The sequence below is a fragment of the Simochromis diagramma genome, unplaced genomic scaffold, assembly GCF_900408965.1.
Source record: "Simochromis diagramma unplaced genomic scaffold, fSimDia1.1 OVJJ01000596.1, whole genome shotgun sequence".
Taxonomy (NCBI): domain Eukaryota; kingdom Metazoa; phylum Chordata; class Actinopteri; order Cichliformes; family Cichlidae; genus Simochromis; species Simochromis diagramma.
The window spans coordinates 12,210,652-12,266,734 of record NW_024387245.1 but is presented as its reverse complement, the minus strand read 5'-3'; the positions used below and the strand labels follow the sequence as shown (position 1 = coordinate 12,266,734).

The 56,083-nt window shown below is 40.1% G+C and overlaps 3 protein-coding genes across 8 annotated transcripts; all 3 read right to left on the bottom strand.

Moving 5' to 3' along the window:
* Window positions 1–5,608: 5,608 nt before the first annotated feature.
* On the bottom strand, window positions 5,609–22,010 carry rab11fip1b (RAB11 family interacting protein 1 (class I) b). 2 transcript variants are annotated; one of them, XM_040000575.1, is made up of 6 exons: window positions 21,417–22,010; window positions 11,773–12,176; window positions 9,752–11,672; window positions 6,955–7,827; window positions 6,524–6,638; window positions 5,609–6,410 (listed from the first exon to the last, which is right to left on the bottom strand). In XM_040000575.1, exons 1-6 carry the CDS (start codon window positions 21,755–21,757, stop codon window positions 6,204–6,206), a joined length of 3,861 nt encoding a protein of 1,286 aa, XP_039856509.1. In that variant the 5' UTR covers window positions 21,758–22,010; the 3' UTR covers window positions 5,609–6,203. The 2 variants fall into 2 exon arrangements, with proteins under 2 accessions (XP_039856509.1, XP_039856507.1); XM_040000573.1 differs by having other exon boundaries at window positions 11,749–12,176; window positions 21,417–21,951.
* Window positions 22,011–22,966: 956 nt separating this feature from the next.
* LOC120714085 (glycerol-3-phosphate acyltransferase 4-like) lies at window positions 22,967–35,546 on the bottom strand. Its single transcript, XM_040000128.1, has 14 exons — window positions 35,437–35,546; window positions 34,247–34,369; window positions 32,484–32,622; window positions 32,281–32,359; window positions 27,697–27,988; window positions 27,546–27,620; window positions 27,362–27,451; window positions 27,076–27,169; window positions 26,864–26,979; window positions 24,660–24,715; window positions 24,484–24,569; window positions 24,273–24,401; window positions 24,102–24,181; window positions 22,967–23,854 (listed from the first exon to the last, which is right to left on the bottom strand). Exons 1-14 carry the CDS (start codon window positions 35,544–35,546, stop codon window positions 23,698–23,700), a joined length of 1,626 nt encoding a protein of 541 aa, XP_039856062.1. The 3' UTR covers window positions 22,967–23,697.
* Window positions 35,547–37,072: 1,526 nt separating this feature from the next.
* On the bottom strand, window positions 37,073–53,779 carry cabp1b (calcium binding protein 1b). 5 transcript variants are annotated; one of them, XM_040000644.1, is made up of 8 exons: window positions 52,597–53,778; window positions 43,288–43,455; window positions 42,377–42,407; window positions 42,129–42,272; window positions 41,372–41,481; window positions 41,207–41,281; window positions 41,025–41,097; window positions 37,073–38,919 (listed from the first exon to the last, which is right to left on the bottom strand). In XM_040000644.1, exons 1-8 carry the CDS (start codon window positions 53,296–53,298, stop codon window positions 38,894–38,896), a joined length of 1,329 nt encoding a protein of 442 aa, XP_039856578.1. In that variant the 5' UTR covers window positions 53,299–53,778; the 3' UTR covers window positions 37,073–38,893. The 5 variants fall into 5 exon arrangements, with proteins under 5 accessions (XP_039856578.1, XP_039856581.1, XP_039856580.1 ...); XM_040000647.1 differs by lacking the exon at window positions 52,597–53,778 and adding an exon at window positions 45,998–52,579; XM_040000646.1 differs by lacking the exon at window positions 43,288–43,455 and having other exon boundaries at window positions 52,597–53,776.
* Between the last annotated feature and the right edge of the window lie 2,304 nt (window positions 53,780–56,083).

Sequence of the window (56,083 nt, the reverse complement as noted above, 5' to 3'; positions counted from 1 at the left end):
TGTGACTACCTGTTTTTCGGTATGCATTCATATATGTTTCAGGATTGTTTGTGTTGAATTTCAAACTGTAGCTTCATACATTTGCTCATCTTTTGTATTGCAAAATTTGTTTATCAGAAAAAAAAATATTTATCTTGATAAGAGCCTAGCTTCCCCTGCCATCTTCGTTAAGGTCTGATGTAAGATGTAGACATTTGGTAGAGACAAAGAACAAGGCACATGTCCAAAGGGTGGCCAGCTGAATGAAAGCTTTGATCAGAATAACAAAGAGTGTTAAGAGTACAAACAGAGATTATCATCAGGAATCTGAATTTTGAAAATAACCCTTTTTAATCAAGGTCATGATAATAATAATAATAATAATAATAATAATAATAATAATAATAATAATGACAGTAATAGATTTAATTTAAGTACACATGTACTTTTACATGTACATCTGATAGTATCATCAGATGCAATTCTATCAGTGCAAAGGCAAAAAAGGCTTAGAATGTGTCCATAAATATATGTATAAAAAGTTTATAAATGAGCAACCTCTATACTTGCTACCTGTCTACTCAACTTAAAAGGAAGATAAAACACGCATCATACTTCACACATCACACAAGACATTTTGCATTCTCCAGGCATTCATTGCATAGCTCTCTGTCTTCACAAAATTGCAAAGTTCTAGCAGCATTTTGTGCTGTTAAAGCTTTTGCAAAAAAGCTATTTTTAAATCTTTTTGTCCTTGTTTTTAATGTCCTGAAACATCTGCTTGAGGGCAGCAGTTCAAACAGAAAGAGTCAAATTCAAATTCAAATTTTTTATTTGTCACACACACACAACCATACACAGTATGACATGGGGGTGAAATGCTTGTAGCTGTACAATGCCCGACCATTAAATGACAGAAAAAAAGTTTTACAATATTTACAATTTACAGGTTAAGGAGTCCGAGGTGGGATGGATGTTTCAGGATGCTCTTTTCTTCTATGAGGTACCAGGAACTGTAAAGCTCTTCCAGGCAGGAGAGAGGTGATCTTCTGTGATCACCCTCTGAAAGCGCTTTTCTCTCTTCTACTGTGCAGATGGGAAACCACTCTCTACTCCTCTGAGCAGTGATAGAAGGACATAAGCAGATTTTTGAGTGAGGCAAAGTCTCTGCTTTGCCTTCTTCCAGGTCAGCTCCTCTTCTGCTTGGATGCCCAGGAATCAGTCCAATAATTTCTCCACACATGAAATGAAAATGGTCTGAATATCCATTTTCTACCTCTTGTAGTCAATAATCAACACCTTGGTCTTGGTGGTGTTAATGATCAGGTTGTTATCACTACGACAACCAGATAACCAGATAAATACTCCACCTCCACCTAATAAGCAGACTCATCACTCCCTTAGATGAGCCCCATTAAAGTGGTGTCATCTGGAAATTTAATGAGGTTGTTGCTGGAATGGGGGTGCAGTTGTGAGTATAGAGGATGAAGAGTAAATGGTCTGCATTTGTATAGCGCTTTACTCAGTCCCTAAGGACCCCAAAGCGCTTTACACTACATTCAGTCATTCACCCATTCACACACACACACACACACACACACACACACACACACACACACACTGGCAATGGCAAGCTACATTGTAGCCACAGCTGCCCTGGGGCGCACTGACAGAGGCGAGGCTCCTGGACACTGGCGCCCCCGGGCCCTCTGACCACCACCAGTAGGCAAGCTTGGGGTTAGTATCTTGCCCAAGGATATTTGGCATGCAGCCAGGAGGCATCGATCAAACCACCGACCTTCTGCTTAGTGGCTGACCTGCTCTGCCACCTGAGCTACAGCCACCCCGCTACAGTCACCCCACTGAGTCCTACAGCCAGTAGGGACTCAGCACACATCCCTGTGAAGAGCCGGTGCTGAGACTGAGGACTGAGAACTTGTAGCAGCCTACTCTCACCTTTTGGGAGTCAAAAAGACAGAAAGTCAGACCAGAAGTGACTGGACACTCTGTCAGTTTTGTCACCAGTTTGTGAGGGAGGTTGAAATCTACAAAGAGCAGCCTCGTGTAGCTCAGGACAACAGTAAGGAGTGTTGTGGTTATGGTGTCCTCTGTAGGCCTGGTAGCTCTGTAAACCTCATTCCTCAGCATGGACCAGAAATTCAAAATGGTGTGAGAGAGTTGAGTAATAAATGAAAAGGAAAGTCATGAAATGAGTAAGGGATTCTGATGATGTTGCAAGACTAAAAAGACTGAGGAAGAAAGAAATGTTAGAGAGGGCATTTAGGCTACTCATCACAGCAGGATAAACTACTTACCCAAGCACGACTCACGGCATGAAATCGGAATGACTTGAGGGCAACATGGAGAATGGAGCAGTAATAAATAACAGAAAATGTCAGTGCAGAGAGAAGTAAAAGTAAAAGAACAGGCATCAAAGAAAAAAAAAGAATGATGGAGAAGAAAAGCAACCCCAAAAAGCCATGAAAAAGTGGACTTCAAGTAGTGTGAGTATTCACGAAGAAGACTCACAAAAGAATCAGGAGGCCAAATGCGTCATCACAGACGTCATCTCAATCAAAATGAAGACTCACAAAAGAATCAGGAGGCCAAATGCGTCATCACAGACGTCATCTCAATCAAAATGAAGACTCACACAAGATGAACAACAGAGGATGCCATTACAGGCTGGAATGAACACAAAAAGACAGGAACAAAAAAACAATATCAAAAATTACCAGTGGTTATAAAAGTAGTTCAAAAGAAAAATCCCTGTTTCACTCTTTTCTTCAAGAACATATCATAATATCTCAGTTAGATCCATCCATGCAGTGCAAAATATGTGCATTTGAAAGGCAAATAGGGCCAGCGAAAGACACTGAGGTCAATACATTTGTGCTACAATAAAGAAAAAATTAAGACCAGACTAGAACTCTACATAAAGTAGGGAGGTAACCTTTCTATAGTAAACCTAAAGAGACCAGCCCTCCTTGAAATTATTTCAGGAATCAGTCCAACTCTAATCTGAATAAAAAAGTGATGCAACTAAGCTTGTTGACCCATACTGGGAAAACAATAAGCATAGTTGTGCAACACATGAGAAAGAAGACCAAAAAAAAAAACAAAACATATCTACAGCAGATAATGCACATAATGTTTCCTCTGAGAGTGTAAAAGCTCATTTGACAAATGCATCTGTTTAAAATGTGCGGTCTTCCCAGTCTGTAAAATGCTAACAAATGCAAAGTGCCACACTACACAAATCTACACTAGGATAACAGCTGGTCACCACTATATAATGCAAATAAGAGAAATCACTGTCAGCTACTTAGAAAGGGAAGGTATAAAAAGATATCACAATGCGTTACACGCACACAAAAACTCAAACACACTGCCGATTGCTGAATTTCCTGAATGAGAGAACAAGTGAAGCAGTATCAGAAGCATGCAGGAGTCCTAAACAATCAAGCACACTGTAGGGGCTGTAAAGACTGGGGGCAGGTATAATGGAGTCATGCAGGTGTCCAGAGCAGGGAAATGGACTAAAACAGGCTTGGTACTCTGAGACTGGAACCAGAGCCAGCAAGGCTGCAGGGCAATGAGGTAAGCAAATAATTCCCAGAAATAATCTTACAGGTTGCAAAACTCAGTGACTCCATCACCTAAAATTGTCTACTCACTCGGACACTGTGTTAATATGGAAACCCAACACCAACAATGTCCTGGTTTAACTCAAGGCAGTATAGAAGAAAAACAATCTAAGATTCCCAACATGAAAGAGACAGAGAAAGGTAGATACTGAAGAAAGAAGAAATACTGACACAGTTGTTGGCTGGACTCCTTTCACATTTATGTAATTATGGAAGGTTTTGAGAGAGTTACAGGGATAGTTGGGAGTAAATAATATAGACACTTGCGTACAGACTACTGATCAGGAGTTTTGATAACCTTTTGCTTTTTTTCCCATTTTGAGGGAATTTGGTAAGATATATGACTGATGGTCCATGTAAGCCGTGGGAGGGACGCCACCCATTCACCCATCCATCCATCGTAGGAGCATCAGCCTAAACAGAGAGGCCCAGACCTCTCCCTCCCCAGCTATATTCTCCAAATTATCTGGTGGAACACTGAGGCATTCCCAGGCCAGCCAAGAGATATAATCTCTCCAGCACGATTAGGGGACCTTTTTTAGGACAACGTTTGTCTCTCTGCATCATGAAGGTTGGGCAAAGAGTGTCCCACACTGTCAGTAACAAATTTTGCACTTACAAAAACCGAACATTCATTCATGATTAATGCTAATTAAAATGAAGTCTTCTTACAGTCTGAAACTACTAAGCACTTCCCAGTGCAATAAAAATATTTGAAAGGAAGAATTAAGAAACACTGAGGGGGGGGTGCAGTCAGAGTATTTAACAGCTTAAAATAGAGTGATTTTCTCAAATGCCTCAGTGATTACAGTTTTATTGTTCATAATCTTGTCGAGCAATGCCCTTTGCACATGCAGATCAACTGAATATGTTGTGGCTGCTGGAAGACTTGCTGAATAGAGGCTGATTAGAGGCTGATTTCCACCCTGTGGTACACAGAACTTCACAGTTTGAGACCTTGAGAACTCATCACAGCCAAGGCAAGTTTTCCATTAGTACTCATATTACCGGATTGTTTATCTCAAATTACTCCATCTGTTCATGACCAGTTCTTGAAGAAATATCCAAGAACATCATGTTTTGTACAGCATAAAAGGATATCCAAGCAGACTGTCTTCAGACAAACTTTAGACTAAGCAATCTTAGGGTCATGTTGACGATATGATTAAACACGATTTTCAACCTTAGCCTCTGCATTACTAGAAATTTTCATATGATTATGGTTTTTATTTTTCCAAAAGGAGATCAAATGTTAAATCAGAGTAATCCTCAGTTTTATAAATACTGCTAGGTGACCTAACCATGTGATTCGCGTACAGGTACACCGTGTTGGTACCGGGCTGGGCCCCTTTTGTCTTGAGAAATGCTTTAATTCATAATGACACACATTCAGCAACATGCTGGAAACGTTCCTCACAGATTCTGGTCTATATTGACATGACAGCATCACACAGTTGATGCAGATTTGTTGGCTACACATTAACGATGCAGGTCTCACATTCCACCACATCACAAAGGTGCTCTGTTGGACTGAGGTCAGACTCCTGTTTACATCTGACAGGAATGGCCCCCGGTGTGGTCTTCTGCTGCAGTAGCCCATCTGCTTTAAGCTTTAATATGCTGTTCATTCAGAGATGCTCTTCTGCACACCTTGGTTATAATGAGTGGTTATCTGACTTCGTGTTGGCTTCCTATCAGCTTAAAGCAGTCTGGCCATTCTCCTTTGACATCACCAAAAGCAAATGTTTTAAACAAGCTTTAGTAAATCAATGTCAAGATTAATTTTAAGATGATGAAGAAGACCATGTACACTTAAATTTCAGTACTGTGTACAGACATTAGATGAAATGAAGCCTACAGAAAAATATTCCAGGATATAAATTAAGATTTAAAAAACAAGAACAACTGTTTCATCAGGAAAGGAAAACTAATCTTTAAAACGCGCTTTAATCTGATCAGAAACTAAATAAAGTAGCAGACAGTGTTTGTATTAATTCATGGTTTTATTTTATTTTTCAAATTTATTTAAGCAGTAAAAATACTCAGTACAGTGTTCAGTGTCTTAACAGTTAATAGTGTGAGCTACTTAAAGTGCACATGGGAATTAGCAGTAAACTTTGACAGTAAGCTCTACAGAGAGAAATCAACTGGAGTTTCACCATGAAATGCAACAAGTCTGGTATGCTGGCAGGATTACACATTTATCAAAGTTATTTCCAGAAGAAAGATGAAAGGCATGACCAGATATATACAAGATATCCTTTAAACTCACATGAAACAAATGTCTAAATTTATCGATCATCTAAAAACTACAAAGTCTTTCCAAACTGAATCCTTTAGCTGAGAGAGCTAAATATTTCAAAGATTTCAAAGATTTTCTTTCCCTCAAATCATTAATTTTATTGGGTGATGAAATATTTGAAATCTAAAGTGTTCCTCCATACTTTACAGCAAAAGTATTCCAGTTGCATTAACGTAACCAATACATCTATAAAGTGATATTTCTAATGTGGACGAACTGTGAATAAACAGGTCTGATTAAGTGCAGCAAGAATACAGTGATGCCTGCAAAGCTACCTAAGCAGCTTTCTTCATAGCGGTCAAGGACATGAGGATACTTGGCTTCTCTTCTATGACTCGCACAAGTAAATTATCAATGTACTGCTCCAGCTCCGATATCTTATAATCTCTCTCCGAGAGCTGGTTCTCCTGTTTCAAGATCAGAGAGATCAGTTCCTCCCGGGTCAGCTGGGAGTAAGGCCCTTTCATCCCACTGTCATCCACCTGTGGAGCGACAAAGCATGCTTTAAAAGTGCCAGGATATAAGAAACTTAAATTCCATCGGCCTATTTCTTGTTGAAAATCTTAAAAAGGGAGAGAGAGTTAGAAACAAATACCGTTGTTTTGTCCTGAAGTCCACTGGGGATTCCTGTGGATTTGTTTTCATTTTCCCCTTGAACAACTGAGGCACCCTGCTGCTCAAGAGGATTAAGAGGTCTTACCGGCTGAAGCCTGAAATGATGAAAACAAAAGCATAAAAGACAAACGTAAGCACCTGTTGAATGGGAGTAAAGGAAACCGTATAACCAAGTACACTGCGCAGTAATCCATTCAACAATTAAACTGAACATAATACCCAATAATAAAACTCAGTTCACCCATATCAAGCTTACTATACTGTACAGAATACATTGAACATTTGTGTAAGTGAAAGCTAATAAGATTGAATGTTGCAAATTACACAAATGAAACGTGCGTACAGATAAAAATATAAATATAGTAACATTTGACCTATAAAAGTTATTCTTTAGCAACCAAACCATCTCACCTGCGTGAAGGTGTAGGGGCCCCGTCTTTCTTCACATCTGTCTCCACTATATTCTGGACTTTAAGGGACTGGGACTCTTGGAGTGGACTCACTGGGACACGCCCAGGACTTGTGGACTCATAATACGGGTCGCATGCTTGGAGTGCATCGTTATCGGGCGCAGCTGCACTTCGATCACCTGTAGCATGGCTTCTTTCTGTGCCCGGGTTCGTTAAAGTGTTCGAGCTGATGTCATTCTTTGCAGGAGGTGGGGGAGCGTGGGCCGTCTTTGAGGATTTGATTTTTGGTTGAGAGGCAGCATCTTTATCTGCACTTTCTGACACAGCTGCAGGCCAGTGTATTGAACCAGTATTACTAGAGACTGCTGTGTCATCTTGAGCTGTGAGCTCACTTTCATCTTCATCATCCTCAAAAGGATTTAAGCCACAAACAACTTTAACTTGTTTGGTCTCTGCGCCGCCTAGATTAGAGCTCGTTTTTGGTTCTGATGACTGCTTTTCTCCCACAGGAGGAGGTACGGACGGCGCAGGACGTTTGCTGTGTTTGGCTTCGTTTGTTGTTCCATTAGCGTTATTGCTTTGCGTCAGGCTCTGGGAGTTCTTTGAATCTGTGGGAGACCTACACAGCGGAGCGATCATTTGCACCGAGCGCTGTGGGGGAACACTGACAGTTTTGACATCTTTGTCTTTGCTTTGCTTGTTAATTTGTGCCAGATGTCGTGCCGGCACATCCTGCTCCCCGTGAGGCTGCTTGCCAGCTTGACTCCTTACTGGCGGCTGAGGAGCTGCTCGCTTCTCCCGTTGAGTACTAATCAGGTCCTTTTCATCCACAGAACCGGTCTTACTTCTCACCGATGACACGGCAGAGTGACACCTGGAAATGAGACAGACTATATAACATTTGGGCATACGTCAGCATTTAATTACAGGAATTCAACTGAGGGTTGGTAGGCGTGGGGGGGCTAAACACACTAATGATGCAAGTAATATAGATTGATATAATAGGACTTTATTTTTCACAATATTAAAGATACCTTGTCCCAAATTCTCTTGCAATGTTATAGGACAACCAAAAGAAAGTGAAAAGGTAACATAAGATATTGAGATACTACTATAAAAGGAAATGTATTTTAATGTGCTGAGCACATCTGAAATTTCTTTCCATCTACTTCTTCTGTCAAACTGACTTCTTCACAAAGTTTCTAGTATTTTTCACTTCACATAATGAGGTAAAACTATGCAGTGAGCTCAATCTTTCAGCCCAGTCTGCAAAATTATATAAACTGTAACGCACACATAGCTGTGCAACAGTCACATGTGTCACTTATGTTCCCATTACTCTGCCTCCTGACATCTGACCCATGTTCACACACACACACACACACACACACACACACACACACACACACACACACACACACACACACACACACACACACACACACACTTTATATAGCCTCTTAACTGCACTACTGTATAGTTCTGTGTAAATAATCATACAATAACTTTTAATTCTACAACTGTTTACAACTTGCATAGTTCCCATTTCTGTATAGCTGTATATCTCATATTTCTGTATAGTTTTTTTTTCATATTTATATCCTGTTCATAGCTTTTACTCACTACAGCCTGTACATACTTATAGTTATAGCATATTCATAACATATTACATACCGTAATAGACCCATTCTGTAATATACTTACATATCTATATTATTGCTAATATATATTGTAATATAGCTATATCATGGCTAAAGCACTTCTGGATGGATGCAAACTGCATTTCGTTGCCCTGTACCTGTGACATGTGCAATGACAATAAAGTTGAATTCTATTCTATTCTATTAAATAGAGAAGTACTGAGAAGAACTGCTGCTGACCTGTGACTGAGCAAAAGCACATAAGGTAACTTCAGATAACACATTCCCTGCATGTACATCATCGTTGTGTTGTTTTTAATCAACCATTATAATTCAGCTTCACTACCTCCTTTTCTCTTCTGCTCCTGATGCTGTCCTGTTCTGCTTTTAAGCCTGGTCAACCGTGCACATTATGTAATGCTTAACAATGTCAGGCGGTCTAACACTTTAGTTGAGGAAAGGTCTACAGAAGTTCAATGTGACTACCTTGGGGTGATCACAAAGCCTTTTAAGCGTTACCAGCACAGGGCAGTTTCTCTTAAAAGGAAAAGCATTTTAACGTCTGAATTAATTTGCACAAACTTTTTTTGTCAAAGTGTTAATATTCCCGGAGGACACTACAAAGATTTCAATTTTCCTTTGACATTTCCTCCAGCCTTGCCTGAAACCTGTGGTTCTAATTGGTTTTACAACAGCTTTGGAAGGACTTTAATCCACCACTTTGAAAAGGAAAAAAAATAAATAAATGAATGAATGAATTGGAAAGAGTGACCTGAATCGCTAAAATCAGGTTTGATTTGCCAACTTTTTACATTCGTGACCAGAAAAAAAAACCCAAACAAACAAAAAAAAAAATTCCATTGTCTTTATCCACAATTGTACTTGGTACTGAGTGCTATGGAGAAAATGCTAAACAAAGACTGAGAACCTTAAAATTCCATCCACCTTGAGCTGTTGTCTGGTTGTTTTAAAATTACATTAACAAAATTGTTTAAATGCACTGTAAATAAACTCCCTCTGTAAAGTCAGAGGTTCTCGAGAGCTAAGGAGGTTGTATGTATATATGTATGAATGAATTCAAGTATTTCAAGGTAAGGCTATTAAATCACACTTTTACTGCAGTGCTTGTGATTGACGTAGCGTATAGCTTTAACTAACCGTTGCTGAACCGTTGGCTCTTCAGCTGTGCTGCTGTCGAGGGACTCTGGAATCTCCTCAAAGGGGTTGGAAGAGAAGGTTTCATCAAAAGGATTAGTGGAAGTGACTGCAGGACTGCTCACTTTGGGTTTCTTCCCTGCAGCCCTAACTTCATCTGTTGTTTTGTTTCCCCTCTTCTCTTGCTCTTCTGCATTCCTCAACTTCTCCAGCTTCCTTGCATCTTCTTCCTTCTTCTCTCTCCTAATCCTCTCCTCTTCCTCAATCCTCCACTTTTCTTGTTCCTGCAGTCTTCTCTCTTCCTCCAGCCTCTCCATTTCTTCCTTTTCCTTTCTAGCCCTCTCTTCTTCCTCTTTTCTCCTTTCCATCTCTTCCTCCATCCTAACCCTTTCCTCTTCTTTCCTTCTAATTCTTTCCTCTTCCTCAAGTCTTCTTTGTTCTTCTTGTTGCATTTTTTCCTCTAACAGTCTTTCATATTCTTCTCTTTGCTTCCTAGCCCTCTCCTCATCCTCCTGTCTCTTCTCCTCCTCTTTCCTAAGTCTTTCCTCTTCAGCTCTTTGATTTTCTTGTTCTTCTAGTCTCCTTTTTTCCTCTTTTTCCATCCTGATCCTTTCTTGCCGTCTAATTTTCTCCTCTGCCTCAATCAGTTTCCTCTCCTCCTCTAATCTCTCATGTTCTTCCCTTTCTTTCTTAGTCCGTTCCTCCTCTTCTTGCCTTTTCTTCTCTTCCTCTTTCCTAACCCTCTCTTCTTCCTCCCTTCGCTTCCTTTCCTGCTCCAACTGTATCCTTTTTTTCTTTTGCTCTTCTTCTAGTTTTCTCAGCAACTCCTCCTCCTCTTTTTGTCTCCTCTCTTCCTCTTTCTCCTCGTTTTCCTTTCTAATCCTCTCTTCTTCCTCAGCTATTTTTGCCTCTTCTAGCCTTCTCCTCTCTTCTTGTGCCCTCTCCTCTTCCTCAAGTCTCTTTTCCTCTGCCAGTTTTTGCTCTTCTTGCCTTCTCTTTTCCTCCATCTTAACCCTCTCCTCCTCTTCTAGTCTTTTCTTCTCTTCCTCAATTCTAAACCTTTCCTCTTCATCTCTTTGCTTTCTTCTTTCCTCCTCAAGTTTCCTTCTCTCTACTTCCTTCAGTCTCTTTTCCTCAGCTATTTTTGCCTCTTCTTCTTGCCTTCTCCTCTCTTCCTGTGCCCTCATCTCTTCCTCCAGTCTCTTTTCCTCTGCCAGTTTTTGCTCTTCTTGCCTTCTCTCTTCCATCTTAACCCTCTCCTCTTCTTCTAACCTCTTCTTCTCTGCCTCAATTCTAATCCTTTCCTCTTCGTCTCTTTTCTTCTTTTCTTCCTCCTCTATTTTCCTTCTCTCTAGGACTTGTAGTCTCTTTTCCTCTGCCAATCTTTCACGCTCTTCTTCCATCCTAACCCTTTCCTCTTGCTCTTGTCTTCTCTTTTCTTCCTCACTTCTAATATTTTCCTCTTCTTTACTCCTTGTCTCCTCTTCCTCTTGTTTTTCTCTGTCCTCAGCTAAACTTTCAAGCCTCTCTTGTTGCCTCTTAACCTTCTCTTCTTTCGTCTCCTCCTCTATTATAGTCCTTTCTAAATCACTCACATTCGCTTTAACGTTTTCAACTTCAGGAGTGTCTTCCTCCTCCTTCTCATCCTCTTCCCAAGGTGAACACTGCCTCGCTGCCTTTTGTTGCTCAGGTGGTGGAGAGTTTTCAGGGACATCCTCCATTGATCCATGACCTGAACTGGCCAGACTGAAGTTTGAGCTGATGCGAGAAGTCCGAGATGGCGGCTCCTCACAGTATACGTGACTGCCATTGATGCATAAATTACTCTGTTCTACAGAAACCTGTTTTTCACGACCAGATGATGAATCCTTGCTGCCTGAGCTGCCTGAGCGTTTATGTATCATGAACTTGAACTTCTTTTTACCTGAAAAGAAGATGAGAGCGTTAACACAACAGAATGAAAGAGGAAAGCATTAATGGTGAAAAAGTACATTCCTGACCCTCTGAGGAATCGACATTCAGACCAGATGATTGGCTGCCGGTGAGCGTGGAGTTCTTCCCAGGCAGAACAGACATAGACTGAGACATGCTCTTCTGCAAGTTGGACTTTGGAGAAAACAAAGACTTAATCTTGTGTTTCTTATGTTTTCCATCCTTGTCCGTCGCCGCTTCACCATCCCCGTTGCCCTCCTCCTCGCTGTCCGTCAGGACCTGACTGAAGGACGGCGCCACGCTGGTCACAGAATCTGACTCCTTTTTCTTGCCACGAACTTTGTCCTTGAACTTGCCCAGACGAGACCGAGATTTGCCAGCAGCAGAAAGGTCGAACATGCTGGCAGTCATGTTGTTTCTCATGAACTGGATATCCAGAAGCACCTCTCCTCTGTCTTTGTCTGGCTTACCAGTCTTATCAAGAAGTTTAAACCATCTGTTGAAGAGACGCAAATTATTAGCCTTTTGTACTTATTTACACATCCACTGTATAAAAGTGCAAATCAAATATCTAGAAATGTGGTCGTTTTAGAGGTGTTTTTTATCCCGACTAAACCAGAAGTGGGGTGCAATCACAAAATCAAGCTACTTGTGACCAAAATCTATCACTCAATCTATAAGTCAAGTGAGGCCTGTCTGAAGGTCCAAACTGAATGTCTCTGTAATGATCATAAAGATCAAATGCACCACAAACCCCTTGTAACAAAAGAAATTAATACTGATCACGATCTTCTAAATGATTTAAACAAATGAGTCACCAAGACTTGGACTCATTTATAGTAATGTGAATGTCTAGTCCTGCTCATTTTTCCTCTTTGCAGAAATCATGACCCATCTCACTGCAAATGGAAAGTGGCAGCGTGAATGTTTTTGGAAAGTCTGTGATGATCTAAGCTCAACCAGCGAACTGACCATAAAGGAAAATCTTAAAAATATAAATTCTGTCAAGTCTACAGCAGCCCTGCAGAATTTATGAAAGCTTGTACTGTGTGTACCCTCAGCAGTTGACAACCTTTATTAAATCCTGTTCCCTTGTTGCTTGTCTCACATGATCAAATCTTCAGAGCATGGTAGGTGTACGGTGCTGATGTTCACTGTCAAAATGTTTTATGCCAGTTTTCCTAAATAATGCATCCAACCCTGCAGGGAGTTAACAAGCCAACTGCCCCTTTGAAAGAGAAAGCTTTCATCCGAGATTTAGTCGGATTCTTGCGAAACTTAGCCTGCCAGGTTCAAGGGAATTTATTCTGTTATTAGCCCCCTCTACCCCCCCCTCATCCTTTAAATATACAACACATGCACACCAAAGAGAATTTTGATACAGCACCACATTTTGATACAGCTGGATAATAACAACACACCAAGATGACAATAAAAGTAACCAATTATAAATGCTGGTTACACCCTAAAAATTCATTCATAAAATTAAAGTCTCATGTTTAAAATGCTGAAAAATCCTAAACAGACATCCTAAAAATGCCAAGCAAGAACAGACAGGGCCAACTTTCCAGTGTTTCTGCACCTTCGCCATCCAGTACTGACAGAAGGGTCTCAGAACAGGCAGAAGAAATCTAACACAATAGGAAAAAGGAAAAAAAAAAAAAAAAAAAAAAAGTCAGTCAGCATAAAAAGTGCCCATCAGGCAAAAATCTGAGAGGTCAGCTCACCACTGAGCAAACAAGTCCCACTGAAGTCTGGATTCCTAGGGAAATGAGGAAATGAGGACGAGGCCATGCATTTGTTGTTGTGCTGCAGGCTTCTGTCTCTTTCTCTGCATTACACATTATTGTCCAAAGATGCTTTGTGCATGCACGCGTTTGTGTGCCATAAATAGACTTTTCCCTCCAACTTCAGCCCTGACAAAACACAGCCCACTGAAATTCCACTTATATATGTGCTAAAAGAACTGAATATAGCGCTTCCTTTGGATGATCCAGAGTTAGATATGGTGAGATTTTAATCATCCTAGGAATGCTTCAGATGTCATGCAAACAAATTAAAAAGCTGGGGAAAACGCCTTTTCCTGGAAGTTTTGAAATGGCTTACTGCTGTCAACGCTCCACTGCCTCCTACTTGCTGATGAGTAATGGGATGTGATTTGCAGATTTCAGGCCTTGACATAACTGTGTCATGTGTGGCTTCTTCATGCTTGCCTGATAAATGCCATTCAACAGAACGCGTCTAGATGGGATGGGGACACATCTACAAGTGATATAAAGTTATGAAAAATAATATTTCATTCAATACAAGTAAAAAAACAAAACAAAAATTCCACTTTTTCAGTCATATCATTGCCAGAATAACTTGACTGTCTGTCCCGTTCTTTGTGTGTACTGAGATAAATTAGGATAGTTCATCATCTACATGCAATCTAGTACAAGAAGGTTAATTGTTGGATTAAAACTGATTAACTATTTATTCTTAATTTTATGAATTTAAAATGCACATACAGCAGTCAATCAGCAATTTAATGTAAACATGGTCAGACTGAACTGCTGAAGTACAAAGACGAAATATGATAAGTGAATTTGAATGTTGCATACTGTAGTTTCTGTTGCCATTATATTTCAGAAATTGCTGGTAATTGCCAAAAACAACCATCTCTAGGGTTTACAGAAGAAAAAGAAAATATCCAGTGGTCAGCAGTTCTCTAAATGCAAAAAACACCTTTTTAGTCAGAGGAGGGGGCAGAATGCAGACAAAGTAACACAAATGACTTAAAACCATGGAGGCATGCAGAAGAGCACCACACCAGGCTCCACTTCTGTCAGCCAAGAACAGAAAACTGAAGGTACATTTTCTAATGTCTGACCAAAATTAAACAATAGTCATTATTCTCCTTCAACAGTCTCATATTTAGATGATCAGAGTTGTGCACAACCAACATGAGAGCATGGATCCATCATTCTTCGTACACATCCAGCAAAATCTCTGAGAAATGTTTGTTGAATCTATGCTACAAAGAATTAAGTCCATTCTGATGGCAAAAGAGGGCTCTCACCCAGTACTAGCAAGGTGACACTGAGGTGTCCAGTGACAGCACAGACTAATGACAATGACCCATTTGTAGTCTAAGGAGCTCATCATTTGTACTTCAAACCTCTCGGGCCCTACTAAACAGATGAAGAGATTTCTTCCAAAAGATATCTATTTGGCATTTCTGGTGTTAAAGTCTGCTGTCTAGCATGTGGATCAGCAGTCAGTTAGGCCTTCTGGATAGCTACAGTCTCGCCCTTGGAGAAACCACTCCACTCAGGATTTAAATATTCAGAATATGCAGCATTAAACTCACCAGAACCCCTCACTGTAAGTTGACAATTTGTCAAACCTCTTTATACCAAATGTAAAATCTTTATAATTATATTAAATGTACACAATAACAGCCATACACACACACACACATACACACATACACACATACATACATAACATACTTATATAAAAACAAATAGACAAAAACACATGCAGATGAGTACTTTGACAGTACAAAATAGTACTGCATTGCAACACAGTTGCATCCCACATGAACAAGAAAAAAAAAAAAAAGAGCAGACGTAGTAAGTCACTTCAGTTAAATGAGAAGGGAAGTTGCAAAAATGTTTGGGCGTTAGCTAGCTGAATGTAGTAAGTGCTGTGCAGGAGTTACAGCTGCTTTGATGGCTTTCATACAAGACATCCTGGGTGATGATGAGGCCATTTGACTAATCTCACACCTCTGTAAGTAGCAGAAAGATTGCAGCTCTGCTGGACAGGCAGAGCCAGGGGAGGATAATGCATGACTCAACATTTTGTAAAGCTATTTTACTTTGTGTGCACACACGCACACACACACACTTCCTTGTGAACTACTGATAAGACAATGCCCTGTCTTCTTATCACAGAACCCAGCTGTGAGTGGGAGAAGAGCTGAGTGAGTTAAACAGCTCAACAGTGATAATGTTCAAGGCTTATTGGTATCCACGAGTCAGAGAAACAAAATGAAGGCCAGTGCAAAGAAAAGAAACTCACTTTCCCATTGTTTTGCCAAAACAGAGACTGAAATTGGTACCTTTTAAAACTGAAAATCTGTATAACATATGCTAGATCACACAGTGACTTGAAAAAGGAAGAAGTCAGAAATGATGAACAGAAGTTATACTTGAGATCTGTCCTCACTAGATTAGCTCATTACACCGTTTCATGACAAGTGTATAATTATTCCTTTAATCATGTTTCACATCAAAGTCTTCATAATATTTTGCTCTCAGACTGCTGGCTTACTTGTGGTTCCTGGAGTTTCTACAAGTTTAATGGGAATCATTGCCTTCAGCTATCAGGCCTCTACTATGGAACTAGATCCCAGTTAGGCTTTTGGAGACACACAGTCTCCACTTTTAAGATTAGGCTTAAGACCTTTTTTTGATATAGTTGACAGTCAGGTGTGTATCAGCCGACCCTGAACCATCATTTATTTATAGTGCTATAGGCTCAAATGGCTCAGGGACTTCCCCTTTATACACTGAACAGTTCACACAGTTTGTATTTCCACCACTTCCCATCGCCCTCCAACCAGTCAGATCAGATGTTTGTCCCTCCCCGACCTGGTGCTATATTAATAAAACTGAATTAAGTTGGCTGCTTGATAGCACCTTTAATTTAACGCTTCTCGCTAACACGGCTGCTGTAATGCCCTTGTACAACTCCATGTGTAAAACTGGGTTGTATAAAAATGTTTAGTCTCTGTCATGCAAATACCCCATATATTTGTGTAACTGTAGCACAAATGAGACATTGCACAAATTGAAACTCCTTTTTAATAGGTTTTAAAAAAAAAAAAAAAAAAAAAAAACCTAGATGACTTAGCATGATTGTGCATAAAAAGCACAACCCAGAGAGCCTCTTCCAGAAGTAAAATAAATAAATAAAAGTATGAATAACATTTAGAAATTTACAATGGAAAAGACATTTGGAATCTAGCAAAGAAAAAAAAAAAAAAAAAAAAAAAAAGGGGGGGGGGGGAGCTAAATCGATATTGAACTGTCCTGATCTCCCGGCCCTCAGGTGGCACAGCATTAAAAACAGACTATGCTCTGTAGTGGAAATCAATGAAAGCCAATGAAGAACACTGTTGGTCCTCAAATTCAAGTCATAACCCTACAAAAGGACAGGAGAGGGAAGAAAAAAAAAAAAGCCACAAGATGGAAGAAAAGCACTGTTGCTCAAAGTCTTTTTAAGACTGATTGAGGAAAAGTGGAAAACAGTCCTGTGGACTGGCAAGCAAAACATTCAAAATTCTTTTAAAAATTGGTTCTTCCTGTAGGCTACACTCTGAAAAAAAGACTATGAGGGAATATCTGGCTGGTTATTGACACTTGTTATTAGTTGAAAAGTGAGAATACATACATCTAAGAGGAAATGCATTTCCTCTTAGATATTCCACAATCAACTGTAGGCTGTAATATTGCAAAATGGAAGTGTTTAGGAACCACAGCACTTGACCACAAAAAGGCACACCACATAAAATGTTACAGAGCAGGTCGCAAAGTGCAAATAGTGCATCAAAGTCCAAAACACTGATGATTGAATAAGTTAGAACCTCCTCTGGTATTAACATCAGCATAAACACTGTGTGCAAGAGCTTCATGGCGTGGGTTTCCATGGATAAGTAGCTCCTGTAGGTATAATGTATAGATGGTGTAATATGTGTGTCCACACAGTATATATTTAGGATATTGGACCATACTGTGTATGTTTCGGAGCAACATGCTGGTCCACCCAGGTCATGCTTTTTAAAGGGAAAGCCTGGCATACAGGACTGTGCAACCCCTCATCTCTTTATATTTTTTCTTGGAAAACTGGAAAGGGTGAAGTTATTTACTGAAACATGGGCAAACATACATGGAAAACAGGATATGAGGTAAAATCATTGAAATGAGCTTGAAAGTCAGTATTTGGCATGACCACCTTTATTTATTTATTTATTTTTTCAACACAGGATAAACTCTGTGACAAGCTTTCTTGTAATTTCTTTAAGTAGTCTTCAGGAATAGTTCTCCGGGCTTCTTGAAGGACATTTAAAGCATCTTTGGATGTTGGCTGCCTTTTGCTCTGTTCTCTGTCAAGATGATCCCCACACCCTCCTCCCCTGCCCCCTCTCCCTTCCCAGTTTCTTAAAAACATGACTTTCAGATACTGTTCATCTGCTGCAGATAGTTATGCTAGTTAGGCTAACGTTTAGCAAAGAAAGAGAAATTGCTCAGATCTGGACTGAAGTGAAAGTGATTGAAAAAGCAGCCACTGTCCACAGAAAACCTTTGAAATGGAAAACGATCGCACAGGACCACACTCAGATATTAGAAGAAAGTTTGGCTCCTTGGAAGCAAAACATAAAGAAATGAGGGGTGGTTCAAAACTTTTGCACATTACTACATTTCAGCAAGAAACTGCCAATTCAAATCATCCAGATATTAAACATTACGGTTCATAGCAAACAAGCCTGGATGCCTGCAGTCCAGACTTGTTGCCAACTGAAAATATGTGGGACATTATGGAACAAAAATGTGACAGAGGAGCTCGAAAAATGCTGAACAGAAGTCCTACATCACGCCTGAAAGGCTATTCTGCATAAATAACTATATATTAGTGTCCTCAGTCTTCAAATACCCAATACTGCCAAAAGAAGAGATGATCTATCGCAGAAGTAAACATGCCCCTACCTGACTTGGAACTTTCTGCTAGCTTCAAATTAAAAATATTGAAGACATGTCTAAGTTTCAACATTTGCTGTGTGCTCTTTGTACGGCTTTCAGTAAACTAAATGATTTCAGTGATTTGAAAATAATTAAAATAATTTAACTTTGCAGATTTTCCCCAACTTTTCTGGAGACAGGGTTGCAGCCCATAAATTTTATATAACAAAACTCACGAGTCTGTTTATACAATGAGTGGGTTTTTATTTTAATGTGCATGTAATTAAAAGTGTCTTTTTATTGGTGTGACAGACATTTTTTAATAAGTGAAATTAAAAAGAAAATGTCCATGACAGCTGGGAAAACCATACTACGGGAAGACCACAAGCACACCAGAGCAGCTACCACTGCACCTCATAGTGGGATTGTTTTTTTGTTTTTGTTTTTTTTAAATAATCAGTTTTGTTTGCTAAAAATGGAAGATTTCCTTGTTAATTATTAACAAACAAACAAACACAGCTGCACAAACTATAGTTCCTCATAATAAAATACCAATGTCTATTGCAAGCAACAAGCAAAAAGTGCTAAACATGGTCGAATTCTTGATTTCCAGAGTTCACAAACACATCGTGCACATTTAACAGTAGCACTGTTGTGCTAGCAGCATGACACATGTAACCCTGCTTGTGTGATAAAGCTTGGTACTACCACAGTGGTCTTACTCAGACAAACTGACCTTGCATGACCATTGCTGTTGCCATCACTGTTTGTTTTTCCTTGATAAGGTGTTCAGGAATGTAAGGCAGCAGCCAGAATGAAACCTCGGAGGCAACGTGCATTCGCAGAGCTCACATAAAAATCAACAGAGATCGAACTTAGTGTTTACACAGCACCAGCTTCTGACTTCACACATAATAAAAATATTGCAGAAATGCAGATTTCTGCAGTTTTGCTTGAGGAAAACTTAAATATTAAATCAGCCATGATCAGAAAGTGCAACCTGCAGGCAGGTGGAGTTCACATTAGCATACTCGAGCATCCTCTTTCCAGAGCATAATAGAGCTGGGCACTAGCCAAACAGGCAGAGCGGTATAAAAAATTAGTTGTGACCAAATGCCTTTCAGTCACAGCTCATTTCAGACAAAAAACACAATGCCAGAGTATGGCTAGAGCTCTTTGCTTCTTCATGGCGGAGGAAATATGAAAATTAATGAATCACAACATCAAATCCAGCCTTCTTGTTGATGCAGTTATCCAAAGACCTTTAACAAAGCGGAACCAAAAAAAAAACCCCAAATAAAACAAAACAACAACAAGAAAACCTTTCAACAGGTAGGAGAACAAGGAAGTGTGTGTGTTTGTGAGTTAAGATAAACAGGCCGGATTGTTGTGTGCTTTTGTATAATACCAGCTACACATCGGGGGGAATAAATCACTCAGGAACAGCTTACAAAGAAAATGTTTTCCATTCTTACAAAGATACAGATGTCTCACTGTGGACCTGGACAGATTTGTCTTGGATAATAAATAAAATTTAACTTCAGCACTAATACACTTAACCTTAACAGAGTAAAGAGGATTTTCTGCTTAAAGGAGCAGATATAAAAGTACCAGCAAGGCCAGTAAAACATGTTCACTTACATTATTACTGCACACTAATAGATGGGTGTGGATGTTTTCACATAGTTAATTATATTTAGCAGTTTCGTTAAATTAAACATTTAAGTTTTTAGTTTTCTGAAACAAAGAAAAAATTGAACAGAAGCTTGGGTTTTCTTGATGCAATTTCCCTCTTGTTGACACCTTCAGTCAATGAAAGTAAATCTTCTAGCTCACTTCATTTGCCTGGGTAAATAATGCTGCTTGGCATTCTTAAAGGCTGCTTTAGTGGGAACAAATCCCTTAAGCTCTACTGGAGCAAGTAGGCGGCACTCTTAAGTCGAACCCACCAGAGCAGGTCTGGGCACTGATGCATAAACAGTGCACAGCGTGCATCCTCCAATAGCTCACATCACAACAACTTTAAGGAAAAAAAAAAAAAAAGTCCAAATATAACAGATAAATATTGGAGTCATGCCCAGTGAGGCTTGCAAACACATAAAAACACTCATAGGGCAACCATTAGCCAGTTTTCACAAATTATACCACGTTTATTGATTCTGACCATACTGGTTATTTAATGGGGTGTTATGAAGATCGAGAAACTACAGCATGACTGACAGAAGGAGCTACCGAGGGTTCCCTCCCCTCGTGTCACAGATGAAAATCAGAGGTGCTTATTCACTTGGCCTCCCGTAATGTCCCCATTTACATGCAAGTAGAAACCAACAAATCCTCATTTGATTTCTTTTGACGTGTCCGTCTTTAGAGAGGTCAAGGAGGCTGGCTGCATAGCAAGAGTGATTGATCAGAGAAACTCCAAGGGGACGGTTTTGCAGGCAAAGCGATGCTTCCTTTGAAGTAAGTTTAATGTGATCTGGTATTTGTCAAAAAGGGATTGCCCATATTTAAAATGCTATAAATAATTTTTTGGCCTATAATATGTCATATGAATCCCTCATGAATTATATCAAGTCATCTTGAGTCACAAACAACATTCCTATCACAAGGTAGAAGCCCCAATCTGTTTTTGGCAAAGTGACTTCTATATAGCTTTTATTTATCCATTTAAAAAGTATTTTAAAAAGTCTTTTTAAGAGTAATCAGGCCAAGAGGATAGCAGAAATTGCAACAAATATAACAATAGGTCTCTAAAGATATTTTAGATGGCCAGAAAGAACTGCAATGGTAAGCCCCCACCCATTTTAATAAATGTTATCATCGGCAACTGCATGACAGAGTTATATGAAATCATCGATAATTATAGTTCTGTTTCCCCCTGCTACTGTGAAATGAGTCACTCTGTGTAGTTTTGTTTTATTTTTAGTACTGTGACTACATTTTGAATACTTTTTTCCTTTTAAATACGTCAGATAACACCGACTTCGGGGCTGTATTCGAAAACTTACTCGGTTTTGTTGCGTGTTTTGTCCTCACTGAGCTGTGACAGATTAATGACCGCCTGTCCCAGCAGTTTGTCCGGGCCCACCAGAGCCCGGTGAAGGACGTGGACGTGCAGCGTGCTGCCTCCTCCTCCCTGGTTCAGCTGCGGGAGGTCGAAAGAGGCCTCCTCCTTCCACACCGGAGCCACGCATTTCTCCACCACTGAAGTCTGGTACTTCTCTTTGCCCACTTGTATGACCGCGTACGCATCGTTGGTGCCACTTTTCCCCTTTATCCTAAGGCTCCTGGCTTGGAGTACCGTTACCTGGACGCTTGTGGGACACCACTGCTGATCCGTCAAGGACATGCTGACACGGCTCAGAGTCGTTAAAAATGTAATCCTCCAAAACGAAACACAGTGGTGGCTACCATCGGCTCACCAAGAGACCGCACAGAAGCGAGGGAAAGTTTTTTTTTCCTCCTGAGGCTCGCTGAACTTCAGGAACCAGCTGATTGGGCGTGGTTACACGGAGAAAGGGGCCTTGGTTGTATAAAGCACGCCCTCAGATTAACAGGTTACACGTTTTCTCCAACGAAACTCGCGACGCAGCAATCAATTAGATGACAGAGAACACCTGATGCTTGTTTGTACCTGTCAGACGGCATCAGCGTCATCGCATACTGAATGAGCCCAAATAACACCAGGACTGAATGTAAAAGATTTTATTATTCCTCGATGTATTTACGGTGCATGCATTTAAATAATAATCTGGCTCTATATGTTTGTATTTTTAGACTAGCTCCAAATTGTGTCATAATTTAAAACTAAAAAATCCTCCTTCCTTAGCAGCTATGCCACTGATGTCTAAAATCTGATACCTCTGCTCTAATGATTCTGTCACTTGGAGAGGGGATGGGATACCCGACAAGCCACATTTGACAGGATTCATTTGGCTGGATTCAGTGTCACCTTCAGCTCTGCTGAATTGTAATTAAATTGAAGTGCCAGTGTCTTCATGGATTACATCAAACCTGCAGATCAAGGTTGTAAGTCTCCGAAAAACCACGAATGTGAGATGATATTTCTCAGGTCTGTTTCCCCCAGTTTCAGAGCTGGTTCCTTGCATGCTTTTTCCTCTATACATATGACCTTGAATACGCTTGCATAGGTAAATTTATTTATTTTGTCACTGCTATCTAAATGAGTCCATAGAGCAATTTAGATGTTTGTTGATGAAGGTAAATGAATTGCCATGTCACAAATTGCTGCTCAAATACTGACTCCTGCTGTTTGAGGAAGGGAACAAACTTTAAAGCAAAATGTGGCTAATTTGCTTTGTAGAGGAAAGTCTGCTGTAAGAGTCAAGGACAAGTAAACTGAAGCTCTTCATTATTAAGGCTTAAACGGTGGAGCAGCCCTGAAAAAGTGTGATCTCGCTTTCCTTTTCATGGACAAAATTCAGCAAAGATCAAAGTCACATATAGACACTTGAGCCGATTAGTACATTAGCTAGCACTGCCAAAGTGTCTGGCTGTGATGTAACAGCTTTAGTAGTAAACACTTGTTGCAGTCAGAGGAAAATGTTTTAATCAGATACAACAACAAGCCCACATGCCCACAAAACGGTTGCAGAGATGTTCAGCTTTTGGCCTTAATGCAAACAGTTAAAAAAGAGAAAAGTTAATAAAGTACAACTTTAAATGCATTTAGACTGACCTTGGATACACAGGAATATAGATAGTTAGATGCATAAAATCATTTTCTTTGGTCTACAGCCTGGTAGAAATAACAGTGTAACTCATTGTTACAGCAAATATCTAATCATCTAGTCACAGCGCAACAATCCTATGCATTTAGTAATATGTACATGGTCTATGTACAAGATCTGCTGAAGTTTGAAATGAGTAGCAGAATGAGGAAGGAAGACGATTTAAGTGACTCTGATTGTGGCATGGAGAAGAGTGTCCCTGAGTGCACAGCAAAATTGTAAAACAGAAGATTGGAAAAACATTGCCTGTTTGAGTCTCGGTTTCTGCTGATGGCAGAGTCATAATTTGGTGTAAACAATATCAAAGCATGGCTCCATATTGCGTTTTACCAGCAGTTCAGGCTGATGGTGATGGTGTAACAGTGTGGGGAATATTTTCTTGGCACATTTTGGACCAAAATGAAAGAGGGTCCAGCCCAGTACTAGAAAGTTGTACCCAACAAAGCACCTATTGTACAAATTGCTGCCTGTGGTATTTTACATTCACCTTATGTAAAATGTTCTTTAAGAAGTAAAACTCTGCAGTGATAACATACATTCACTGTGTCCTCATTGTCTTGTGGTTGAATCTTTTTTTCTGGGTTTCCATCCTATCACTTTGGTCTTCATGGTCACCTACAAGAACTTTGCTGTAAAGTTTCTGCAGCCCTTCTTTAAAAGCATTGTTCACTTTGGCTCGTTTCAGTCCACCATCCCTGAGAGAACATGGATACATACATACATTGAGGGGTATTACTCATTGAATCGACAGCGGTTACAAGTGCAAAGTCGGCATTTGTTAATTCTTCCGTAAAGCTTGAAGGAAACAAGTAAAATTGGGCAACTATAACACTGCACAGTTTCTAAGTCCCAGTTGCACCACTGTTCACATTTCCCTTTTCCAACAATGAACACGTCATTGTTCGGAAATATAAATTATATATAAATATAAACGTGTCTCACCAGATGAGATCTACTAATCCGCCTCGGGCAGCTATGGCGGCTTTCACTCTATTGGCAAACTGTACTGCATCCTCTCCTTCCTGCATATGAACAATAAGAAAAATCGGGCTCTTAAAAAGATGAATTAAACATTATATGATTTAAATTGTTTAAATTAAGGCAGGGCTTTACCTCTCTGTTCATAGGTGGCAGGTACCAAACGTTGCATACGATTGCCCAGCTGCTCATCATACTGAGAAGATACCACACCAGGCCACACTTACTGCTGTTCCAGAAAGCATCACCGAAGCGAGGGTCATACTGCAAGATGACCATAAACGGCCCGTCAGCAGTGAGTAAGAGCAGTATGAGGAGATAGGAGGAAATGGACTGAAGCTCCTACCTTAATGGCAACGGGATAAATAGTGCAGCCAATTTCAAAGCTGCCCTTTTTGAACATCATCACTGATGTGTTGTTAATACAAGTACCTGAAAATTACACAGTGTGAGGATTTTAACAATACTAACGAGGCTGTTTCGGCTGCTTTCTGCTTAGATTATACCCATTATGATACGCACCCTCAGGGAAGATGAGGATGGGCTGTTTGGTTTTATCAGCCACATGATCACTAAGCCTGAAATGAAAAACCAGAACAAACAGATTAAAATATTTGTATTGAAATCTAACCACTTTAAATCTAGTCTTACCTACAGCAATTATACAAATAGCCGAAACCAATGTATTACACTGACTGCTGAATACTTCACTTTTAATCACGTGAACCAAATTTAGTGAAACTCACAGTGGGAATCATGCAGTGGTAAATGCCTGACACAGTATTTTGGCTGTGATATGATGCATACATGCATATGCAAATACACACATAACTATATACACCCTCTTATTGCATCTACTGTACAAAGGTCTTGAGTCACCCCTCATTTATGCTTTATGCTTTGCTTCCAAGCTTCTAGACTTTCTTATAGTTTCTTCAAGTGCTCTTAAGCAATAGTTTTCCAGGCTTTCTGAAGATCTTCCGAAATTTTTCTTTTGCACATTGGCTGCCTTTTCACTCATTCTGAGTCCAGTTCTTGTCCCTGACTATTTTCACAATAATGTTTTTTTAAGCCACTTAATAATGCCCTAACACAATAGACGAACCAATGTTGTGTCTACACGTAATGTTGTTAAAAAGTTTGAGGAAAAGAGAAGAAATGGCCGACCTAAAAAGCTATCCAAAGCAGATGAACAGTATCTGAAATTAATGTCCTTGAGGTATAGGAAAAAAATCAGCAAAGATCTGACACAGAACATGTGAGATGCATCTGGGCCTTCAGCTGATCCAGCTACTGTTCACTGAAGCCTCATCAGAAATGGTCTCAGTGGAAGGACAGCTGTCAAGAAGCCAATCTTTAGAAAGGGAAACAGGGAGAAAAGGCTGAGGGATGCCAAAATACACAAGAACTGAAATGAAAATCAGTGGAGACATGTCTTTTATGGAGTGATGAATTCAAGTTTGAAGCTTGTGGTTAAAATCTTTGCCACTGTGCTGTGTACAAATAAGTTCAGAAGGGAGGGACAACAGTGAGAATCGACAGCCATCTGTAAGCAAGGTGGAGGCTCTTTCATGCTTTGTGGCTGCATTTAAGCCAGTGCTGTTGATGATCTTGTCAAAATCAACAAAATTATGAAAGTAGGAAAGTAGCTTCAGATTTAAATAAACCATGCAATACAATCTGGAAAGTATCTGACTAACTTCATTGTTTTGCATGACAATGATCCCAAACACACTGCCAATCCAGAACAGCACCTGATTAAAAACAAAAACACAATGCAATACTATCAGTGATGCACTGGCCTTCCCAGACCCCAGGCCTCAACATTATTGAACCCATGTGAAGCAACAACATAATCCAAAGAAGAGCTTTGAACGTGCTTTAAGATGCCTGGAAAACTGTTTGTGACGACTGCTTAAATAAATGAAAACAAAGCTGACAGTTTTTTCTTATGTGCTGTATTGTCATGTATGTTTTCAATAAATCGCTGCACCTATTTCCCATTTTCCTTGAAAAATATTTTTAAAAAGGACAGTGGATCAAGACTTTTGCACAGTATTGTATTTATCCAGCCATGCCTCCTATCTGTTGCTAACCAAATTAACATCCTAAGTGGTTACATCCCCCAAAAAGGAATCCTCCTGATGAAACACAAGAACACAACTCCAGTGCAGTTCCCAAGCACATTTAGTCGGCGAGGGCACTGGGTGTGAAATCTAAGCTCAGTGAAACATGAGGACCAATCTGTTGTGGTGACCTCTTGAAGAACAGGGAGCAGCCAAAGACAGCACACTTATTTGCATACTGAAGCAGAAATTAAAACAGAAAAATGCATGAATGAATCTGCAAAGAAAAGTACACTTTACATAAAGTCAGTCAATAAATGGGGTCTAAAATGATGGGAAATAGTAAAGATATAAATGTAAACATCAAAAAACAACATCATAAATTACCAAATAAATGAAATATGAAAACAAATCTGAACATAAATAGCAATATATGTTATATTTAGTGAATTAATGAATTCTCCTATTTGTCTTCAAAGTTAATTTTAATATTAACTTAATATTATTAGCAATCACTCATTGAATAAATGAGTGATTGCTTTCTTTCTTATATGTTCTGTTGGCAGTTTTGATCCTTCATATCCCGGGTCACCCACACTGATTTACTTTTTGTCTCTCATGAGGAAAGGGGATTTATTTATAAAGACGATGCAATTTTACCTCTTGGCCACTAGGTGTCTGTCTTTGACTTCTGATCTGTCAAACCAGATGTGCGGGGAGGATTTGACCATTCCTCTTTGGATCATCCCCAGCAACCCACGATGCATCTGTCCAACCTGAGAGCCAAGTTCAAAAACAAAAACTCTGCTCATCTCAAATACTCTGATAAATGCTGATGTATTACACCAACTCAGAGAAACAAAATGTTGTACCAAAGAGTAGCAGCGATCACTGGCCAAGATGATCACGTCAATGGGTGTCGTGTGATTGGCCACACATATACCACCATTCTTTGGTTTGTTTTCTCTGCAGATAAGACACATAGACACAGTACAAAATAGTGAAAATCTGCCATGTTTGTTGTTAAAAAGTCACCCGATTAGTCTCTAGGATATCTTAAATCGAGACATTACGTTAAAACTGTTTTCCTGTCAAACAACGTGATGCTGCCATGGGTTTGAATAAGGCTGATGTTTGTTTGGTTTTTTTTTACTGTACCTGTTATGATAGGTGATGATTGCCGTGAGAGAGCTTACACACATGCGATAGCCCATCATGTGAACCTTCTCACTGAGGTAGGATCTTAACCTGAAGACATACAGCATGTAGCCACAGAGTCACTTTATATCTCTTCAGGCTGGTGCTCACAACACTGGAGACTTTAGGTGTTGTGCAAACTTACGCTGCGTTTGGTAAAAACCCCACTAAGGTGGTCAGGAATAGGAAGAGACTAATGCCAGTGACTGCAAGAGTAACCCTGCAGAAAAAAGAACAAATAGTTTCCTGAGCAGTCACCCAGCCAATCACAGTTCTTTTAATGACACAAGTCATACCTGAGAGGCAGCAGGATGCCATAGCGGGTGAGAAGTCCCAGCCCCCACAGGAATGTAAGTCTCATATTTATGTGATGATGGAAGTTGTAGTTGCTCCGAGTCAGCAGATTCCAGCTCTCAAGTTCCTGGGCTGAAAATCGCTTGGTCACTTCATCATCCACTATGCTCTCCACGCCCCTTCGGCAAAAGTAGAAGATATCAGCCATATCAAACGCATGATCTGAGCACAGACAGCTGGCAGAACCCCGGATCTCCTGCTGCAAAGATGCTGGTGATTCTTTGGCTATGATACCTGCAGAGAGCGTGCAGAGAAAAATGAATGATTTCATTGTTTAAAACTCATACAAGTCAAATAAACATTTATGACTGACTGTCAGGTTCAGCTGTGTGAGGTGTTGTGGAGTATCCAAATACAGGATGCAGTAGATAAAGGTTCAGTTTAAACCTGAGCATTTAAACCAATAAAAGAACAAGTAACAGGCAGTCCACAAAATCCACAAGGAAAAAGGACTGGGACTAAGGACCGCACAGCTAGTGGGACTACCCCACAAAGGATGAGGGGAGACGCAATTACAATAAATACACTAATAAATACACAAGGTAATTGAGGCAGACAGTGACAGGAGGGGAGCACAGCTCAAACTAATTATGGAAAACTAGATAAGTAAATTAATTACCAAAACACAGAAGACACTGGTTACCCAAATAAAACAGGAAATAACCAAACAAGGGTAAACATGACCGATGGAGATTTGACACAAAAGGGCAGAACAGTAAGGAAAGTATAATATACAAAACTATGACCAAGGACAGAACTAATGTACTGCAGGGAAAAGATACATGAATATAAAAACCCAAAGAAAACCAAGAAAACCAGATTACATAAGGAAAACTAAATAGTAAAAAAAAAACACTTCAAAATGACTGAGATAAACGTCCCAGAATCATAACACTGATCAACAGAGGTTTGGACTCGAGTCACATGACTTGGACTCGAGTCAGACTCGAGTCATTAATTTTATGACTTTAGACTTGACTTGAAAAAATGTTCTAAGACTTGTGACTTGACTTCGACTTTTACACCAATGACCTGGGACTTGAATTGGACTTGAACCGGTTTACTTGAAAAGACTTGATATTTCACCCCAAATATAAAATTTAACACGCATATTATATAGAAAGTGTGCACCATTAATTCAATTCATTCATTCATTTATTCAAACCACACTCTGTACGTATGTGTGCGTGAGCTGTAGCACAGCCAATCAAATTAACCTGATTTTTTTTTAAAAAGAAAAAAAAAACACTCAAAAATGCTGCAAGGAGTTATTTTTTCAGGTACATAAACTATGAAGTAGTCAACAAAAAACCAAAATGCAATATGCAAAACATGCAAGAAGAGAATCACAGACAGAGATGGAACAACTTCCAACTTTCTCCGACAGTTGAAGTTGCATAAAGAACAGTAGGTGGTGCTTCTCTTTTGCTACAATGAGATAGCTGACTTCATCTAACTAGCAAATCTTGTCCAGGTTCCGTTGGCGATACAGTTTTTTTTTTTAACGTGTATGATATTTTTGTCCTGCGATTTTAAAGCCGGTCCTACAAGCGCATCCAAGAATAACATGCAGCTTATCTCAGAACTGTCGGTGAAAATTATTCTTGGAGCTAGGTTTAATTGAGCTGGGTTTTATAGAGGTGCAATTTCACAATTTGTGTATATTTTCTAAGTTCACTATTTCGTCATGTGTTGAGAAAAACACAGATTCTGTCTCCTCTGTTTGTTTGTTTTTTGTTTGTTTTTTCTTTCTCCATACAGGTGACCCAGGAGTTTTTTTTGTTTGTTTTTTTGTTTTTTTGTTTTTTTCCTCTCTCTTCCCCCCCCTTCTCACCGTCTCTTCTCCCCTTTGGTTTTCTTTCTTTCTCTCCCCCTCTTTCTCTCATTCATTCCCCCTGTCCTATTTATTTAAAAAAAAAAAAAAAAAAAAAAAAAAATGACAAAGGATGAACTGAAGCTCTGCCATCACGTAATGTCGCATACTGCTGTTTCTGATGTCATTTAAAAAAAAAAAAAAAAAAAAAAAAAAAAAAAAGAGAAAAACACAGATTTAGAAATCACATGGTCTAATATTTACTTTTAGCATATAACTGCAACATTCTTTTTTTCTTTTTCTTTTTAAAGACTCGAAAGGACTTGAAATTCAAAGTTTCAGACTTGTGACTTTACTCGGATTTTTACACCGGTGACTTGAGACTCGACTCTGACTTGCCTGACATTACTTGAGACTTGACTTGTGACTTGAGGATAAAGACTTGAGACTTACTTGAGACTTGCAAAACAATGACTTGGTCCCACCTCTGCTGATCAATATATGAAAAAAAGGTTTACCATTTGTATGTGTTTTGTAGAGTTGCTGATTTTTTTCTTTTGCTCTCATTTCCATTCGTAAGGTTGCCCACTAATTTAGGACAAAAAAACAAACAAAAAAAAAAACAAGTATATAAAAACAATTTACCGCTGCATTCATTCTTCTGTTGACAAGCAGCTGTGAATGGACTGATTCTTATATAGGGCTTTTCTATTCTATTTGAGCTCTCAAAGGCTGTTCTTGTGGCATTAGATAAGCAGTAACAACCCTTATAGGGCTCCAAAATACCTTCAAGTTCACAGATTCAACGAGAAAATGGAAAGCACAGACAAAAATATGATCAAAGTAATGAAACTGGGCAAGATGCTCCCTGGAGACTAAAGCTCTGCTGAGGAAAAGGATGGGAAACCAAGTTTGCCTCAGAAGCCTGCAGCTAAGAAAACAAAGCATAGAAACTCGAGAAACAGTTCTGATATTGTGATCCAATTTACCTCCAATCCAACCTTTTTCCAAAAATTTAAAAAACTGTTTTAAAAAAACAAAACAGTTTTGAGGAACATGATGTTTGCACCAGAGAAGACATTTAAAAAAACATTATATCATCGTCACAGTATCATAATGGCATGTACTGCAAATAAAACATCACTGTACATCCAAACAGGGTGACCATGTTGTAACCTGGTCCTCCAGCCCGTAAACCAAAACAAAACAAAAATAGTTGCAATCCTCGTGCATGTTCCTTAAGCTTTAATTACGATTACATTTCTCCTGAGTAGTAGAATTTATCACATGGGTAAATGCTTGCTTCTTCTTAGGGTGGAGTCACTAAGCCTTACTCCCCGAAGAAGCAGCAGCAACATCCCCTGTGCTTCTAACAGTCCCTCTGAGCCTTAAGAACAAAGGCCTCCATCCTCTTTGCGCCTTTTGTTGTTGTAATGCATTTTTCAAATCAACATGATTAAATGTACTTTGCTAAAAACTCAGGGGTTACAATAAATGATCATTAAGTAATCCAGATTTTATCATTTAGAAAGTCTTTGAATGAAACACATATGAACTTAAAGGATTTTGATTTTGTACCTTTTTAGTGATATTAGGCACCCAAATCAAGCTCACCTCAAATATCTTGAGAAGTGTCCTCAAATACAAGCTGCGGATACTAAAACAGCCTCCGAGTACAGCTGGCACAATGATAAAGAGACACAGAAGAGTGAACCACGCAGAGACGGGGATGCTGAGACACCTGCACAGCAGGTTGTGAACAGCCCATGTAAATGGAGGCATGCTGTTATCGCACGGAGAACAACGACGGTGTGTGCCACACTGAAACACTCAGCTTCAGGGAAAGTCGTCTGTGCTGTTTAAAGCCATGCTGTCTGAAATCAGAATGGAGTAAGTCATTAAGTCATTGGCACCATTTGGCAAACACAGCACAAAATACCATGATAAGAGATGCAATAGCACACTTGGGGCTCCCTTTCAGATGACTTATCATGAAAATTAAAAAAGAAAAAACATCTGATTTTTCAAATAAACAATGACTTTTCTCTGAGAGCCTTTGTAAGCCAAAAGTTTCTTCCATCCTTTGAAGAATGGCTTAGTGGCTGCTGCTCACAGCTGTAAGCTGATTGTCTTCAAACACTGGAACATGTTTGATTGCTGTCAGAATCAATGTGTAGATGCACAGAATAATTTTAATAACAGAATCATTTGAGGTTCCCTCACTATAGTATCACTAGAGCAGGTGACTGGCTAGAAGCTTGTACAGCTGCACAAATATGAAAAGATAATGGAAAGGTTTATCTATTTACTGTGATGACAGCAAATGCATCTTAGGATAACTAAGACGTAAATATTCAACCCCAGGTTTAAGATAGGGGAGATATTATCACCCTCATCTGAGATTGGGTACCAAGCCCCAAGTGTGGCAGAGCACTGAGTGCAAGAGTAGCTAACCTGAATCTGGAAACTGGTTACAAAAGCTACGTGAGCAATACTGTCAAGGGGGCCCGAGGGCCTGTACAGAACTGAACTCAAGTGAAAGACAGACGTGCAGAGTTCAAAGTTCTCAAATGCTTTATTTAACTAAGGCACAAGGTATTATTTAATGTGGTGTACAAGAATTAGAAACTTGTGGTGAAAGAAACACTCAATACTATACTTGACGTGAGGCTGAAGCTAGAAACTTGTCTTGACTAAACATACAACACAATACTTGGCATGATGTTCAACATGACGACAAGAGGGGTGCTACACAATGGGAGACACGTGGTGTGGTGGTCACGGGGGTCACACTGAGGAGAGAGAGAACAGAGTTAGTGGGTGCAACAATATGGGCGGGGGAGACAGAGTTCCAGGCAGCTGGCTGGTGATAACTGAGATGGGCTGGCCTGTGTTTTCCAGAATACACGTGAGTACTGGTGACAGGAGGGCAGACAGATGAGTGTGATAAGCGTCCTGGGGACACTTGTCCTGGGGACGCTTGTCCTGGGGAGTGGAAAAGATCCTGTAGGAATGGAGTCCAGTATCCAAGAGGTGAGTCAGTTTTGATGTGGAGCTAGGGAACATAGAAAACTAGGTAAATAAACAATAATTTATAACGCGAGCAAGGAGGGCGAGCCTGTTACCAGCTTAGGTGAGTAGATGAACTGGCGGTGAGATGATGGTGAAGCTGGCCATAAATACCCTCCACTGATTGACATGAATTAATTCCAGGTGAGCTAGTATGAAGAGTTGGACAGCACCAGGCCCTGACATGATTCACGCCTACTGGCTGAAGAAGCTAATTTGTTAAGCATCTGGCAGCATAAATGAACCAGCTACTAACAAACGAGAGGCAGTCCTGATCCCCAAAAATCCCCAACGAGCAAATAACCTACCTCAGGACCACAAGGAAGCTCCTTACCATGCACGGAGGATTTTAACTCAAATCCAACACCCTGCGACTGCACGCTTAGTGGAAAGAAGCCCGAGGACTAGTGAGTCTCAGAACCTGTCCAGGATGAGCCAAGAAACATCCGTGAGTATGTCAGGGACACACCGCTTAGGCTTGTCAAGAATGAATGACCTAAGATCCTGTGGGACTTCCAGCAGACATAGTAGTTGTGGACAAGCAGAGGAAGGTGGCCGTAGTGATAGATGTAGCTGTACCAAGTGATAGCTACATCAGGAAGAAGGAACACGAGAAGCTGGAGAAATATCAAGGGCTGAGAGAAGAACTCGAGAAGATGTGGAAAGTAGTCCATATTTGGTCCATATTAACATGACAGCATCACACAGTTGTTGCAGATTTGTGAGCTGCACATGTACAATGTGACTCCTGTTCCATCACATCCCAAAGGTGCAATATTGGATTGAGATCTGGTGACTGTGGAGGTCATTTGAGACATTGTCATTCAGGATGGATCTCTGCTTCCATGCTGTTTACACCAAGACTCATCATATCAGTCAACATGTTTCTAATTTTTCTGTCGTCCACTTTGGAGAACCCTGTGAAACAGCTCAATTTTCTACTCTTAGCTGCCAGGAGTGTCTCCTTATGTGGTCCTCTTCTGCTCCTTTTGGACCATTCTGTATAAATCCTAGAGACGATTGTGCAGAAACTCCCCAGTAGAACAGTTAAATCACCTTTCACCATGTGAACATACCTAAATGCACCGAGTTGCTGTGTGATTGACTGATAGATAATGAGCTAAGAATTTGAGCCTGGTGCACCCTATTGTATAACTGGGAAGGGAAGGCAATGTCAAGAACAGGAAATTCGTTACGAAATGAACATAAACTATTTTAACGTTTTACCTTAAATGCTTTTATATTTTATTAACAAAAGTTATGTTGAAAAGGTAGCAGGGGAGAAGAGTCTGACCTTTCACAGGAAAAAAAAGGATATGATGTTCTTATACATAATATAAATGATAAATGTTGTATCAAAACACACAAATGTGCTTGATGAATAATAGCCAGGGATATTTTAGGTGGTCATTCGCGAGGATACAAACAGGAACAATCATTTAATGTTACTTTAGCAGACTTAGCAGTGTTACTTCTTTCTTTCAATTTTTTCAAACCTATCTGTTATGAGTTTTAACAAGTTTAGTTTATGTTTTATAATCATCACACCTTAATTTAAATAATGAACTTTTTAGCCATTGAAGTCTAAAAGTACTAAAGGTAGTTCTTACCGGCCATTGGATTTACCCCGCGATTTACCGTGACAGGTGGTGCTCCATCTGGACAGTCCGGACTGAAGAACAGGGATTTCTGACACTGTGCTGCCTGTGCAGCCTCTCAGCAGCATGCTGTGGCTGCAGATCACAGGCAGACAGAGCTTTATAGAGTTAACAAGGCAACAGGTGGCCAATGAGGGCTGCTGTCACTGCACTGTGGATTGAACGTGGTATTAATCTGATTACAGTAAATATGCCAGAAAACACTGTAGATGACATGAAGTCAGGTTCTTACAGCTTTGTATTCCCACCTGGAAAACCAAATCAGATGACAATGTTATGAGGAGCTACTGTTATTTACATCAGTTTTATGCTTTATTTTCTGACTATGTTAAATTACATTGTCCCTTTTAAATAAATAAATGAAACAAATGAAGTTAATCTGCACCAATGAACAAAATGTGATATAGAGCACCCATCCCGCTTCTAAACCACCCATTTAAAATAACATGTATACGACTGGCTGCATTGTTACACCTGCATCAGTTATCACTGATATTTGCAGTTTATTATTTTCCGTCTATATTAGAAATATCACAGCTATCTGATCATTTGGTGTTGTGTCCTGGGTGTTTTTATTGTGATATTTCTGAAGTTAAAAAAGCAAATATTGTAGATTTGCCAAGTATTTGCGACTCATTAATTTTAAAATGCCTCGTATTATATATTAAAAAAAAACCCACAACAGCCAACTGCAAAGACAAGGATGAAGCTGGGCAGATGTGCAAACTGCATTGGAGCACTGGAGGCATGGAGAAACTTTGGGCTCATGTACTGAGCATAAGTTTAATTTTCCAAAATTACTGAAGTTGTAAGGAAAGCAAAACACAAGTTCAGCTACAGGCCACTTGAAATGTCAGGACACTCCTCACATATTAAACTAATCTAAATGTACTGTTTTTCTATTTAAATTTATGTATTGGTTTATTTGCTTTTTAATTTATTCATTCATTCAGTCATTCATGCAAGGGAACAAAACACCATTTTGTGTGTTTTCATTTTAGTTTGTATGAAAGTGTGTATAAAACAAAACATAGGAAAGGGAAACACACCTTACAGTGTGTTTGTTTCTACTATATGAAGTCAGTTTTGAGCAGATTTTAAACTACTAGCACCTTGTTTTCCATCCTATCTTCATTTCTTACCTTATTCCATACTTCCACGGCTCATTTATAAACTTTCCTGAAATGTTTGGTGATGCTTTTTTAACTTTTGAACCTGAGTTTTGGTAACAGATTTTACTGACTTTGAACATCGTATAGTTGTTGGTGCCAAACAGGCTGGTCTGAGTATTTCAGAAAATGTTGATCAAATGGGATTTTCCCATAAAACCATCTCTAGGTTTTACAGAGAATGAAAAAGAAGAACTGGTGGGAGCTGATATAAAAGCAACGCTATCAAATTACCACTTGTTTAAACCCAGGTATGCATGTGATCATCTGAACACACGGCATGTCAAATCTTGAAGCAAGAAGTAACAGTTCGAGCTGGAAATGTTATATGATAGTGTTGGGGGTATTTTCATGGCACACTTAGTACCAACTCTGTATTGTTTACACACTATAGCTTAGCTGAGTATTGTTGCTGGACATGTCCATCCCTTTCGATCACAGTGTATCCATTTTCTGATTCTTTTCTCAGCAAGATAATGCACCATGACACAAAGCTCAAATCATATCATTCTGGTATCTTCAATATAACGGTGAGTTCACTGTTCACACAGAGCACATTTATGGGATATGGTAGAACAGGAGATTCTCATCATGGATGAGCAGCAATTGTGTGATGCTATCATGTCAGTACGGACCAAAATCTCTGAGGAAAGTTTCCACCACCATTCAATGGGTCAAAAAGAAGTTCTGAAGGCATTTGGGGATCAAGGCTAGTACTAGCAAGGTGTACCCAATAAAATGTCCATTGAGCATATTTCCAAATCATTTCTAAGTTTTTTTTTATAGTATTAAGTATTTCTGTCTCACCATTTTTAGACTGAACATGCAACTTCAGATTTCCAAGTAGTGCACTCTCACTCCTCACAGATTGTATCACTCTATCTCCACCTCAGCATTTATCTGTTGACTCTGACTATTTGTATAAAGGAGCTATTTTGCACATATCCTCCAGTCTCTGCTTCTGAATAAACTCCACATAAGAGGAGAAATGTCCCTTTTGGGTTTCTCTAGAGTCCGGAAGCAGTGGGTGGAAGTGAAAGATAATGAGGCATCCAACAAGGGTTTCTTTTTTGTTATGTGAAGATGTGAGCAGATGCTAGTATGGAGTGCAAATACTACAGTAGGTCTGATGAGAGTCAAGTCTCAATATTTTCAAAGTTGCTTTAAACAAGAATCTTATTGTCCAATAAAAATGTGAATTCTGTGACACGACTCCAGTCAAAAGAAAGAAAGGAAACATCCCCATCACAGTGTTCGAGGTTAAGAAGAAACACACATTCACACATGGCCTAATCTCAATTTGGAATAAAAATCTTTATTTCTTTTAGATTCTGCTACAAATTGCAGTAGTTTATTAGCATGCATAGTTTCACACAGTCAAGACAAGTAAAATCACAACTCTTTCTTCTTCTTTTTTTAAACAGCATGCATATACCCTCACATCCATTCATGAACAGTCTACAAATAATTTAGCTGTCCCAACAACTAAAGCGCATTTCACGCAGTTGTTTTGAAAATGTAATTCAGTGCATCAAATTTCTGAAAAATATTGCATCTACTTACCAAACTGGATTAGACTCACAAATAATGTTTGTAAACTTTCTTTGGCTTTTTTTTTTACCATAAAGAAGCTTCCACTGCTTCCTTGGAAATAATAGTGACGGTAAGGAAGCTGGTACACTACATGGACAAAAATATTGGAGCGCCTACCCATAGCTTCATCCTAACAAGACATATTAGACAATTCTCCAGTGTAGTGGGGACTGTTTGGGTAAGGCCCCCTTTTTTTTGTTCCAGCATCAATGTACTCGAAGCAAGGTCCATAAAGGCATAGCTGGTGTGGGAGAACTTGCAGAGCTCTGACCTCAACCCCGACAAACACCTTTGGGTTGAAGTGGAATAGAGATCGCGACCAATTACACACAAATAACGATTCTTCACCCTCATAAACACGAAACAATAATTTTGAGCAGAGTGCAACTGAACTATATAAAATCAAAGGTTAATTTATTCAAATAAGTCATTAAAAAAAAAAACTTTGTATAATCTAAATATATGCCAATCAAGTGCATTTAATTCATTTAGATTCAGTTAAATTTATCATTTGACTTTGTAACACTGTAGCAAAATTAGACAGAGAACAGAGACAGAGTATTACTTATAGTCAGCATTTCAAACAGAGTTAGAGTGGGAATTAAGAAATGGGATTTAGGTGTAGTGTATAGGTGGCCCAATAGCTTTGTCCGTGCAGTGTATTAAAGATAAGCGTGTGCCAGGAGGGAGTTCGAGAGTGAGGTTGGTCGTTTGACTGATTTTGAGGTATTAAAGGTAAAAGTGTAAATGTTGCACCAAGTGAGATTTTTTTTAACTTCAGAAATATTTTGTTCACTCAGCAAAACTCACAAAGAAACTCAAAATTATCAAAGCTCGCTGATGATAATAAAAGCACTAACCCCATCTCTTTACCTCCTATAATTTACCTCTTTGTTGATCCCACGCCTGCACAGTCAGGCGTGGATGATTTCTCAGTGTCAAAACATGTTTTGTGTATTCTGAATATACTCGCGGAAGTAATTCAGAAATAGCAAAACACAGCATATATATAAAAAGTAAGGCCTATCTTCAAGATTAGCAAGTTGCAGTTGAAAGAGTCCGTCAGTCTTATGCACAGTGGCAATGACACACACATAAATATATATGTATTGTCTATATATCACAGTAAAATAGGTATAATGTTATTAAAGTCATGAGAACTGTATTGGTGCTACATAACATATACCGAACAAATACTGGGTCACGATAGTCTCCAGTGACATAACACATGTACAGCATAAGGTGGAAAGAAACAACAGTATGCACAAAACACAAACACGCTGCTTGACAGGGGTCACGTAACATGTTTCTATATTGCCATTTGTATTTGTGCTTCAGATACGCTCGGCATTAAAAAAAGGAATGTGCTGTATGAGTTCGGGTGTTTGCTGGCATACTGCTGCTTCTTCTTAATTGCTACAATTATTAAAGTGTAATGGCATGTAGTTTGTAGGTGAGCAAAACAGCTTCACCCATTGAGTCAGGAGAAAAAAGCACATCAACATTAGAAATGTTGTCGTTAAAGGAAAATACGTTTGTAAAAACTACTTTGCAAAAGTCAGAAATGCAGCTATTGGTTTTGTTTATGCTCTTGGAAACAGCAGCAGCATATTATTCTTAACAGTGTTGCTCCCGACTGTAGTCGTCAGCATTTGTGCTTCAGCGTGGCAGTTTCAGGGCAGGGTTTGATATGTTTTCTTGTTTTGTTTTTTTGCTGTCTTCTTCATTGACAGATTCAGAAGTTCAAGCTTCATCAGTATTCTGTGCTACTTGCACTTCTTTTCCTCCAAAACCCAACAGAGAATCCAGGCTGTCGTTTTAGCTCTCAGCCAGGAACTCACCGAGACATCATCCGCACAAATTCTGAAAATTAAACAAAGGAGAGATTATTCACACAGTGCAGGGACCTCCTGTGGTGGCCAAAACGGAGCAGAACTACGGTATGGTTGTTGGAGATACTGGAGCACAAGCTGACCTTGCTCAGTAGCAGCAGAATATGAGAAAGCCTGTATTTGCTTCAAAGTGCTGAATATATTTATATTGCTTCCAAAAAAAATGTCTTAATGATATCGCCAGAGATCGTGTGCTGCTAAATGAGCATGACTTGATCTCTAGGCCATGCATTAACTTGGGTATTATTACTGCCAATCGATCTCTGTCAACAAAGAAAATATGCAAGTTAAATGGTCAATGACACATCGGCTCATGAGTTTACGTAAGAGAAACTCAGTTTTTGCCCTTTATTTTGTACTGATGATGTCATGGGGCTAATAATATGTTAGTCTGAAGATAGTTGGGTAAATTTTGGGCTCAAACAAGATAATGATCACTGGATTTCATACAGCTATGTTTAGCATTTCTGTGCTTTTTAGCTCATTGTTTTGGCTACACAGACTAGCACTTTGATTTTTCTTCCTCTAAAAGCTGAATGAGAGGAACCCTTGAAGGTCTTTTTTTGAACTGAGTGGTTTCTTGTATATTTCATGACCTTCTTTACAAGATATGTCTTTATTGATATATACTGAGGTGTCAAAACTGGTGTATACAGGTGATACCTTTAAATATTGTCTTTATGGAATAAGAAACTGCTGTGAGCCACTCTCACATCTCCAGTAGCATTGTTTCCAGATGCAGCAGACAGCTGTTTTCAGTGGTAAAGCGCCAAATGCTAGCCACAACACTGAGATGATGGAGCGTTAAGCAACTAAACAGACAGTATTTGTTATGTCTCCAGATTTATTCCCTGATCTCCGTTTGGTTCTTACGTGTAGTTATGGTTTAGGTTTTGATTTTTCATTTATTTTAAAGTGTGATAAGCCTCCAGCTTTTTGTTATTTGTGGAGTTATTAGTCAGGCATGCACGTTCTGTGTGTCTGTGTTTTACTGTGGCTGTTGCCCAGCTCCGTGATTAGCCTTGTGTATATAAATAGTCCTGTGTCCCCTTTCCTTTGCCGAGTTGTGTGTTATCATGCTCTGTGTTATCACGTGGTATTTATTTTTTCTTGCGTTTCGACTTGTTTGGCACTTTGCAACAGCCAAAATAAGTCCTTGTTTATTAGAGTTCTGCCTCTCTGAGCTTTGTGTTTGTGTCCAGCACACGTCACATTTACCCTTGATATCAGTTTGCTGTGCTATATAAAAAAGCTTTAAAAAAAGCTATAAAGTTCCCAGTAAAAGACAAAAAAATCAATTAAAGTTTAATAAAGATATCAAAAAGCAAAACTACACATCAGGTTGAATCAGTCTGCAGGTGTTACCAGGGTTTATAAAAGTCATAATCGCTGATCCACTTGCATGCACACGATATTAAATAAGCACTGGATACATACTAATACTACAGGATCCTAAAACAGAGCTGAACTTGAGGTTTCAAGTAGATCTGAATAGACCCCAATTCATACCGTCTATGAGAGCAATTTCTAAACCTCATTTCTTTTTCTACCCAATTATATTTGCTTCCATATCTATTTTTAGCTTTAAAACAATTACCGAGGCACTCGAGCGCATAACCAAGTGCTGAGTATTCATATTTATTCTCTCGTCAGCCTCATTAGCAACCTGATGGTTCTCTCCTGCCTCACGTCTTCTTGTACGTTCTTTTCTGATCTTCACCCAAAAACCTGAAATTATGTATCTCTAAGTTTAGTAACACTGCTGAGAACAGCAAAACAGCCTTAAATTTTCATCCCCGGCATCCTGCTGTATACATCTTTCTCTCTGTGGGTAATCTATGAGGTGACATAAACCTTTGGCAAGGAGATTATCTGAGACAGACCTACTGCTTCATCCCCTCACCTCACTCTCAGCATGGTATTGGTATATAAGGCAGACACATAGTGGGATTTTGCTTATACGTGAAATAGCTGTGTGCGTGTGTTTCAGAGATAGACTGAAGGTTGAGAGAGAAGGACAAAAGCAGAAAAAAAGGTTATACTGTGTTCACAGACATACTTCACAGTATTTTCTACCTTCAAAGTCTACATGTCCATCTCCGTTGATGTCGATGTCTCGCAGTATTTCCTCCAGTTCTCTGTGTCCAACCTAGAAAAGTCAGGTTGGCGTGACAGTGTGAGCTTCTGTGGCACAAAGGTTTAAAAGCAGACAGGCTGGACAGTGATGGAAAGCTACAGGCACGAGAGCAGCTCTGTACCTGCTGTCCCAGAAGTTTTTTCATGGCTTCTCTGAGTTCTGCAGTGCTAATCTCGCCGTCACCATTAGTATCGAACTGAAAATGGGAAATAAACACATTACTAAAAACATATTTATTGGTATTAAATGAAAATATAGCATTGAAAAAAATCCCGCCTTTCCTTACCTCTTTGAAGGCATCCCTCAGCTCCTTCACCCCTATCATGTCTGCTGTTTCAGCCAGAAGTTTGGGCCCCATGAGTTCAACAAAGTCTTCAAAGTCAACATGTCCTCCCACTGACGGATAAAATGTCAGCTTTTATGAGCAAAAACTGGCAGAATTTTTTTTCTTCATTTCAACATTATCATATGAATAGTAATGGTGAAGAGTAAACTCTAATTTTAAAGGGTCAGTTTACCCCCAAATCCTGGCAGCTAGCACTATTTATCAATCTTCAATGTTCTGATTGGCCGTAAAGCTGCTTATTTTACCTTTAATATAGCGGTATTAGATGGCAATATGTAGTGATGACCAGAGACCAAGGAAGTGGGAATTTCATGAGTTAAAATTTCCTGATTCTTTTTGTGAAGAATACTAGGATGTCAAATGTCAACCTTTTAAACTTCCAAATAAAGGTTTGTGTAATCCGGTTGTGATTTCCTGAAGGCTGTGCAAATCTTGTAGCCAGAACACACAAGCTGAGTGTCACGTTCAGTTTGCATCCACCATAAGGTAAGTGCATTTGGTTCCATTACATAAAATAGAAGACTGATATCTCTACAGCCAATCTCTCCAAAACTGGGCGGCTCTTATCAGAACAATCTAGATGGATAAGCAGCGCTACAGGATAAAAGAAGTGAATGTATATTAGGGTGAAATCTCTCTTTCAATTTTTATGCATATTTGGCAATGAATCAAGCACACAGGCACACTTCTAACTTACAGTTCATGTTGATCTGCTGGCTCAGTTCTATTAGCTCCATCTCTGTTGGCATGTATCCCATAGTTCTCATGCAGTTCCCCAGGTCTTTACAGCCAATGAACCCATCTTTGTCTTTGTCAAACTCCTTGAAGGCCTCGCGCAGCTCTGAGACCAAATGAAATTAAGTGCAAATGTGACAAAGATGTGTTGAAAACTACTTCAGAATACTGTAAAATTCACTCTTTATTTTTACTAACAACATAGCATACCATCCATTTCTTCTGGCCTCAGCTCTCGATCCTGTGGAGGATCATATTGCAAGTTAGTACCCAAACACTGCTGATATCTTAAAAAATCAGGCCAATTCCCAGCATACAAAATGACACTGTAAAAAAGTATATTGGCAACCAAAGTGCCACAGAGTGCCACGAGCTTTCAGTTTTCACTCCAGCTATAGAGAGAAAGAAATTATTAGTGGGATCACACAGTTAATAAAACATTGAGTCTTCTATTTATAATTAGGCAGTGGGATCAAAGTGAAATCCCAGAAACAAAATGCAACCTTTGTTGCAGCAGAAAAGAATCAGAACCATTTACTGTGTCTTTAGAACGGATGTGTGCGCAATGAGTGAAAATTGTTAGTATTTAGGGTAAATACAGAGACTAAAGGAAGATGTTAATACAAAATAATATGTGTCAGTCCATTGAATTAGAATAACTAGTCTCGACCACTGTATCCTTTAAGAAGTCCCATATGAGAGCTCATCATCAGAACAGTCGTCTGCACTGAGGATTTCAGCATTGCTCCTGGCTTTAATAACAAGACCTTGAGTCGTGTTGTCAGCTGCTGGGAATAGATGAAGAGAAATAATCACCACGTGAGTAGCATTTCTGCCGCTGCCATAACCTGTCCTAATAATCCTCCATCCAGCTACAAAATGCATCCATCCTCATGCATAACAGATGCTCACATGCCCTTTCAGCATTCAACTTAAATTATCCAACAAAAAAAAAAAACATCTTCTAAGCCCGACCGCTCTTCAATACATGCAGGAAGTGCTGACATTACAGTAGAAGGTGATTGCTACACACATGGGATTTGGTTGTTGTGCATGTACTGCATTGTGTGCTATAATCTCTCTTGGCATGCATGCACATGATATTTTCTGGACTTACGTACAGCCTGCCGGCTCTCAGCGAAGCCCTTGCGTAGAAAGATGCATGCAGGCCCCAGTACGTTGTGCATGTTGGCTCCATTCTGGGCCAGGGCTACTAGTGGCTCAAGATAGGCCCCCCCAGATCCCCCCTCCTCACAGGATTGCACTGCTTTGTAGTTCTTCTTCTGGTCCTGAAGAAGCATCCGGTGGGTAGCCGGATATGGATGAAGAGGCAAAGACAGGGGTAGAGAGTGTGACTCAGTTTGTTGAGGTATTGTTTCAACAAGGAGTCAACATGGAGATGGGAAGGAGGGAGGGCTCAGAAGAGGATCATAGATGACAGACATATGTCTGTCAGTCATTGGAAAGTGTGGAGTCAGGTGAGTCATGAAAGAGGAAAGGATCTCAGTGACAGACAAGTGTGTGTAAAATATAGTGACAGAGCAACTGATGCCATCTATGTATAAATCCATCCGGCAAAAACCATCCTGCACAGCAGAACACTGCAGAGCAGGATGCAGGCCTCTTTTCATGTCACAAAGCAATAGCCTAATGTAAATAGTGCCTATCATTTTTTAATGGTCCTCACAGGTTATTGTGATCATTTTGATTCATTACACAATGTGGTTTGACTTTAGTAGCTTTGGCCATTGTTTCCAGTGATTACGATAACACTGCACTCACCACAATTGCTGAGATGTGGGGAAACAACAAGTCCAACTCCACACACTGGTCACACTTAACTCTGATATCAGTTTTTTTGCTCTACAGGGATGAATTGTAATAATAATAATAATAGTAGTAGAAAGCAGTTGCATGATTGCTCCCCAGATCTTATCACAGAAAATGGAGAGTGCAATATTATCTAAGCAATGGCCAGAACTAACAAAATAAGACCCAAGCTCTACTAAAATCAAAGAATTTCTTAATTTTTTTTTCTACAAGAGTGCTTGTGCTTTTGACTGACGCAATTTATTTTTAGATTGCAAATCTGTAAGCAGTAGTACGGTTTTCTTTTAGTTCAGCACGAGGTCAAATAAGGGCATTTAGAGAGTTATAGTGAGTCCATGCAAGTCAGCTACAGCACTATTGCTGGGATTGTTACTTAAAATTACCCAGAAGTGGCTAGTTTTCTGTTTTTTTGTTTTGTTTTTGGGGGGTTTGTGCACATTATAAAACAGTTTTCCTGAAGGTGATGCTGACGTTCAGCCAGCCATTTAATTATAATCACCAATTAGCCAATCAACCAGGGGGCGAATGTTGTTCTCTCACATCAGTCATTGTGATTACCGAGAGGGCTACAAGTTAATTAAAACAGTTTTTTTTAAGCCAAATAAGGTCCAGAAGGTCCAGCTGCAGACCAACACAGCTCAGATTGCTATTTAAAAAACAGAGTCTAATGTGCATTTTGGTCAAGATGAGATTAACTAATTTTAATGCACTAATATCTCTTATAAAACATGTCACATTGATCTAGTTTTGAATTGCTGCACTTTAACATCCAACTCAATGCAGGAATTTAAAGCTAAAAGGTAGAGAAGTAGACGTTATATCACAACGAGTTACCAGCGGACCATTTTGCTGTTGTTTTAAATCTTTCTGACATGAATTTGTACAACGTTCAGATGCTTTATACTGTCAGCACAAGACATCTGCATGCATATGCAATGAAAAATTAATATGCATGCTTGTGCAATATGCACAAACACACACTATTATGCGCTCTACAAATGACCTTCACACTCCATCTGTTACCATGCCAGTCGTCCTGCCAGTTCGTGCATTCCTACAGTTTTCACCACAGGAGCGGATGCCCACTGGGTAATCTGACCAAGTGATGCATGGAGCGGGGCTGTCTGTGGCTATATCGTGCCAGAAAAGTACTATGAACACATGCGCTAGTTTTTATATAACTAAAAAAGAAAATACATGTACACACGCACGCACACGCACATACAAGACCAAAGAAAAATCTGAGAGGATGTCAAAGAAACGCTGAAGTCAAGCAAGAACTTCTTCAGCACTCCAACCAATTTTTGCACAGATGGCATCAACAGTTGCTTGTCATATTGTTCTTCCTCAAGGATGTGCAGCTGGCGCAATAAAGAAAATTCTATTCGTGGGTCTGCCTCCCTGCTACACTGACAGTCTATTCAAGCATACACTGATACATGAAAGATGTAATCCAAAATTAGATGTATTAATAAGCCCAAAGACTCTGAGCCAGTGAAAACAGCACACCTGTTTGCAACATTTTCACTGCCTGATCGCATCTTGCAGGTGCTGTTCAACAAGGTAGCATCTTCACCTGGCTGATAAGGTGGTGTGCAGCCTGACTGACCTTAAGTGATGTGATCCTAATTCACAGATGCAGTCGACAGGTCAACCGAGAGGACTGACCAGCCCCTTGAACCTCTATGTGAATACATGCACTGATAAGGAAAGAGAAATCTTTCTGAAGTCCTTAAAAATGTCAACGTGTAAATGCAGACTGAGTTTTAAAGATCAAAACTAAAAGCTCCTGACTTGGCTAAAAGTACATAAGAGACGAGCTTTAATCTTAAATTATTCTGCTGTTATTCTCCACACAGCCTGAATGTAAAATATCTAACAGTACGCCAGCTCAGTCAGTGCAGATCCAGTCAAATAGCCATCGGTCAGGTTGGGGACAAACCATTAGAAAAACATGCACCAGGAAGGAGGAGATTCAAGGAGAATGAAAAACCTCAAAGCGGACCTTACCTTCTTGGTGAAAATTTTAAGCGACTTTACAGAGTTGCCCATTGCAAAAACAAACAAACCAAAAAAAAAAAAAAATCTTCCTGTCTTATGTTTTCTCTCTAACTGTGGCTGTGTTAGTGAGCCTGCATGTAAGTGCACGTGTATGCATGTGTGTTTGCAAGTGTTTCCAGGCATGCATGGGAATAAGAGTGATTAGAAAGCGAAAGAGGGTTCAGTGGGTCATTGACTAATAAAGGAAGACATTTGGGAGAAGGCAGGGAGAAGAGCAGGGATATAATAGGAGGTACGAGGGGAATAGGACGGAGAGGAGTGTGCAGGGAGGACCTGGAGGCAAGGACACTGGAACGAGGGGGAGGGACACTGAGACAAAGGGAGGGAAATATGTAAACAAGAATGACGGACAGGTCAGAAAAAACACAAAGATGCGCGAAAGAGAGGAAGCATGCATGTAATCAGCTCGAGATGCAAATGCCAGAAGTAGAAAAGAAAGACTGCTTATTCATTCTATCCTCTCTCCTACTGTGTCTTCCCTCCCTCTACCCTTTCTCTCTTCTCTCTCTGTCTCTGTTATCTCTCTCCCTCCCTCTCTCTTCTCTCTCTGTCCGTCAGTCTGTCTCATGCTCTTTTCCCCCTCAATTGCTCCCCCAAGTCCTGCTCACCCCACAGTTCTAAACCATCTATACGAATGTGACAGAAGAAGCTCGTTCGGACAAGCATATTACCTTCCCCTGAGCAAGATGCTGGAGACACTAATCCAAACATGCACACACGCACATGCACACACAGACACATCTCTCTCTCTCTCTCTCTCTCCCTCTCTCTCTCTCACTCGTACACACGCTCGATTAGACACTCTTGGATGTGGGGCTGTGGAGCTAAAAATATAACACACGCTCTCTCTTCCCCCCCTATTCCCACCACTCTACCCCCAGCATCCATCCCTGCTCTCTCTCCCTCTCCCTGTATGTGTCGACCACACACATACACACAAAGACGTAGAAGCATCACAAAGTCACGTTAAGCTTGAAGGGCTCGGATTCAGATCAAAGCTAAAATGTGCAAGAAATGACACATGGATTCTGAACCACCGCGCTGGAGGATTCAAATCAGTGTGTGCAAATGCAAACACACACAGACGGAAAATAAATGCTCTCTCTCAGCCTATCTTACGCACACACACACACACACACACAAGCATACATTTGTTGTCAGGCACAATGACCAAAAATGTGGCTTTCTAAAAATGAAGCCTCTGTAAAAACAGTAGTGAAAAGGAAAATGCATGCAAATGCAGATGTGGCTAATTAACTGATCAACACTTTGTCCTACTGGGCTTCACATTTAAAGTAAATGCTGTACCTTTTATTCCAGGGTGCAATAAAAACTTAACAAACAAAAATATGAGCTTAAAGTTAATTCACTCATTTCATTTTGTCTCACTATATGTGTTTCCATACCATTTTGCATTTACTCGTTAGTTATTATTGACCTCTGGTTCTCTTCCACAGTGTTTCTTTTGTCCCGTCTTCCTCCCCTCACCCCTAACAGCTCACGGGAGATGGCCCGCCCCTCCCTGAGCCTGGTTCTGCCGGAGGTGTCTACCTCTTAAAAGGGAGTTATTCCTTCCCACTGTCACCAAGTGCTTAGGGGGGCCATCTAATTGTTAGTGTGTCCTCTATTTTTTGTAGCGTCTTTACCTTAAAATATAAAGTGCCTTAAAGGGACTATTGTTGTGATTTGGTGATACATACTGTACATATATTGCATAACTTTAAAATGCACAGAGTGTTTATTGCAGGAGTTTTAAGTGAGAATTCAGACATGTTCTTATTGACATGTCCCTCTTAAGTAAAAGCCCTTCCCTCTGAGGCATATTTTAAGGTATGTAAACAAGTTCTGCCTTAAACATTTATTATTTATGACCAGTTTGGTTTTTTTGCATATGATAAAATGAATGATTATTTCTTAAAACCAAGCTGTTGTTTGATAGCAAATCTAATTATGTTGGTAATGTTTAAAAAGAAAACTGAGGAGAAGCTTTTAGGATTTTGGTAGTCGTCATTTTATGCAGGAAAAGTTCTTCTTTCTGTCATAAACATCCACTCTTGTGGTAACTTAACAGTCGTTCGCTGCGGCACTGACGTGCATCAATATTTCCCCCTCCTGTCCGACCTTGTCTATTCACTGATGTTCTAATAAACACATTCACGCCCAAGTTGCTTCACATCTAACTCCCATTCAATATCTGAGCGGCTCCTCTGCGTTGTTCCTTGGGTGATTCATCCAGCCTCTCACCACAGGCTCATTGTGAACTTCAGAACACATCAGACGTCAGACACAGGAGCCGTCAGCTCTTATAATGTCACACCGTAGTGTGCACGGGCATGAGATCCATCCCTCTCTCTCTCTTTTTGCTGTATCCTTTCCCTTTTCCATCATACTCACTCTCGGATACTTTACCCACTAAGAAGCATGTCATTTACTTTCGTTGATATTAGTATCAGATGGTTATGGGGTGACCATTTATCAAGAGTCTACATACACACACAAGGCAGGAATCTAAATCAAACAGGAATATTAATCGTTTCCTTTGCGATTTATTTGAGATTTGAGGTCAAACATAATCCTGTTTCATCCATCCTTGGCCATCAGCTGTGTTAAATGAGCTGAGAGAAGTAGGAGGGTGAGGGAGGGGACTGATGCAATAATAAGCTCACATGAGTTCACCAGCCGTTGTCCTCTAAAGCCACCGAGTTAATATTACACAAACAAGGAGACTGTGACCACAGAATTCATGTGGTTTGTTTGTGAGTTCATCATCAAAGGACATCCGAGCGGTGAAAAGACACGCAGTGCGCACTTGCGTCATCTTCTTGTGTTTGAGTTGAGACGTCACAGTTTTTATCCTGCAGCTGATTCATTCATTGGAGTCAGATTATAGTCAGTATTTAAGTATTTTTCTTACAAACATCTGCTTTTATGTGAGAGGAGTTAAACATCCAGTGTGTCAGCAGGGGAAAAATATTCATATGTGTCTTTTTATTGCATGTCAGTTATTGCTGATTTTTTTTTCTCTCCCTCTGAGTCATTTATCCCTTCTAGTCTGTCTCGCAGTCTCTCACACTGATTTTCCCTTTCAGCCTCAGGTCTGCATCAATATTTAGCATCATCACATGGGCACACATGCACTCACACACACACACACTTCATAATGTAGCATGTGCATGTGTGTGCACGGGCCTCTAATCCTCATCTCAAAAAGGGGTTTACCTCCTTGTTGGAGATATAAATATACCTACCAAAAGTAGCTTTGTATGTTCTAGATATGAAGGAGGTGTATGTTCTTATTTTCACCCTGATCTTTCTCCTCATTTTACTCATTTGTGCTCTCTCTCTCCCCCCCGCCCCGTAGGCACTCTCCTTTTATCCCCTCTCAGACGTCACTATGACCCAGGTCAAAAAAGGAAAAAGGAAAAAGGAAAGGAAGAGAAGGAAACATCAGTGCATGCGAGTACAAGACAAGTAACAGGAAGTGGAGTTAATCTGTGTTTTAAGACCTTTTCCTTAGATTGTCTTTAGACTTTTCAGGTGGGAGCGAGGAAGTGAGAGGTGATGAGCGTTTGCTGGTATAACAATCATCAGGTCTGCCAGTAAAGGCGCTCACTCTTCCTATTTTACATCCTTTGTCCCCCTCATTTATGCGATTCCTCCCCGCTTCCTTCACTTTCTTTTCCTGCCCTTTCGCTTCTCCTGGCTTCCTGATGTGACATTCTCCCCCCACTCCACCCCCTCTCTCCCTCACCCACACACTGGCAGCTCAAAAACCTTGGTACAAATGATACTTGCTCCCTCTGCTGGTCAATGCACATCCTTCAACTATTATTTTAGAAGAAGAAAAAAGAGATTTTTCTTCATAATAATTTCTCATCACACATCTTTCAATAATAGTTCTCTACTACATTTCCACATTTCCTGCGAGAGTGTGCAGAACAAGGTCACAAAAACCGAGAGCTGTAGTTGGGCTCTTAAAATAGAAACAAATTTTCTACTGGGACGTAAAAGTGCTCTGTCCTCGATCAAGGTGTCCTTTTAAACCCGAATGGTTCAAAGGCCAGAATGTGCTGGGATAATGGGAGCTAATTGCGGTGCACGGATGCTCTAAGGATAGAAAATTTGAGTGAATCACAGTGCCACAATCTCCCTGTAACAAACAATCCGCAAAATGCAAGCGGCAAAACACATTTGTCCTTATTCTAACCCCCACACTTGCCTCTGTGGTCATCGTGAGTCATCATGATTCACGTATTAAAATGTGAATTTTAAGATGACGGCTTGAAAAAACATTCACCGTCTTTCTCAATCAGGAAGCGCACTTGCAGAAGCCTGAATATTTTTGCCAAGACAAAACAAAAAGTAATAAAAAGAGGAAAAAAACACCCTGCCCTCCTCCAGTCTCTCATAATCAGGTCTTGTTGGGCTATTTTTAGCCTTCTCTACATGCAGCGAGTGTGTTCTGTTAGGATTGTGTGCAGATCTTGATGTTACATAAGAAAATATGAAAAGAAAGAGTTTGCAAGGAGTTTAATGCCTCATTGCTGGACCCGGTGTCAAGCTGCCACATCCCGATTTAAGAAGTACTAAAGGGCATACTATGACGATTGTGTTGTCAAATAAATGAAACAGCTTAGGTAAGACGCTGAGCAGGTGCAAAAGAAGAAATAAATAAATAAATAAGAAAGCATGCCTGCATAAGCCTTCTCAGCTTTCTTCACTTTTTGTCCTCACACATGCATCATTCGCTTGCTGGCTCCTTCACACAAACACTGATGCACACAGACTCACAACTAGCTCGCGTCCACTCACAAATTCATTTTAGCTTTTGACGGCCGTGTTTGGTATGACTGAACTTCCGGGCGATATCACAAAACAAAGCACTTTGAGAATTTGATTATTTTCTTCCAAAATCAGAATTAATTACAGTAGGTATGCTGGTTTGGTAAGCCTGCATTTTCAAATTACATTTGTAGCTTTTTATACTTTTTCTAGCTTTCACAAATGTAATTCTTCCTCACTGTTCCCTGAATCAAAAATCTGAATTTTTCCCATGTGGGATCTAGGCAGAAAATATCAGATCTCCTTATTCTATGCACATCAGCAGCTCTGGAGACTTTATATAGCACACCGCTGGATGGATTTTGCCTCACTGGAACCCCTAAGACTGATTGGAGCTTTGGCCTGGATTGAGGAGTTATTTCTAGAACACATTAGCACACTGAGAGGTAATTGTCTCCTCTTTAGCTTTTTATCATCCAAAGATGATGAAGAAGGATTTTAAGTGAAATGAGAAAAAAAGATGGGGTGGAGGGGGTTGAAAAATCTAATGTGCAGCTTCCTGATCTGTCTGAGTAACAGGAGGAATTTGGCACCCTTTGTAGAAAACTAGTTTATTTGGAAGTGAACAGGTGGTGAAGTGATGCAGCCTGCATTTGTCACTCACTACGTTATTGGCAAATGTTACGAATGATATCTCTACAAACGCTTCACTTACCGTTGTGTGTGTGCGTGAGACACACGGGCTCTCATCACTGAAACATTTTCCACACAGGGGGGTAAGCTGATCCCCCTGCTGTCACTCAGGTGACAGCAACAATGAAAGTGACTGCATTCATATCGGGATGCATGAAAGACTACAGAGAGCGTGAAAGTAATGGATACCCAAAACAAACAGGAGCCAGATTTGGACTGAAAAGATGCATTCATTTTTAATCTGCCCAGAACGGGTGACACCCTGTCAGTCCAGCCTCACCTTCATCTCACCTGTGAAACCTGCTGCTGAATTTCAGCAGCTCTTTTGAAAAGCATGTATGCTGCAGTTAATGGACCAAACCTTTGCAGCAACGAACAGGAACCCACAAGTAAAAAGCTGAATATCTAATGAGCAATATTTATTTTATTCATTTAGGATTGTTTTATTTATGTCCTTTTATATTGAAAGATCTGCTGTGACCCTGAATTGGATAAGAAAAAGACAATGGATGGATGGATGGATGGATGGATGGATGGATGGATGGATGGATGGATGATGAATGGATGGACTTTCAAAACATTTTCTTTTTTATCTGTGAATGGAGATGGTCTGAATGTGATACACATGTCCACACAGAACATGAAGATCCAGTAGTGCAATCCAGTAAGGTCCTCAAAGTGAGCAACCCGCATCACTTTGTAAATAGACTCAATTTTGATCTTTGTGGGGGAATAACAACGTTTTTCTCTTTAGTGCAAATAATTAAAAAAAAAAAACCGACTGTTCCAGTTTCTTCTGGTTAATGAGTCTGCTTTTTTTTTTTATTCATGCTGCTACTGAGCAGTAATACAGCTTGATATTTTGCCCTTTGCATTATGCTACAACAAAACTCTGCAGACTTAATGTCGAAACAAGACATTGTTTAATTTAACTTAAAAAGATTTAGAAAACTTAAAGAAGGTCAATCTATAAATTAATTATGACATTCAATTTTTCCCACTTTGATCAACTTTCGAACACTTTCGAAGTTCAAATGTTCTCCCCTCCCCACAAACCTCCTTACCTGCCCAAAAACTGATTTCACTATAGGATGAAGACTGGAGTCATACTCAGAGGATGCTGCGTTTAGTCTTTTGGTTTTGCGGCCGGCCGCTGGCCGGACAGGTGCGCTTGTCGCAGGTGGGTCTGAGCTGAGGCTGGATGATGACCCGGTGACGACTCTCTCGCTGGACTCGAAGAAGAAAGCTGCATCGTCCTGGTGTTTTGGATAAGATGGGGTTGGTGAGGTTCTCCTGTCGTGTCTGGATCCGCCCTGCGGATGCGCAGCGGGAGGCACCTCACCTCGAGTGGAGTCGTGGTGGTGATGATGATGATGAGACTGTTTGGATCTCGAGGACCCGATGTGCTGTTTCTGATGCCTGTTCATCCTGTGCCCCACATCCTCCTGAGTGTATTCTTCATCATCTTCATCATCAGCCAGGGTGGTCGGCTGCCGGTGAGTATGACTTTTCGGCGTCCGATGATGGTCACTTAAATGTCGAGAGTCGGCATGTCTTGGTTGGCAGAGAGGTCTCCGCACACTGGTCTCGCAGTCTTCCCTCCAGACCGCGTCCTCGCTGCCTCCAGCTCCGGCGGGATGATTATGGTGAGAGCGCTGGCTCCTGTGACCGTGGGGACCGCGATCCCCGTGGGCAGACCTGCGGTGGGGCCCCGATGTTCTAAGCAGAGAGGTGGTCGACTCGCTTTTGGGAAGAGATGAGCTCATCGTCCGCGCTCGTTTGACAGGCGAAGTGAAGCTGAGGAAGGATGAAGGTCAAGCAAAGGAAAAGAAAGCAGTCCTCCGCCACGTGCAGGTGTTCAGCCTCAGACGGTGGGACCCCGCTCTTTAATCCACATCCACGCGCTCGATCAGCACTTGGCAGAGCGCAGAGAGGAAGTTGGAGCACCTGAGCGAGAGAGTGGCAGCAGAAAAATGTAGAAGTTGAGCTCTGTCAGCTAGCCGGTCAGTCACGGGGGGATCCGCTAAGTTTGGATGACAGCACTGTGTTGCGCTGCCGCGTGTCACATGCGGCAGCAAGTTCACTCCGCTCCACGTCACTACACATAATTTCACACGTAATGAGCAGCTCGATTAATTTTGTCCCCCCCCCCCCCTTTTTTTTTTTTTTTTAACGAGCAGTCGCTTGGACGTTTCTGCTCACGTTCATGTTTTACATACAGTGGATGATGCATCAAAATCACAAACATCGACAGAGAAATGTTATTAGACCAGACAGCAGTCAGGACTAACAAGTGGCTTCAGTGAGATTAACGCGAGTGGACGGTGGTCATTGTTTTCAAGGACGGGCAAGGTAGATCCCCTGTGTCCTGCAAATCTGGAACTTTTATCAAACACTTCACGAGTTAGAAGGACTTTTAAGTTGGAATTAACGCTGATCACCCTTGAGATATACAACACAAAGCAACAGTAAAACATGATGTCACAAAAGGTCAAATAAAATGACAGCTTTGGGGGAAAATACTTTAAGTGATTCTTAAATGATTCTTTCTCCAATCCTTCAAATCAATTTGCAGATTTAGGAAAAGACTGGTGTTAAATCTCTACTATCTCGCTATAAAAAATAATACACCGAAAGGGTGTTAACTTGGGATTTTCTCTTTTTTTTTCAGTTTATGTATGTTTTATAATGTGAATTATCTATAGGCTGCACATGTGTAGGGGAGATAAATATGCATATGCAGTGAATCAATTTTCATCGCTTGCTAACAACAAACAATATACTTGCATAATCTGGGTGTGATGGTGTCAACAGCATAATGGAAAATCTGACTGTGGGTTACTCAAAATAGTAACAGCAAAGTTCAAATGAAAAAAAATGGTGAAAACAAAAATAATTAATTAAATAAATAAATAAAATTAAAAGCACATAACAGCGTCAGTCTTGCCCCATCTGCACATCCAGGGTCATAATTCTCACAGCAGATGTCTGGGGATGCAGGGCAAAAGTAATGATGTTAATATACGCAGCCAATTAGACACTCGGGCTCTCACGAACTGTGCTCACAGAGCAAAGCTGAGATTTTGCCCTACTCTCTCAGGGGAATTTTTGTTCTACAACATCTGTGTCCCTGTCTCCACAGCTCTAGGGAGAAGCAAAGTGTCTTCACTCTGCTGCAACCATCCCCCCGACACACACACACTTCAACATGGGCTCGCTTTAACTCCTCTGATACCTTTTCGTTTCAACTGTGCATCTTAGCAAGCGTGGGTCGATGTCACCGTGTGCTGAGCCATTATTGTGTCGTTCTGTAAAAATCAGCAGCATCTTTAGTCTAGTGAGATGACACTCTGAAGTATGAGCTTAGCTTTTAGAAACATTTCTATCAGAGCATTTCTGGAAGAGGTGTGAATCATGTTGCTTTCATCTTACCCCCTCCTGCTCTTTTTTGCTCTCCCCTTCTGTAGACACTGAGCTGCAGCAGGGGACATTCAGGCCTCAGGCTGCAATATGGCCCATTTATTGTACAAAACAGGAGGGCAAGATGTGCAGCACAAAAACAAAAATAAACACATATTGCAACAGAGGCAACACCACAAATAAAAAATAAATTTTTTTAAGTACATCGATGAAGTTATATAAAAGCAAAATTACGTGTTTTTTAGACTTTTTGAGGGCACGTCACTTTCTATTTTTACATACCCCCCCAACCCAACCCAGTGGAGTCCAGCATCAACTCTCACAGGGGTCAGATGACCAAACTTTCATGGCAAGTGCTGCAGTGCACACAGCTGCTGCCCTGTGTTCATAAACTGCAAATTCATAATAATATATATTCACAATATTCTAATATTCATAATATTCTATCATTTTCTGGTGAAAGTACATCAGTGTAGCACTCTTTTGCAAAATAAATCTCATTTTAAGGCTAATTTTTTTGCTTATTATGGAGCTTTATAGTTAAATTAAATGAACATTAAGATTGAGATGCACAGTGCAGTCAAAAAGTATTTTTCCCATGTTCTTTGTTTTCACATATTAAAAAGCTATCCCAAAAGCAAGAACTGCAATCAAGTGTTTGTGATGACTGGTGAATATTCTTTCATATGATTGTGGAGGAAATTTGGATCACTCTTCTTTGCAGAACTGTTTTAATTCAGGCACATTGGAGGGTTTTCGACTATGAATGGCCGGTTTAAGATCATTCCAAAGCATCTCAATTGGATTTAAGTCTGCACTTTGACTAGGCCGCTCCAAAATCTTCATTTTGTTATTTTCTTTTCTAGCTTTCTTTTTAAAGATGCAGACTTTCTTGCTGCATAACTCAAGTGTGCTTGAGCTTCAGGGTGGCCGAACATCCTCCTTCATGATTTTCTGGTACAGATCAGAATTCATGTTTCAACCAATTGCTATACAACAGATCGTCCCCAGACGATCACACTATCACTACCATGTTTGACTGTTGGTGTGATGATCTATTTGTGAAATGCTGTGTTAGTTGAAGATGTAACGGGACTCAAACTTTCCAAAAAATTCAACTTTTGTCTCATC

Bases quoted from the DNA above. Each gene is read 5' to 3' on its own strand.
- LOC120714085 (XM_040000128.1), bottom strand. From the start codon at position 35,546: ATGTTCAAAGTCAGTAAAATCTGTTACCAAAACTCAGGTTCAAAAGTT. The intron at 34,370-35,436 runs GTAAGAAATGAA...TGTGATCTGCAG, and splicing joins CCGTGGAAGTATGGAATAAG to CCACAGCATGCTGCTGAGAG. The intron at 27,989-32,280 runs GTATTGTGTTGT...CGCTCTCTGCAG, and splicing joins CATGTTGAACATCATGCCAA to GTATCATAGCCAAAGAATCA.
- cabp1b (XM_040000643.1), bottom strand. From the start codon at position 53,298: ATGAGCTCATCTCTTCCCAAAAGCGAGTCGACCACCTCTCTGCTTAGA. The intron at 43,456-52,596 runs GTAAGGAGGTTT...ATGCTTCTTCAG, and splicing joins TGAAATCAGTTTTTGGGCAG to GACCAGAAGAAGAACTACAA. The intron at 41,282-41,371 runs GTAAGGAAAGGC...TCCCATTTTCAG, and splicing joins TGAGGGATGCCTTCAAAGAG to TTCGATACTAATGGTGACGG.
- rab11fip1b (XM_040000573.1), bottom strand. From the start codon at position 21,757: ATGTCCTTGACGGATCAGCAGTGGTGTCCCACAAGCGTCCAGGTAACG. The intron at 6,639-6,954 runs GTGAGATGGTTT...TCATCATTTCAG, and splicing joins GCCCCTACACCTTCACGCAG to GCTTCAGCCGGTAAGACCTC. The intron at 6,411-6,523 runs GTATTTGTTTCT...GTCGCTCCACAG, and splicing joins GACTTCAGGACAAAACAACG to GTGGATGACAGTGGGATGAA.